Below are 56,142 nucleotides of genomic sequence, written 5' to 3' on the forward strand. Positions count from 1 at the left end.
CTCGGTGACGACGACGCCGACACGGTGGCAACTTGTAGGCACGGCGGCGGCACGAGGCTCGCGGGCTTGCAGCGCACGGGGGGTCCTTTTTTTACCTTTTTTTTTATATTTATAATAACGTTTTTTATTTACTTGGACTACGATGATGATACAGCGGCAACTTGCGGGTGCGGCGGTGGCATCGGGTACGAGGGCTTATGATGCATAGGGGTCCTTTTTTTACTTTTTTATATTTATAATAATATTTTTTTTTGCTCGGCAACGGCTTGAACGACGACAACGACGACGATGACGACACGGCAGCAACTTGCGGGCACGACGGTGGCACTAGGCTTCCGGGCTTGCGGTGCATGGGTAACAAGAAAAAGTAAAAAAATAACATAAAATGTGCAACTAAAAAAGAAAAAGAAAAAGTAAAAAAAAAAAAAAAGATGGCTTATGGCCTGTATGAGAGGCATGTGCGCCTGTAATAGAGGCCACATGCCCTAAATCAGTAATTTTTTTTAAAAAATAATTAAATTGGTAATTTTTTTAACCATATTTTTTGAAAAAAACTTCGTTATTATAAATATAAAAATAAAAAATTTAAAAAAATATAAATTTACAGCTACAAAAATAAATAAATAAAAAGAAAAAAAAAACGGGTGTGCACCTCTATGGCAATATGCCTACCATGGAGGCGCACTTGCCTAAATGGATAAATTTTTTAAAAAATCATGTAAATTGGTAATTCTTTTTTTTAACCATATTTTGAAAAAAAAGCTTGATAGTTCCGTCAATGGAGCCCCAAGAAACAACAATTATCCTCTTCGCTTTTCTTTTTTAAATTGGCTATTTTTTTTGTCTGATCCTATTCTATTCTATTTCACAAGCCACTGTGTGTGCTATATGTGTGCGCAGATTACGAAACCCTATTTCCTCCTCACCCGTCCCCTCCTCAAATCCCCTTGAAAGTGGAGATTCGAACCTCCACCTCCTCCTTCTCAAATAAAAAAAGTGGCCACTGGAGCAAATTCCCGTGATTAAAGTGGCTATTAAATAGGTGGATATGTATCCTTGGGAAAAAAATTATTTTTACACATTCAAAATTAACTTAAGAATATTGGACATATGTTAATGTCAACATGTTCATCACCCAAAAATTTTCAATCGTTGGAGATTGCCTTGGTGGCCACCCATTCCATTTGGGAAGAGAGAGTTGGGAGGTTCGAATTTCCACCTTTGGAATAGAGGCGTCAAATGGGTGGATCGGATCGGGTTTGGGTCGGGTCGAATATGGTTCGACCCATATTGACATGTCTAACCCGTTTTGACCCATATTCAATAACCCATACTCGACCTAACCCATAGCCGACCCGACCCATATTACTAAATCGTACTAATATTCTAATAAAATCTATATATCATATTGAATCTATTTTAAGCTCTTCAAACGTATATGTTACTAGATAAAAACTTCATATCAAATAAAAAAGAAAATTAAATAATAAATAATTAGTAAATAAAAAAATAATATTACTAAAATACTTTTATGCAATAAAAAATCAAGTGAAAAAATTTCCTATTTTTTAATTTTTAAATATTTTGTAATCAATTGAAATTTTTCCCTTTTTTAAAATTTTTCTATTTTTTCGAATTGTTTTATTTTTTAAAATATTTTCAATCAAGTGAAATTTTTTACCTTTTTAATTTTTTTCTTATTTCCCTTCTTCTCCACCTTCCATCCCACACGTTATAATCATCGTTGTTGGGAAAGAAAAAGCAAGATTCAGTATTAGATCTCCTCCAGGCTCCAGCCTTCCTTTTTGATTCTCCCTTCAAATCATTAGAGTCCGAACGATCTTCGCGGCTTTCACCACCGGATTCTCCCTCGCGATCGCCTCACGCCTAGCCGCCTTGTAGTCGTAGTTGCAGTCGTGCCGATCAAAGTACCGGTACTACGAGCGGAAGAGTTCTTCACACGGGCATCAAAATCCGATGAGGCCTACCTTCCTCCGGCATCCGGAGCACCGATTCACTTCTTGCTTGGGGTTTGACTAGGTCGAGGGAGGCGAAGCGGCCGTCTCTCTTTTGCTCCTCCCCGTCGCAACCTGTGAATCTTCTCGGCGAGAACTTGAGATCCAAGATGCCAGCAGCGAAGGAGGAGGACGAGGACGAGGAAGTGGTGGGGGCGGAGGAGGTATCGGCGGTGGAGTACAACAACGATCGACAGCGGCGGGTGATGGGGTACGGCGACACACGGCGGCTGGCAAGAAGAGCATGGCGACGACTAGTGAAGGGACGGAGGAGTATAGCGGTGCCCGGGCGGCGCCAACGAATGGTCGATGGACGGTGGCTGAATACGGTGAGGGGTCGACCGCACCAACGGAGGGTCAGCCTTTTAAGTACTACGGCCCATTTGCAACTTGTGGGTAGAGCTATCAATAATGGGTTCGAAATGGGTTAGAAACGGGTTTCACGTGTGACCCATTTAATTTCACTTCTACCTTTTCAACCTATTTTTTAGTAGGTCTCTAAAAGTTAATGACCCATATAAGACCCATTTTATACAAAATATGGGTCAGATATGGGTTTATGACCCATATTGACAGCTCTACTTTGGAAGGAGTGAACTGCCGAGGAAAGTAGCAGGCTTTCACAATCTGCACACAATGTGCCTTGTATAGCAATTTAGGATATGATAGAATTAGAAAAAAAAAATTCACCTAATTTTCTACGACAGTAGTTGCCTTCGTTTGGAAACGAATTATTGAGTGAAAGAAAGTTACAAAGGTTTGAAAAACGGTAGAATAGAATTTGAAAACCCAGATTGACATTTTGATTGTGGTTTGGGAAGGAGCAACTGAAAGGACGTGAAATTGGAAAAAGAAGTTCTAAACGATGAATTTTTTTTCTTTTTTCGGTCAGACTAAACGATGAATTGAAAACTCCAGGAATTGGATAATCCATGATGTGCCAAGTTTGATGGAAACAATCTGGAGAAGCTTACGAAGTTCTTGTGTCAGCAACACTTTAATGTTAGCACAATTCACGGTAGGTATCACTAAGAATAACAGTGCGCAAATTGTCCCTTAGTTTTTTAATTATGACATTCGGCATCTTACAATAACAAAATGCACTTATAGAAGATTTGGACATCGCACCACACATCATAGACGATCCACGACATGATACAAGCTGACATTTGTTTGGTATGTCTATTTAAGGAGGATTTTTCTCGCGAGCCACGTGGGATTATTTAATTTTATCATAATGCCAACTCAGCTTTTTCAGCAATCCAACTAGTCAATGTGTCTCAAGTGAACGAATTTCACGAGTTATGAAACTCTGACGAGGGACTAAAGAGTTGCGAAACTAAATCGAGCGTCGTGCTCGCACATTTCGACATTTTTCATGTGCTCTTCCCATGGAATGAAAGAGGAAATGCTAATCGTGGGTTTGAAATCTACAAATGAGTTTGCATGCTATTCGTAACGAATGAAATTAGTGAAATGAGGGCTAGTCTCGTGTCTCCATCAATCTATCTCCAGGAAGGATTTGATTAAGAAAATCGCTGTCACTACAAGAATCCTTTTTACCGTATCTAAGACATCTTTACCGCGAATGAATTTGTCAGCATAATTCGGTGCACCTGGAATATGTATTAGTCCTTTTTTTAACATATCTATTATGTGCCATCCACACATTTTAATCTCGTGTGACGTATTATTAAATCAGTGAATGCTGGGACATCGGTTCCCAGGTAAGTTCCGGCCTTGGGACAAGGAGTCGACCGATCTTCCCTAGAACCTAGACTGGTACGTTAATCCTCTATTATTTAACCACGTATTTAGCAATAATTTATGCTTTTATTTCAATTAATTCTACACAATTAGGAAAATCTCTTGTTCATTTCGGCTGCGCAAATGAGTATTACTATCGCTCCTCGTATATATTTAGCTTCCTATATGAAAATGGAAAGAGTTTAAATTAGATCGAGCGTATGATTTTCGAAGAATCTTACTAGAAGGGAATAAAAAAAAAATGGGGTTAGGTTAAAAAAAATATATTAAAACCCACATATTCTATGTTCTCGCTGTTCTCCTTCCTCTTGTCTTAAAAAGCCTTCCTCTCATCTAACTCTACAATAGATTAAGAGCAAAGATGACTTTACCGACATGGCAGCAACTCTGATGTGACTAGGAAGCGATAATCTCATTATTGATAGTGATTGTTAATTATGTTGAATATTCGACCAAAAAAAAATTATGTTGAATAAGTGATATGTTATTACGTTTAGATTTTTTTTTTCTTTAGGTTGCATTTATTTCGTGAAAAATAAATAATTTAAAAAATATATTTTTAAAAAATAATTACTTGAATCACTTGTAAAAATGAATAAATGAAAAATAGCTTAATCGTCCTCGAAAATTATTTTGGCATAAATTATTATCGATATTATAAATATTATTTATCAACTAATTATTTCGAGCGATACCAGTAGTCATTTTATCTATTATTGAGAAAGAAATTATTTCAAAATAACTGTCATTATGTGGAGACCTCTCATTTTCCTGGAATTGCACTTGTTCGACTTCACCATCATCATTTCAATTGAAAAATTACGTCTTAGCCCACCAATCGAGTTCACCTTTCGAAGTGTAGGTCCATTTGAGCCCACTTGCAGATTCAAGTCCAATTCCAATTCCAATTCGATTCCATCCACGGTAACGCTTCGTTTATTTTCAACTCGTCCTAGCATATGCAGCCTCAAATTTTCAAACGCGATACCACATAAAATTCCAGAGTGTATCAACATTAAACTTGGGAAATGGAGAAAATCCAAATTGAAAGAAGAGATTAGAGACAAAATTCGAATACTCCTTATAGTAATTTCAAACAAACAATAGAACTGAAAGGATCATAGCATTAGTTTGGGAAAAGTGCCACACGTAAACAAGCTTTACCTCATCATTTAGCTAAATAAACACGTCCATAATATGAACAAATTCCATAATTCAAAGGCCAAAGGTTTTGATCAAAGCAATAAATAACTTGGCGATCGCCACAACATTGAAATGATACTTGGTATCAATGATCCATCATATTAACATTCTTGTTTTATGTAGCCTATGTCTGAAGAATGGCCGATCTATTTCGATGACGTCATGAAAAAGACGGAAACAGTGCACGTGTCTTCCAGAATGGCGAACTTGAGAAACAGTGATGAGAGCATGATTTCACCTACAGCCACATGATAGATGTCCTCCTTCAGGAAAATGTTCTAATTTCAGCAAAGACAGCTAGATTATCTAAATAAACCCTTAGAAGAGCATGCACTGCATTTCTCCCTAAAATCTACCGAAATTGAGCATTGATTTGAAGCCCGAGGAAGTTTCATCAAACGCTTCATCAACCCTCGAAATTTCTTCATATAACCCCGAGAACAATGTATAAACAATTTCTCCAAAACTTCAGCAGCCCCGAGGAAAACTCTCACAGCTAAGAGTTCGGTATCAACTGCGGTGAAGTAGCAAATCCTGATCTCTTTAAGCGATGACAGAAAACACCGAGGCACTGGGTCCAGCGTCCAGCTATCCATTCTAGAGTTCTTGATCAAGCCCTATATCAGAAATAAATATCACTTAGCTCTGACTTAATTTTTGAAATTTCTCCGGCGCAAGCTAAAACAGAAAAGGGATGAGAATCAATAATTGTAGGATAATTACCTCGTAAAACACAAACACAAGACTCCTCAGACAAGGACATTGGCTGAGCATGATCTGAAGTACACTAAGACCTAAGTACATTGGAGAGATGTACCACTTCAACTGGGTGAGGCTAAGAAAAACCGGACAAGAGTCAAGGAGATCTTTTCTCTCATCCATAACCTGATAAGGAAGCCCGAAATTTAGTGAATTCCAGACCAATAGTAGTTCGAAGCATAATAAATTGCTCCAAAGAAATGAAGGATAAACAAAAAAAACGAAGAAAAAAACAGGAAAGCATACCTGAAGGCGGTCGAGATATAAAGTGAGATGTTCTATGTTAGAAAGCTCCTTTAAGAGCTTAAACACATGGTTGGCATATTGATCAGGTTGTTCCTGCGCTTGAAATGCTACAATGACAGCTTCAACGAGCGACGATGGACATGATATGTTAAGGTTACGGTCATATGGACCAAAATAATGTAAGGATTTGATTCTAGCTCCATGAATCCGTACTTGGCCGCGTCTACTGAAATCCTTAGGAAAGTCAGTCATGAAGAATTTCAAAAGATTGGGAGCACCAATATTCAAAACCTTGATTTCGTGGAACCTGCAAGCTTTAAGAGACACCTCCTCGAGGGAAGGAAGTGAAAGCAGCTTCTCCAATGAATCCCCAAATCCAACGTCATCTAGAGTTAAGACCTTCAGATTTGGAAGACAGACTAAAGAAGGAACTCTGAAATTATGAAGGCATCCAATATGGAACTCTACCATTGTTTCACACCTGAATATACAACAGGGCAAGGTATACTCAAGAGGAGGATGAGTTTGTACCCGGAGCCTCAAGCGAAGCTCCTGAACTTTGCGTCTTATCGCAGAATCGATCCAAGTATTTACGCGAGACTGGTCCTCAACAGCCACGTAAAATGAAAGGGAAAAAACTTTCAAAGGAGACAAGTCACGAAACGCCAATGCTCCTTCCACAAATTTGAAAAAACGCGAATTCTCGAAGATACTTTCTTCACCGAAGACGAGATTAGAAATCGACCTCGACAAGTGCCTCCATCTTTTCGACAACACATTCGTTTGCAACGCAGCTCTCGTTGGTAGAAAATCTAGGACGTGTAGGAGAATGGCATCGGGCAGATCGCACAACCGTTTGCAACTTAAATCTTGAGTGCCAATCAATTCCTCGAACTCACGCGAAACTAGAACCGTTGCATCCGTTTCTTCACCATTCTCCCCTATCATCGAAGATTAAACTGAAAAAGACGACGAACTGCCCTTCAAACTCTGAATACAACTCTCAGGTGAGCAAGAAGTGAAAAGGAATCAAGAAAATCTTGAAGCATGAAGAGAAGATTACCTGGGTGGTTTCTCTAAAAGGGTGGTCAGGCAATGGCGTGCCGGGGCTCGACAAGATCGAGAGATAACGGAGAAAGGAGAAAACAATAGGGATAATGGCACCGCTATCGGGAGAGGTTATCAATATTTATACAAACTCAAACCTGAAGCCTGACTTTGATACCAAGGATAAAGATCGCGACAGAATAAAGTTTATCGTATTTCCTATTTGAAAACTGTTTAAAATAGAATAAAATCTAATGTAAAAAAGGATATCGCTCCCATAAAGTTATACTATGGATGGGATTTTCGTATCTGTCATATGAAAATTTGTTTTTTTAAATAACGAATTTCAATGAATTACAAATATTAAAATAATAAGTAAAATCTTTCTTCTCTTTTCCCTTTTCACTCTCCAATCTTCTCGTTTGTGCTGGAAGTTTGTTTATGGATTCGTCCCATAAAAGCCTCTGTATAGATTTTCTTGGTTTCGTTTCTGGGTCTCTGCTTCTTCTTCTGTTGATGTGTTGTTACATTCTTGTTGCTTGCTGTGTTGGATGGCTTATTGGGTTTAGAATTCGAGGCTCGTTGTAAGAAATACTAAATAAAAAATAACGGACAATTTCTTGCTTTTATTTACTTTTATTTTGTTTGTTTTATTTCAATTTCTTGTATACAATTAATCCAGGTATATTTTTGACCCCAAAAAAAAAATTCCAGGTATATTGTGACGTTGTCAAGTGTATCTTTTGATTTTGTTAGGGACGACAAACATTGGGTTAATTGTATGCAATTTAGATTTTGACTATTATTATTTGTTATTTTATTGTGGATAGGAACTCGAATGACACCTTTATTTTCAATTGAATCCCATGACTATTAAAATTCTTTAAAAGATTTAGCAAGATAAGCCCTATTTAATGAATTTTTTTAGGGAGATGAGGCTTCTCATTTGATAACTCCGCTAAAATAGAATATTAATCTTGTGTGATTCCATGCATATCTTGTGTGACACAAATGGTCCACAAACTTTAATCCAATGTGCAATTTGGTCTCTAAACTTAGTCCGCACATGAACATAGGATGATGGGCATCCCCTTTTTCGAAAATTCACTCTCTAAGAATCCGCCGCCGCTTTTCTTATTGATGTCGCTGCGAGAACCCGAGCCATCCGCACAATGATCAACCACCGCAAGAGGTTTTTAAGGCTGAAACCAACAGCATATCATACTAACACAATTACAGAAACGAATCTTAAAATGGAGAGGATAGTTGGTCAATGTCATACGACCTACCCAAGAAAAGAAGAAGACGAAATTATGATAGCCAGAAAATGTTTGAATAAGATGATAACCTAGCATTCACAATACTAAACAGTCATATCTGGGACTGTTTAGTTTAAGGCTGGGAAAACCAGTGTTAGCGATACAGTAGATGGAGCATAACGAGTCATTTTATTAAAAAAGGAGAGAACATGCTGGGTTAGTGTATGATTTCGGATTAGTTTTGTTCGTTCTCACTTGGCCAAATAGATTTTTGGCACTCATAAGTAAATTTAATGTGATACAATGATCCGTTGTAGAATGTGGCTATAATGAATAGGTCAATTGGAATATGCTTTCATCGATGTTGAATAACAGAAAGGACTTCGGGGAGTCGACATTGCAGCTCTAGTACAAGATGGTAACGGACAAAAGAAGAGGAAAATTAGAATCAGAAGTAAAACAAGGATATGCATATAAGTAAGTGATACCTGCCCTAAAATTTTTCGAAAACTATTAAAATAGTAGTAAAAATTGCCATGTTAGCCTTGTCGGTACCACATAAGATGATGGACGTCCACGTTAGCGATTTCTCTACTAAGTTATGGTGTCATTTATTATCTGTGGCCTTGCCCTTGCTTTCTCTACTAACAAGTTGTTTCCATGACTCAAACCCCTGACGTTAAGTCGGAAGTGTGACTTTATCATTATGCCAAGGCTTACCCTCAAGACGGCACTCTAACATCAATCTCGCCTTCTTAAGAAGTAAATCTAAAACAAACTAATTCACCTTCTTGTATCGTCCCTCAATAAAAACTGGCAAGTCTGCACAGTGTCGAAGATAGCTAGGTAAATTAATCATCTATCCATTGCAAGTCTACCATCAAACTCCCCTTCCTCCCCTTGTCTCTAGCGACGATTTGCTTGAGTTGAGGTGATTTCTCCTAGTGATTTAACAAAATATAAGATAAGTTTGGCTGCTGATAGTCCCCATGCTGCGATCACATTGATCAAAATGGCTCTTTGATAATCACCGGAAAGAACATGAGATGACCTTAAGAGGAGAAACTCTAATTTCCAACGTGCTTGTTTGAGTGAAAAAGGAATTCACCAATTATTTTTTTGGAACTACGCTTTTAATTTGCTGAGAATGATCAGTTAACAAACAACCATTTTATGATCAAAGAAAATATGTATATTTAAATTTAAGTTAGGAAAATGAATTCCTTAGAATTTTCTTTTCGAAAAACATTTTCCTTTAAGTTTTCGCTTTGTTACGTTACATTTTCATGAATCAAGAAGTCGTCGAATTGTGAAGAAACATCCTCCGACTTACATTTGTGAAGCTGAAAAGATCCGTGAAAATAATTAATTCGAATGCATATTTTTCCAAGGATAATTAACAATCGATGGAGATGTGAAGTGGACAAGTTCGAAGAGAAATAAGATATAATATAATTTATGAACACGCAAATACCAAATTGGAGTAAAGTCCCCAACCATAAGCTCCACGAATATTTGCCGTTTATACGACCCAACCGGCCACCATCACCAACCCACTACGGCGCGAGCGATTCCCCATTGGACGACCCCTTGTGATTCTCGCTCTTTTATTACGGCCCCAATTTTTTTTTTCTTTTCGAAAACGAAGCATTTCATTCATTAAATATCAAGATGATAGCATGGATTATGAATTTCTGAATGTAAGAGATCCCTTAAAGCTAAAGTGGTGTTAATAACCAATTTTTGGGAAGGTCCATCTCGGCCGGTGGACAGGGCACTTCCAAACGGGGAAAAGGGCAAAAACTCTCTCTCGTGGAGGGGGACCACTTGTGAAAAAGAGAGGAGGGCCCTCGAGATCTTGACACGTGGCCCGACCGTAGAGACCGTAGGAGCGAGCATCGCATCGTGTTCTGACACTCCCCAACTCCGGTCACGGCACCCTGACGGAGACTGAGGGCGATTGCGCAGTTATCATCCCACACACCCCCCCTTTTTTTTGTCTCGTCTCGATAATTCGAGATTGAGCTGTCTCACGTGAGTTGTGGTTTCGCTCGGCCTGCAGATATATGCAAGTTTACCACACCTTACGTTCCTTCTTTATAATTATTATTGTTATCGTCATCGTCGTCGTCATTATTGTTATTATTATTATTATCATCATCTTTATCAACCGAAGATGCTATTTATATTTAGAAGAAATAACAAATGGTTCTTAAATTTTAGCCCAATATGCAACATGATCCTCGAACTCTCAATTTGTTTAATGTGGTTTCCAAATTTTTGGAGCATGTTCAACTTAGTTCCTGAACTATAAAAAAATATATCCAATGTCATTTCTGAATTTGAATTAATGTATTGATTGTATTAAACATCTTCTTATAGTTCAAGGACTAAGTTGAATATATTTCAAAATTTCGGGGACCATATTGATTAAATTAAAAATTCAAGGATCACGTTGCACGTTGGGCTAAAGTTCAAGGACCATATCGATCAAACTAAAAGCTCACGGATCATATTGCACATTGACTCAAAATTTAGAAACCATTTGTATTTCAGGAGAAAATATCATCTTGGCTTTTGTCTACATTGACCCCGATTCTTTCCCACAACAATATAACTAATTCACGAGGATTTTGCTCCGTATAAAGTAATCTCGTACATCTTCAATTACAATTTCCCCCCTTCAATCTACGAATGAAAAATAGGATATCTAGAGGCGACTCAATTCATCTTACAGTGTATCAAAACTCGTTTCGCTTGTTAAATGCCCATTATATTTGAGTAATTCAAATAGTCTTTCATGAGGTTAAGTATACTTTAAGTGCCATAACTTGTGTACGACGCTCACTTTAATGCCAAAACTTTCAAATCGATCACTTTAGTGCCAAGTTTTTGTAACTTCGATCACTTCGGTGCTAGGTGCATATGTGGCCATCGGAAAGTCTACGTGGAGCTTATGTGAATTTTTTACATAAAAAAAGAAGGAGGATGTGGCTCGCCGGAGGTCGACTCAACAATTTGAAGAACAACACAACGTCGTAAATGCTGATTTCGCCCAACATAAACCCTAAATGCCCAAATTGAACCCTAAATTAGAAACCCTACCATGGCTAAAGTGAAATTGAGTCCTCCATTTCGATTTTGCCCCAAAATTGACAACCCTAGGTCGAAATGGAGGGAATGAGCTTTAGTGGTAGCCCGAATTCGGTTCGACCAATCGAAGAAAATGGTGAAATTCAGCCCAAAATTGACAGCCCTCCGGACCCTAATTTTTCCCTTGGTGCCCTAATTTGGCATCGGGTCTAACTTTCAGAGAGGGAAAGAGGATGCACACCTCATGACGGCAAGCGAGCGACGGAGACGGCCGTCCGGAGAACAACGATGGCGAGCGAGCGACGGCGGTGACTCCTCGAGAGACCAAGCAACTGGATTTCGCTAGTCCTAGCCACTCCTTTGCACGAAAGCAACCTTGAAAACAAAGACACTTTAGCGGCCTCGTTTGTGTATTGTCTTATGATACATAAACGATGTCGTTTTAGATTTCTACCCATGTTTTAGCCGAGTCAGATTTCCACCATAGTAGCCGCTTGTAAAAATTTGCCACGTAAGATAATAAAACTTAATTCCATATACAGGTATGGGATATTGTCAACCCAATCGGGATGTGGCTTCCTATATACAGGTCTTGGAGTACCTCTTTTCGCCCCCAACTGTCGCATCACCAACTCAGCCACCCGGTCAAGATTCCATGGCCTCAAGTTTTGTTAGCCTATCCAAGGATCCCGGCCCCTAGGGTCAATCGGTTGGGGTCTATCTATCTCTTGATGTTCTACATTGAAGTTAATTGGTGGCGCCGGCCTATACAGTAGATTATCTATCATTGGTGGATAAGGCTAGGCTGCAGGAGGTCTCATAGGTTCCACATCTGGTATCTTCAGTGCTGGCTATGGATTTGAAAAAGTGGGATTGACCACATTAACTTCAATGGGGTCGGTTTGAGGGAAATTTTAACCGCTCACTTCATTTACTAGGTTTGTTGGTGTTAGATTCTATGGTCTTGGAACAATTATTACAGGGGTTGTAGACTCTGACCACAATGTCCACTACTACCATTATATCCAACATTAGGAGGTCCCGATGCTGGAGGGAATAGCATGGTACCTAAAGAATTCACATAAAAAGGTAAAACTTGAAAAGACAAACTAGGACGCAATATTACCTCGTTTATGGCGTTGAACACCATAGGCCTTATCACATCCGTCACATGTCGCATCATGTGGTTAGTGAGTTCATTCTGCTGTTCCTTGAACATTCTTTTCATCGTAGCCACCAATGTAGCATTGGGTGCTAAGGTACGAGACCATTCTTCAGTCAACTGTCGTGGAATGTCGGCATTGCGATGGGGTATCTCTTCAGCTTGATTAGTTGTCGAGTGCTCTGAATGTGCATCATCGCCTGGATTGTTGATATTGTCAACTTGTGCTTCTTCCGGTTGATTCCTAGTTCTCACCATTTCTCTAAATCTCACCACAAGTGTCCCACCGGGCATGCCAAAAAGATATTCGCTCGTTTTGCGATGAGAAAAATCTTTCACCGAAATTCGTTCTTCGATTTCATTTAAGAAGGTTTTGTGGTTCAATTCTCGAGGAGGCATATGATATAGATTAGGTTACGTAAAGAAGGTGTGGATATGGATTTGAAATGGATGGATTGAAAGTGGACTTGAGATTTGAATTAAGTTACAATACTCCTAAGAAAGCAGTACATGATTGGAAAGTAAACTTGATTATCGTAATTGAAAGTGCAAGAAGCTTAAAGTGCGACAAAAGTTAAACCGCAGAGGAAATTGAGTATTTTTTGGATGCATGTTGATCCGCCTTTCCTTCTTTCTTCCGGATACTTGTATCTTCTTTCGCCGAGTAACTGCTCAATTAGTTATCTTTTTCAAATCTTTAATCTTGGCTCCTTTAATAACTACCCCTTTCTGCCCATGTTCTTCCTTGCTTCGGTTCGCCAAAACTTGATCTTCAACTGCCACAATGATTTTGAATTTGAATTTTTTGAATAACCTCCCATGATCCGTTCGTGTCCATTACTTTCGTTTCTTGCTTGTAACTTCCCATTGACGTAGCTAACTTAAATATTCCATGGCCTTTTTTATACCTGCAACCTTCCATCATTGATCTTCTATGATTTTCGAGGAGTTATCAAATCATGACCATTTCTTGAATCTCGATCTTGATGACCTTGCTGCCCATTTCTCGAATATCTGGTCCTAGCCACTTTTGGCATACTACGGCCAACCTACCGAATTTCGGAAAGCCACTCGTCGCTCTTGACTTACCGACTTCGGGACATATTGATGACGACGCCCATTCGGTACTTATTATTATTTTGGTGTTAACACTACTATCAAAATCCACTTTAAATTGTATAAACACAACCGGCTGTGATATCAAAATACAATTATACTTACCAATTAATGTTTACAAGGTGTAAAAACGAAAGTGAGAAATTGATTTGTTAAAATTTAAGGTTGAAATGAAACATCTTAAGGATTGCTGCAGGTCAAAAGCATGATTGCGCATGAGACTTAGAGAAGAGATACCCAGAGACGGAGGCTGATTGTATAAAGAAGATTTGCTCACGTTACATTCTAAAAAAAAATAGATGCAATATATAATTATCGAGTATATTTAAGTTCCATGTAAATTGACATCCAAAAAGTAAATATATGTTGCCCATATTCCCGAGTATATTATTTTGTCAAGAATGTCTTATTTAATTTGTCAAATAATAAGAAAAATAATGCTATAAACATTGTTGGGAGTCAAGTTGATTATTGGGTATGATCTGTAGCTTGAATAGGGTTCAAAATCATATAATAGATCCTGATTAATTCTTCTTAATTCAAGGTACTACTACCAAAATGCACTTAACTGGGCGGCGGCGGCCCAACTATATATTATTTTTCATATTTGTTTCGAATTATTTTAAGAATCAATTCAAGCACCAAGAGCCATCAATCCAATTGCACGAGCATGGCACGTTTACGGGTGCTGGTTAGGCGACAATGTCCAAAGTTGTTGTCAGCTCTTGGGTACCGCGACCAAACAAGGTCATATTTAGACTCAGGGAAAAGTTGTCCTACTTTTAAAGACAGGCCCAGCTTCCCACGCAGGCCCTCAAGGTCAAGCCCTCAATTACTTTAAACAAAACAAGCACCAAGAGCTGTCAGTCTAATCGCGAGAGCATCGCACGTTTGTGGGCGGTGGTTACGCGACAACATCCAAAGTTGCTGTCGACTCTCGGGTACCACAACCAAAAAAGACCATATTTAGGCTCAAGCCCAAGTTATCCTACTTTTAAAGACAGGCCCAGATTCCCCCGCAGGCCCTCAAGTCAAGCCCTCAATTTCTTTAAACAAAACAAAGTGAGCCTAATCCTAACAAGGATTCAGGTCCAGCCGCCCCCAAACGGCCCATTGAAATAGAAAAACGAGTCTGGCCTGGCACTTCCTGTTCATCTTCTACAACGCACAAGGTGCTCTTCACAGAGAGGCCATGTGCGCACTTGCCTACAGCGCCGTCGTCCTCCCTCGTCGACGACCAAGGACATTAGCCAAGGACACCCATCAGTTCTCCAATGCCATTAATTTGGTGGCACTCAACTCTGGAAAACCTGGTTATTTCCTTTGATATTGATTTTGAACATCTATTGCAGGGTCTTTGCCATGTCTAATATTGATTCCTGGTTTATTTTTCATCCCAGAGTCTCCTTGATGGTTGGTATGAAATCTTGAACCGTCTTTTCCATACTTAGTTCGTTGTTTAAACTCGCCTTCTTATTAATTTCCTGATCTCATTTCTCTATTCACCGTTTTGTTATGTTACTCTTCTGCTTTATGTTCTTTGGAATGGAAAATGCTGCAGCCCAAAATGGGTTTGACCAAAGAATTTGTAGCCTCTTTGCAGATCCTACGAGGATTTGATACTGATATATCCATTGAAGTTGATGAGATCAAGGTATTGAAAAGCTTTTCCAACTTGAATATCTGGATGCAACAAATGTGTGCCATCCACGCTGTTCTTTGAGCCTTTTCTACTGCAAAAGAACTTGAGATAGTTGGATAATTATGATGAAACTATTTGTGTTTCAACTCCTCTCTGTACAAACTAGAATCAATTGTGACAAATTGTATGCTTCACGTAGAGTTATGTTGCATCAACAAACAAAGGAACAACAATTGGGTTTGGAGAGCTCAAGCAGAAAAGATATTGGTTTCCTTTAATGGTACATGTTTCATTTGAATATATCTTGATCACTATTATCTCATACCTTGACATATTGTCTTTTCTTGTATCAAATATATGTGTGGCAGGTAGGTATTGGACTACTTATGCTCCAGCAACTCAGTGGCATCAATAGGGTATTATTCTATGCCACCACAATCTTTGAAAGTACAGGTGGCTACTAATTCTCTTGCATTGCTATTTCATTTAATGAGAGCAAAGAAGTGAATTTATTAGAATCTGCAAGTTTAAACCTCTCTCTTTCTTCGATGTTACTGCTAAGGATTAAGCTGAAAACTATTCATTATATATGCTCTTCTGCCCAGAAAGATTTCAATTGTCTATACCTTTTCTAATCGAGGACGTAGATGTCAGCATCTTCGGTCTTTTCTCGTGTGCTATTTTGCATGTCTTGAATGGTATTTCTACCCGTACCAATGGTGCTTTTCAAGTAGGAGGTGATATACAAAGTATGTCTCTAAAGGATCTGGTCGAGATTTTGTTGTAAGGCTGGACGTCTACAGGTTTTTATGTGTGCTAGGTAGATTGATCTTGTTTTATTATGAATGCGATGACATGTTAGTATAGGCCAAAAATAGGCAATATGATAAAGGCATAAAGGGTGAATAAGTGTAACACGAGTGTAACCCATTTATGATAAAGGCAAAAAGGCAAGTTCTTTGTTCATGTATCAGGATATGACTGGTTCAGAGGGGGAACAACTGTTAATATCCTTTTAATGTTTTGTTGTGGTCGGGCTGTCCTACATACAATATACCCTCCACTATGCCATCATCCATGTCCTCCAAAGTCGGTTTAAATCTAGAGAAGACCTCTCTGCACTCAGGAGGTCAACCATCTTCATGCAAAAGGAAGGGTCCAAATGCTTCCATGGATTGGCAAAGAAAACTCGCACTCTTTCATCCTCAAGCAGGTTGTCTGACAAATGTAGGTGTTTCTAAGAAAAGTATGCTGCTTATAATCAATCTCAATGTTGTTCTCACTACAACTATTTTGCAGCTATAAGTGTAATAAAACAGTCAATTGAAGGCCAGAACCGTTCAAGGAAATGCTAACCTTTCCGGGTTAGTGCAAAGCTTAACCCAGAAAAGTGTGATCAGTGGTTCAATGGTTCAAGGGTCCAGTATCATTAAGAGGTTGTTCAATCAACCTTTGCCGTGTACTCCAAATAAATCATCGATTCTGAAAACGCCGCCATAAGGGATTTCTTTTCCAATTGAAAAATGTGCATCCTCAATTGAAGTGTCTTCAAATGGGGCTTGCAGTAACAACACCACACCTCAAGAGGCTACCCCAACTTGCTGCACTTGTTTGCTAGAGATGGCGTTGTTGCGGTACTTAAGAATCTATGTTAAGTAAATGGTAGATGAATAGTATTTTTTTTTTTTTTCAGAAACTCTCTCTTCCAGTGAATGGTAGATCAATGTATTTTGTTTGCATATTATTAGAATATTTAGATCTTGCTTTATCAATGTTAAATATAAATTCTAGAAATTAATTTTGTTTTAAATTAGATTTAAAATTAAAAATTAAAAGAAATTATTTTATTATACAATCACAAATTATAAAAGTTCGTTGCAAAATTTGTCCCATGCCCGATCGTCGCAAAATTCATGGCTGAACAAATTTCGTTGCCAAATTTATCCCTAAATAATATTCGTGGAAAAAAAAAATGTCGAATCAAATTTAGCGACGAAAAGTTGATTTTGTCGCTAATTTTTTCATGAAAAATTCGGCAAAATTCGTTGCTAATTGACTTTTGCGACAAATTTTTGCCACGAAAAAAAATTTGTGGCTAATCCGGCGTCGCAAAATTTAGCGACGAAACATACTTATTGTCGCTAAATTTGGCGATGAAAATTTAGTGACGAAATGGAATTTTCGTCGCTAAATTTTGCGATGCCGGATTAGTCATGAATTCTTTTTCGTGGCAAAATTCGTCGCAAAAGTCAATTAGTGATGTATTTTGTCGAATTTTTTGTGGCAAAATTCATAGCTAAATCCTTGTTTTTTTGTAGTGATGTCAGCTGTTTCTCCTAGTTCCTTCGCGAATCCATCGTCCTCCTCGATGTTTTTCAGCGCACCTATGTGCAATTTACAAGGGGAACTTCCGCTCGACATACTCCGCTTGCCAAACCTCCTTGATCTAAGTTTAAAGTTCAATGATATCACGGTTTCTTTCCTAAAGTCTAACTGAAGCAAGTCTCCTGAATCCTTAACCCTCTCATTTACGACCATCACATGCAAAATGGCCGATCCATTCGACGAACTGAAGAATATTAGAGCTCTCTATGTCGGCAATCGCATATTAATGCAAATCAATTCCCTCGCCGCTTGTGAACTTAGGAAAAATAACCGGGTTCGACCTTTTGAGCAATGAATTAACTCGCCATATCGCGTCATCCGTCGGAAAGCTTGAACGACTCATACATTTAGAGGCAAATTCACTGGTCTTTTAGACTTCAGAATCCCTTTCAACACTGAAAAATATGCAAGCCCTCAGGCTTACGGTAGGGTTGAATCTATATTTGACACATGACATTTTTTATAAAGATTTTCTTGGTAATGAAAATGCCTCCGGAACCCTAATTAAGATAATTAGAAAGAGTGAGGATGATCATCAAGACCCTCTTTTGGTACTTTTGATGCTGAAAACTTGCACATTGATTTCGGGAAATTCGCTTGTACATCAAATAGGAGAATTGACATTTCCATTATATACCTAACCGACAGGCCAGTTGCATCATATATTTAATAAGAAAAGGAAAAAGAAAAGCGCCCTTGTGTAGAGAGAAATAATAATAACAAATTAAATTTGATAAGACCAATCTAGGGTGTAAAAGGAAAGATGAGAGACTTATGAAATACTTGATAAAAGTAAGAGGTTAATTAATTTTGTCCACCTATTGTTATTTGCAGCCACACTGTATACCAAATATATGCATGGGGAAGTTTGAAGCTAAAGTGACCATCGAATTTGCTTAATTAATAGGTAGGGCACTAACATCTAATGTCATTCCTCCATAGCGGTTTTTTTTTTGGTTCAGATTTCCTCCATAGCTTTAACCTTCATAAACATGGACATTCATTCGACAAATATCTAAGCCAGCACCTTCAATAAGATTTGGCACTTAGCCACTCAGAAGAAGTTGACCAACATACGTCATCGGTTTGAAATCCTCTAGCTGGTAAAGTTGACCAACATCACCATTCGATGGCTGCGTGCAGGAGGAAATTGATGTTTGCGGTTCATTTTGTTGGAGGAAGGTTTCCCTCTCCTATCACGTCATTTTCTTGGAGGCTTAAGCTAGAGTAACGCCTTTTAAAATCGTGACTATAGGTATCGTGTTGCCAAAAGGTTGTAAAGGGGCCAGAGGATCGGATCTCGCGTATGTTTCATGCTTAGGGGACGAAATCCACAGTCGCACTTGATTCAGCCCCCTCTCATGCGAGCGAAATTCAAATTCAAGGACGAGTTTCATAAAATATGCACGAAAGAAATACTCCAGCTTCCGAGTCACAGCCCGACCATGGCATGATTGCCATTTTTAGCAATCGGTCCAATTTCCAATTTTATGTTCCACTCAAATTCAATATTTTGAGTTCTATTCTTTCGTGACTCCATGTATTTACTGGACAAGATTGGAGCCCGATGCCGGACTCAATACATAGTCCGAATGGTAAAGGGGTCGATTGAGTTCCACGAGAGAGCAATATCGATTCACTTTGCAAAATGATCCTCTGAACAGCTCCTATTGGATCATTTAGCCGAAACACGTCTGCTGAGCAGAGACTCCCTGGCTGCTAGCACCTAGGTGGGGCTAAGGTGATGAGTTCACTAGCCTAACACCTTCGGGTTACAAGCAAATAAGAGTAGCTAGGGCTCGACTTAAAACACTTTGAAGCAAGTGCGCCGCTCTCATTTCTCTTTCTCGAATGATAACATCAATGAAAGCCGTTAGTATTAGTTCGTTGCTAATTGACTTTTGCGACGAATTTTGCCATGAAAAAAAATTCGTGGCTAATCCAGCGTCGCAAAATTTAGCGACGAAACATACTTTTCGTTGCTAAATTTGGCGACAAAATGGAATTTTCGTCGCTAAATTTTGCGACGCCGGATTAGCCACGAAATTTTTTTTTTTGGCAAAATTCGTCGCAAAAGTCAATTAGTGACAAATTTTGTCGAATTTTTCATGGCAAAATTCGTCGCTAAATCCTCATTTTTTTGTAGTGATGTCAGTTGTTTCTCCTAGTTCCTTCGCGAATCCACCGTCCTCCTCGACGTTTTTCAGCGCGCCTATGTGCAATTTACAAGGGGAACTTCCGCTTGACATACTCCGCTTGCTAAACCTCCTTGATCTAAGTTTAAAGTTCAATGATATCACGGTTTCTTTCCTAAAGCCTAACTGGAGCAAGTCTCCTGAATCCTTAACCCCCTCATTTACGACCATCACAGGCAAAATGGCCAATCGAATCGACGAACTGAAGAATATTAGAGCTCTCTATGTCGGCAATCGCATATTAATGCAGATCAATTCCCTCGCCGCTTGTGAACTTAACAAAAATAACCGGGTTCGACCTTTCGGGCAATGAATTAACTCATCATATCGTATCATCCGTCGGGAAGCTTGAACGATTCATACATTTAGAGGCAAATTCACTGGTCTTTTAGACTTCAGAACCCCTTTCAACACTAAAAAATATGCAAGCCCTTAGGCTTACGGTAGGGTTGAATCTAGCTTGCAACAGCATGAATTACACAAAGCTAAAAACACGGTTTTACATGGGAATGCAATTCCGTTTGTCGTGGCCTTTGGCGAAAGAAGTCGGAGATAGTAATATATGGTTTGAGCGATGACCCATCACTATCTGTGGGTAGTGAGACAGGTTCCAACTTACAAGTGATGGGGGACAAAGGGATAAGATTAGCATAGTTTTCTCAGCTTCCCGGTGGTTTCATACATGAAAAACTTGCCATCTTGGTGTCAAGTTGGATATAAGTCGCCTAACATAGCAACAGACATACCTGGGATTCCTTTTCTTTTGAGGACTGTTCAACTCTTTTTTACACGTCAATTTGCTTTTCTCAAAAAGATGCAGTGTGATCTTCCTGTGATTACATTGCATTAGGATTCTTATATTCTACGCCACACGTTATGTTGGGACGGCTGAAAGGGTTACGACTTACAAGTGATGGGAGACAGAGGGATAAGATTAGGCGTGTTTGGACTTCTTTTACTTCATGGATTGATTATGATTTCATGAATCTACTTGCCGCCACGTGCAGATATAGTGTGCCTTAAAAACAGTCAAAGCCTTCAACCTTCCAAATAATACCCTGCATGGCGGTCACCTGTTACCCTCATGAATCATATTTGACATATGACATTTTTTATAAGGATTTTCTTGGTAATAAAAATGCCTCTGGAACCCTAATTAAGATGATTAGAAAGAGTGAGGATGATCATCAAGACCCTCCTTTGGTACTTTTGATGCTGAAAACTTGCATATTGATTTCGGGAAATTCACCCTGTACATCGAATAGGAGAAGTGAGATTTTCATTATATACCTAACCGACAGGCCAGTAGCATGATATATTTAACAAGAAAGGGAAAAAGAAAAGTGCCATTGTGTGGAGAGAAATAATAATAACAAATTAAATTTGATAAGACCAATCTAGTTTGTAAAAAGGAAAGATGAGAGACAAGACAAACCATGAATGATTAACTTGGGCGACTAAGCAAAGCAGTTGAACCAAGTTGATGCTTCAATCCCTATACCTCAAATCCTCTCGTTGGCGAGTCATCGTGGGGACAAGAATTATGATGACAAGGTTGACCCGGTTTATTGGAACCTGTTCCTTACTTGTCAACGGAACGTCGACTTCTTCAATTTCGCGCGGTTGGGGCGGACGAATTTTCCTCCGCCGCCAATCGATTACGGGCGTCATTAGCTCATAAAAGAAGTCGTTTTTGCCAACAAACATGCAGGGCCAAACCAAATCGATTTCCTCAGGTTCGGTCTTTTGTACGTTGCCTTTTTTTTTTTCCTGGTGCTTGAGGACTGAATTTGAGTGTCAAAGGGAAGAAAATGATTTGGAGGCGATGAGACCACCCCCCACAAGGATATGATTTTTGTCTGAATCATCGCCGCATACATTGCTTTGAATCAATGAACTCTTGGGGAAAAAAGAAAAGAATTGATCGCCCGTCGGGGAGTTCACATCTAAAAGCTTGTCAGGTTACGAGCACTCGGGGGCTTAAGCTAGAGTAACGCCTTTTAAAATCGTGACTATAGATATCGTGTTGCCAAAAAGCTTGTAAAGGGACCAGAGGATCGGGTCTCGCGTATGTTTCATGCTTAGGGGACGAAATCCACAGTTACACTTCTTTCTTTTTTTTTTTTGGTCGGAATGGAAATAACTTCATAGCGAAAACTCAAGAGTCATTACATGAAAAGCCCAACGAGGGGGCATCAAAACAAAGCAAATTCCATAAACTTTGAGGAGGTCTAGATAACCAAGATAAAGGCACATTATTAGAACGGTGGGTTTTGGCTAACCAGTCGGCTACTTCGTTGGCTCTTCTATCACAATGCGCCACTGATACATTATTCATCTGGGCCAATAAGTGTTGGGCTTCACCTATCCGACTTTCAGCTTCCCAGCTTAACTCCCCTACTGCATTGACCGCACTCACCAAAGTATAGCAATCGGACTCCACTAATATCTGCATTTTCTTCTCTCTTCTCGACTTCAGAAAATTCAGACCGTGTACTAAGGCTTGTGCTTCTGCAACAATCGGTGAGAAAGGAGGGATTATCTCTACGAATCCATCAAGCGTAGTACCTTTCGAGTCCCGAAGAACACCGGCGATAGCTCCGTTCGTTGTGTCGTTGCCGATGGAGGCATCAATGTTAAGCTTTAGAGCTGAGGTTGTCGGAGGTATCCATTTGGGACGGAAGCTTGATCTCCCTTCAGCAATATTAAGATCTTTTTTATTCCATCTGGTATAACTTTTCAAGATTAATTCCGCATCATGGATAAGGTTTGTTGCGTTTGGTCTACTTCCTCTGAAAACTGAATCATTCCTCTTTTTCCGGATGCACCAAAGAGTTGTTGCAATCAATTCAAAGGAAATACTGAGATCCTGTCTCTCTAAAACATCCTGTAACCACTCATCCATCCGCATACTGCTTGGTCTCTGGTTATGCCCAAAAGTGAGGGAGTCTTGCCAGATTTGCTCTGTCCATGAGCATTGTAGAAATATATGCTATGTAGTTTCCACATCTAAGTTACACACTGAGCACAGTTACACTTGATTCAGCCCCCTCTCATGCGAGCGAAATTCAAATTCAAGGACTAGTTTCATAAAATATGCACGAAAGAAATACTTCAGCTTCCAAGTCACAGCCCGACCATGGCATGATTGCCATTTTTAGCAATCGGTCCAATTTCCAATTTTATGTTCCACTCAAATTCAATATTTTGAGTTCTATTCTTTCGTGACCCCATGTATTTACTGGACAAGATTGGAGCCGGATGCCGGACTCAATACATAGTCCGAATGGTAAAGGGGTCGATTGAGTTCCACGAGATAGCAATATCGATTCACTTTGCAAATGATCATCTGAACAGCTCCTGTTGGATCATTTAGCCGAAACACGTCTCCTGAGCAGAGACTCCCTGGCTGCTAGCACCTAGGTGGGGCTATGGTGGTGAGTTCACTGGCCTAACACCTTCGGGTTACGAGCAAAGAAGAGTAGCTAGGGCTCGGCTTAAAACATTTTGAAGCAAGTGCGCCAATCTCATTTCTCTTTCTCGAATGATAACATCAATTAAAGCTGTTAGTACTAGTCAACCACCCTTCTATTTAAAAAGAAAAAAAAAAAGTTGTATAAGGACGAGACGTGGTAAACAATGTGAATTATTGGGACATTTACTATAGTGATCTGGTTCGACGAAGGCGAGGAGTGAGTCCCCAGCCATGGCCTAAACAAGGAGCGACTCTTGGCAGACTTCTAAGAGGGTAAGAATGAACTTAACTGTTCATTGAACTAGAGAAGAACGATTATGAAATATGCATATAAAAATAGGAATTAACTTACAAAAGTACCTTTTAATATAACAACAATGCTTTCTTGGGAAAGTGTCCACTTGTAAATCAAAAGACAAAACCGTTATTATCGATATGAGACGGGTTAAAGTGGATAATATCATGGTGGAATTAATTCAGGATGTCACATTTACATAACTATTTTTCGGATCTCTCCGGTTGCCAATTAATGCAGTGAAAAGAATCTTTTGCCGAAACTATGTGTCCTATTTATGATCGTGCCATGTAGGACGGCTGACTTTAACTAAACCGCTATATTAGCTATTTCCAATTAAAATTGGCCAAAATTACTATATTGACAAATCGTCAAAAGATTTAGAATTAAATTGATCAAATTAAAAAGTTTGAGACTGAATTGGTTAACGTATAATAAGGTAGGTCCTTTCGGATTACTTTCCTCGTGTTCCACAGTAGCTATAGTGTGGCAAGCTCCCAATTCGGATACAAATTCTCTCCCTCTCTTCTTTCTGTCATTTCTAATTCTTATGGTGCCTAACATGTCTACAAAACAAATTTAAACAAAATCATAACATGACACGAGTACTCCAATGCGTCAATCAATAGTCACCACGATTTGCGTCGACAACAAAAGAAAAAAAAAATCGAACTTCAAGAGAAAGAGCTTGGCTAAAGGGACTAATGCGAGATACTTTAAAATGTATAGGACACTTCAGAAAAAAAGGCACGAGTAAAGGGACTACTTCGATGTTCGGACCATCATGATAAGATTAACCCCAAAGAAGTAGCTTGACTAAAGATCTCACTACTCATATTATATGAATTCCTGTTATCTCGCTCACATTTTCTTATTAACCTTCTCCATTCTTTCCAGGATCATAGGGTTGATCTCCCATGGGAAGGACCACCACCGCCACCTTTTTGGAGAATGTCCGTGTCCCATTTGTGTCTTGTCTCTCTTTTCGATGACGCTCGCACATGTGGTCGTTGGCGGCGCCGACTGAGCGTGCCGTCCAGTCTGTCTCTATTAAAATTGCGAGCCCCATATAACGTTTCTTTCTTTGGAAAACGTGCAGCCAGAAATCGTCGTCGTCTTCCTCCTCCTCGGCGGGCCAGGCTTCGCCGGCCGCGGAGACCGCCTCGAACTCTTCCAACAATGGCACGATGGTGTATGAGGGCGTGGAGGAAACAAGTGGCGCGTCGGCCAGCCACGTGATGGCGGGATTGGTCAGCGTCGGCGTGGCAGTTTGGCGGTTGTGGCAGCTCTCCTAAACTCATCACATTGCTTGCGGTCACCCACTGCTCCTACAATCGGAACTTTACGATGACAATTATTCAAGCCCATTTAGCCTCGGACTCACATTCACATGCACAAACCCATCTACACTTTCTTTACGTGGGGCCCAAATCGGGTGGGTCTTCGGATTCGGATCAAACAATTTGGGACCCTATGATCTGATCCGGCAGCAAATGGAGAACGAGATCACCGGCCGTGGCCCACACGGATCTGGCCACTGTGTGATGTGGAGCTGAGTCGCCCATGACAAAAGAGAGATGGAGCTCGGACATGGCCGAGGATGTCCGGTCATGGCATCATCCGGAGACCATGTTGTTATCAATCAGGAGAGGTTAAATTAGAATAGGTCGGGAGTTGGGGGGGAATTCTTTATTCGGAGACGACCTGGCTGTTTCTGCCCGATTCTTTGTATTCTTTAGGTGCGAAAATTTGTCATTGTAACTTGTTCTGGGAGGGGGGGAATTCTTTGTAGAATATGGCCATTTTGAAAATTGTCATCGTTTGGCGCCAATTATATACAGAGATGCTATCTGAATAACATTTCGTTTGCTTGGAGGATACGAACTTTTGATTTTGTCAGATGGGCGAAATTTTCCGATCGATCAACAGTCCAACTTTGTTTATCCGAGCTGCATGTTGTCAAATACATTGTGTCCTAACGCACGTGGGTACTTACTTTTACAATTTTTTTCCATCAAAACTTGACATCCGATCGGTTTGCGACTCGATGGTGTTGGTATCTAGAGTGGTGCCTCACCTCCGGGTGAATTATTATGTTAAAAAGTTTAACCTAAAAATTTAAACCGATATGTGGATGAAGACCATATGAATATAAAGAGCATATAAGACCGGCGATGTAGGATAACAACTTTAACATATTGAATGGCCCAGGATTTACAAAATAGGATAGTGCTTGCTAGACGTATTGCTTGTATGTAGAACTGTAAAATGAGAGAACCAAGTCTAATATAATCCAATCCATATTAAATCATTTAATCCCTTTTGACCCATTTTTGTGCTATACAAATCTAGCAACTTATATTCGACTTCTACCTAACCCAACTTTTATTATTAAAACACTTCAATATTAAAATCACTTTTAGAAAAAAAATTATTTCTTTTACATTTTTAAAGAGAAATATATATAGCTATAATACTATGAGCAATTTAAATGATTTAGAAAAAAGAGTGTAGTTTTTTTATATATTTTTTTCTTTCTTTTTTTCTTTTATGATTGACGAGTGTGGTGGCAACTGACGACCTATATTATTAAAACACTTTCATATTTAATCCAATTTAGGAAAATTTATTTCTTATAAATTCTTGAAAAAAAATATATACCTAAAATATCGTGAACAAATTTTTTTAAATTTTTTAAAAAATGATTTTTCAGAATTTTAAAATTTTACTTTCCTTTTCTTCTTTCCTTTTTCCTTCTCCCTCCTTTGTCCACGTGTTCTAGGGCCTCGTGACCAGCAGCGAGCTCCAGGCTCGCCAATGGACATCGCCTGGTAGATCAAAGTCCTTTTCGCATCCGAAAGCGTTGGTTAGACAAGTGGGAGTAGTCATTTCCTTTTCTGGCCACGCGAAGAACCTAGTTAGACTTGTATAACCTTTTTTCTCTAGATTGATTGTTGATTGTATTGGAATCTAATAAGGGCTGAGTTGCGTGAAAATGTGGTTCTTGCGACTGATTTGTTGATGGCCGGGAGATGACGTCGGATGATCGAAATTCTGTTTTGGTCGAAGGAGTAGTGGTCGTGGGACTACTTCGATGTTCGGACCATCATGATAAGATTAACCCCAAAGAAGTAGCGTGACTGAAGGTCTCATTACCCATATTATATGAATTCCTGTTATTTCGTTCCCATGTTCTTATTAACCTTCTCCAATCTTTCCAGGACGCTAGGGTTGATTTCCCATGGGAAGGACCACCACGACCTTTTTGGCCAGCTACGCGTACGACGACAGCACCAGCACCTTCACATGCGCTGACGCGGATTACGTCATCACATTCTGCCCCTCTCCCAACACCAGGTGAGGTGTTCAGTTTCACCCCCGTTACTCTCCCTCCCCGTCCAGCTTTTGCCGGTCGAACGTTCGAGGGTAAGTCTTGTCATTACGAACTGACGATTTCGGTCAATGAAAGCATGGTCAGCCCGCGCTCCCTCTACAGATACCCCATCTCTCGACTCTCGCCATTCCTCAAAGCTCTTAAAAAAGCCTCCTCTTCTCCTCTCCTCTCCTCTCCTCCGTTGAAGAAGAAGAAGAACTTGCTGGGGCTTTGATTCTCACCCACCTTCACCAACCTTTCCCCCCCAGCTCCTCTTGTTCTTCTTCTTCTTCTTCTTCTACTTCAATTTAGCTCCGATTCTCTGACACCATCAATGGCGTGACTCAACTTATCGGTTGCTCTGTTTTCTTCCGTAGTCGTACCAGGTACATTGCTATCTCGGAGCAAATGGATTGGATTCACGTGTTGATTCGCGATCTTCTCTTCTCGTCGCTATGCCCTAGCTATGTGTTCCAAGTGTCGATCCTTCGCGATGCACTTGATCCTTAATGAAGTTCATAGTTTGCTTGATTTTTGATTTGCGTTCATTCATTGATCCTGATTTGATTCGCAATCTTTTGTAGCGTCAGTGTTGATTGGCGATCTTCTCTTCTCGTAGCTATGCTCTGTTGTGCTCTGTTATGTGTTCCAAATGTTGGTCCTTGGGTTTTAGTTTTTTCTACTATTTCTTTTTGCAGTGTATTGTTTGATAACTTACTTTGTTCGTTTGCTTGATCCTTAATGAAGTTCATAGTTTGCTTGATTTTTGATTTGCGTTCATTCATTGATCCTGATTTGATTCGCAATCTTTTGTAGCGTCAGTGTTGATTGGCGATCTTCTCTTCTCGTAGCTATGCTCTGTTGTGCTCTGTTATGTGTTCCAAATGTCGGTCCTTGGTTTTAGTTTTTTCTACTATTTCTTTTTGCAGTGTATTGTTTGATAACTTACTTTGTTCGTTTGCTTGATCCTTAATGAAGTTCATAGTTTTTGATTTTTGATTTGCGTTCATTCATTGATCCTGATTTGATTCGCAATCTTTTGTAGCGTCAGTGTTGATTGGCAATCTTCTCTTCTCGTAGCTATGCTCTGTTGTGCTCTGTTATGTGTTCCAAATGTTGGTCCTTGGGTTTTAGTTTTTTCTACTATTTCTTTTTGCAGTGTATTGTTTGATAACTTACTTTGTTCGTTTGCTTGATCCTTAATGAAGTTCATAGTTTGCTTGATTTTTGATTTGCGTTCATTCATTGATCCTGATTTGATTCGCAATCTTTTGTAGCGTCAGTGTTGATTGGCGATCTTCTCTTCTCGTAGCTATGCTCTGTTGTGCTCTGTTATGTGTTCCAAATGTCGGTCCTTGGTTTTAGTTTTTTCTACTATTTCTTTTTGCAGTGTATTGTTTGATAACTTACTTTGTTCGTTTGCTTGATCCTTAATGAAGTTCATAGTTTTTGATTTTTGATTTGCGTTCATTCATTGATCCTGATTTGATTCGCAATCTTTTGTAGCGTCAGTGTTGATTGGCGATCTTCTCTTCTCGTAGCTATGCTCTGTTATGTGTTCCAAATGTTGGTCCTTGGGTTTTAGTTTTTTCTACTATTTCTTTTTGCAGTGTATTGTTTGATAACTTACTTTGTTCGTTTGCTTGATCCTTAATGAAGTTCATAGTTTGCTTGATTTTTGATTTGCGTTCATTCATTGATCCTGATTTGATTCGCAATCTTTTGTAGCGTCAGTGTTGATTGGCGATCTTCTCTTCTCGTAGCTATGCTCTGTTGTGCTCTGTTATGTATTCCAAATGTTGGTCCTTGGGTTTTAGTTTTTTCTACTATTTCTTTTTGCAGTGTATTGTTTGATAACTTACTTTGTTCGAGCGTTGATCTTTTGTTCCTAGTTTTCTTGATTCCCGATCGTTCGTAGTTGCTTCATCTTCAGTGTTGATTCGGGATCTTCACGTAGCTATGCTCTACCTATGTGTTGGTTGGCAGAGCATTGATAAATTAGTTCATAATCCTTGATTCGCATGTGTAGATCCCAGAGGTATTGCTGATGGAGACCAGAATCCGGTAAGGAAGCCGCAACAGCACTGGTATTGTTTTTATCACTGTGCCAAAAAACAAATGTTATGCAGGTACCTTAAATTCTTAATTCAGGTACCTCCTCAGCGTGGCCGGTCATTGCGTCTTCTTCGTTGTCGGCTTCGTCCGCGGTTTTGGAAAAGGCTTCGGCCATGGTCATGGAGGCGGCGTCTTCGTCCGCAGTTTTGGGAAAGGCTTCTGCCATGGTCATGGAGGCGGTGTCGACGCTCATTGCGTCGTCGTCATAGTAGATTCAGTCCCCCTCCTCCTCCTCCTCCTCCTCCTCCTCGAGGTGACGGTGCAGGATTATCTAGTGCAGGGCCTGCATCCGAAATCTCAAATCTTCCTGGAGGTGCATACGACCACCTCGCAGGTTTCTCACATCTATTGGACAACTACGAAGGTCTCCCACCGGAGGATATCGAATCTCTTTTCCCAGAACTTCATGCTCCCGGTGATGATGGTGCAGGGCCATCCAGTGCAGCGCCTCCACTTCCAGATTGCATGTTCGAGCTTGCGGAGAATATGGGTACCATATGTTTTTAAAGCTGTTGTTACACATTTAAAGCTATTGTTCTGAAACATTGTTATGCAGCTATTGTAAAACATTTAAAGCTATTGTTTTGAAACATTGTTATGCATATTCAGATTTGGACCTTGGCAACAGAGTTCAGAAGGCTGGGCGGAATTACAGAGCTCTTATATCGGAGCTACAGTCTAGAATGCACAGGTTGGACGTCATTGTGCCTCCTGGGGTTGAGCCTACTGTGGTGCAAGGAATGCCCAGAGAAAGAAAGCTGGAGATACAAAGCTTGTGCAAACTGATTGAAGACTTGTGCAAACTGATTGAAGACGTAAATCTGGGCGGATAATGCGTGTGTTTGGTGCTCTTATGCAGGGATTGAAACTATGCAGTTTACTATTAGTTTACTTTCTACTGCTGTGCAGTTGAAGACTGGTGCTTTCTTTCTTACGGAAGACCTATGCAATTAGTTTACTTTCTTCGCACAGTTTACTGCTATGCAGTTAAAGACCTATGCTTTCTTTACCTATGCTGTTCAGCTGAAGACCTATGCTTGCTTGGTTATGCAGTTTACTTCGGTGATGTTTTCTAGTGATGTTTTCATTGCCGACCTTTGTTTGCTAGGCCAATTTGGACTGGTGGGTTCTGTACGGAAGGCCGGGTGGTTTTATTTTGTTCTTCGTGCTCCCGGCCGGACCATGGATATTAGTGAAATCAAGTTTGGGTTATAATTTTTTTTTCATAGTTTTAGTTACTTGAGGCTAGAGTACACTCGGTTGCACTAGTTGACCTTGCAATTCTAGTTGTTTTGTTTTGGGTTATTAAATTCTTTTTATAGTTTTAATTAAACATGCTTCGTAGCTTTTAGTATGCAATTCTAGTTTCTTCCAAAATTTCTTAATTGTTTTATTTTCCATTATAAATTTTTGTTATAGTTTTAATTAAACTTGAGGCTTGAGCTAATTGACCTGGGTTATTATTTTTTTTTATAATTTTAATTAAATTTGGCTTCGTAGCTTTTACTATACAATTCTTGTTTCTTCCTAAATTTATTAATTGTTTTATTTTGTTGCATTAATTTTTTTTATAGTTTTAATTAAAGTACGCTGGGTAGCACTAGTTGACCTTGCAATTCTAGTTGCTTTATTTTCGGTTATTAATTTTTTTTATTGTTTTTAATTAAACTTCAATTTTGGAGCTTTTAGTATGCAATTCTAGTTTTTTTTGTTATAGTTTTAATTACTTGAGGTTACCACATGTCATTCAACTCAGTAATATGACGATTAGATTTAGTAAAAATTAACGGAGGATAAATTTGTCACATGTATATCAGTTTGGGCTAAATTTGTCACAAATATATCGGTTTGGGGTTTTTCGTGGTATTAACCCTAATTTTAATTACTTAAGGCCGTAGTACGATTCTAGTTGTTTTATTTTGGGTTATTAATTTTTTTTTATAGTTTTAGCTAAACGTCAATTTTGGATGCTTGGTAGCTTTTAGTATGCAATTCTAGTTTCTTCCAAAATTTCTTAATTATTTTATTTTGTGTTATAAATTTTTGTTCTTGTTTTAATTAAACTTTAGGCTAGAGTACGCTTGCTAGTTGACTTGCAATTCTAGTTGTTTTATTTTGGGTTATTAATTTTTTTTTATAGTTTTAATTAAACTTCAATTTTTGATTCTTGATAGATTTTAGTATGCTATTCTAGTTTCTTCCAAAATTTCTTAATTGTTTTATTTTGGGGTTATAAATTATTATTATTTTTTTAATAAACTTGAGGCTCGAGTACACTTGGTAGCACTAGTTGACCTTGCAATTCTAGTTGTTTTATTTAGGGTTATTAAATTTTTTATGTATTTTTACTTAAACTTCTTTTAGTATACTAGTTTCTTCCAAAATTTATTAATTGTTTTATTTTGGGTTATTGATTTTTGCTACGGTTTTAATTAAACTTGAGGCTAGAGTACGCTCTAGTTGACCTAGCAATTTTAGTTGTTTTATTTTGGGTTATTAATTTTTTTATAGTTTAGATTAAAATTAAATTTTGGATGCTTTATAGCTTTTAGTATGCAATTCTAGTTTGGATTATAAATTTTTGTTATAGTTTTAATTAAACTTGAGGCTAGAGTTGCAATTCTAGTTTTTTTATTTTGGGTTGTTAATTTTTTTTTACTTTTAATTAAACTTCAATTTTGGATTGGTAGCTTTGAGTATGAAATTCTAGTTTCTTCCAACATGTCTTAATTGTTTTATTTTGGGTTATAAATTTTATTATAGTTTTAATTAAACTTGAGGCTATAGTACACTTGGTAGCATACTAAAAGCAACGAAGCATGTTTAATTAAAAAAAGTCGACTTTCTCTTATGAAAAAGGGCTCTTGCAAGGGTTCCAAACCGTACACAAAAGAAAGGATAGTCTTCGAAACAAAAAGCAAGAAAAGTCTTTCCAGCCTCTTAAGGGTGCACGTGATAACACTCCGAAGTGTTTTTCTACTAGAATTGCTTCTGAGATCTTATTTCGGTTTGACCGGGAACATGGGGATTTCTCCCTCGAAGGTCGTGATCACGAAGCTCCGGCTCGACAAGGACCGCAAGTCCCTGCTCGATCGCAAGGAGGACAAGGGGACTAAGTTCACGGCCGAGGATGTCATGCAGAACATCAATTGAGAGAGAGAGAGAGAGAGAGAGAGGTCCTTTTGTTTTTGTACTCAGTTTGTTGACCATTTCGGTTATAATTTTGGTTGTTTTCGGACTCCAGAAGGTTATTTGGCTGCTATATCCAAGGGTGTTGCTTTAGATGTCTGGAATGCCTTACTTTTTTATCTGCGAACCAGTTGGATATTCTGTCTCCTACTGTAGTATTTTGTTTCAATTTCGCGTGATTGGTTTAGTTCTTTCGTGATCAGTCTTGTCACGTTGTGACTTCGGATTGGCAATTCAAGATTGTGGTTGGCTGGTGCAGTATTATCTTTCCTGAGACCGCGAAATACTTGCAATGAAATAGCCAATAATGAGTTTGGGAATCAATCGTATTAGATAATGCAGTTTACATATTCTTACTTTGAAGAACCAGGTCATCTACACATCAGTTGTTTCCTATGACCCACGAACCAAATCCAGAAAAGCTGGGAAAAAAAACAGATTAAAGATAAAAGCAAGTCTCTTTATCTCTCGCGTTCGGCCCCAAGCCAAACCTCGGGAAGACGAAAAGACAGAGTGGGGGGGAACAGAGACAACGGACCGAGCGTTCAGGGAGACGGAGCGGCGTTTGAACATTTGCTGAGAGTGGGACCCGCAAGGACACGTGTCAAATTCTATGGTCTGGCGGAGAGATGACGCGGCACTCCAAGAGCACCTAATATTTTCTCCCTCTCTCTCCACGTCAAGGATGAATCAAGCAGCCAATACCCGTCCGCCACGTCTCAGCGGCAGAACTCTGGTCCGTCGGATCTTTCCGCGCCGGACGTATCCAGCCAATCGGAGCAACCTGGCTTCGTGGGCTCGGAAGTCGCGTGAGTGGGGCCAGGTCTTCGTCTTCCTCCACAAGGCTCTAAATAAATGAGACAAAGGTTAGGGAAGCTCTAATCATCAACCCGGGAGTGAACTCGAAGTAGAAGCTGAAGCTATTCGAAGAAAATCGCGATGAGGAAGTGGACGATCCCGGCCGTGCTGTTGGTTCTGTTCCTCCTTTGCGCGCTTCCGGATCAAGGTAAAATCCTAAGGCTGAGGTCTTTGCTCGTCTCTAGAAGCTTCGTTTCCTTAGCCGCGAGCTCTCTGCACTCTGTCGAGGCAATGGCATTTAGATCGGTGCCTTCTCTGTGAGGGTTTCGGCGGAATCTTTAGTTTCTCGATCCTCGTATTTGTCTTGGATGAACTTTTGCGCAATCGCAAGGAAGGAGGGATCGGTTGATTAGTTAGCTTACTGTAGCTGGAGATTGAGTCGGGGGAGATTTGTTTTTTTTTTTCTTTTTCCTTTTTCAAATCAGCGATGGGAGTGAGGCGCGTGCTTCGAGATCGTGCAGTGTATGTAGTCGTTCATGTTTGAGAAGTAAAGTATTGCTGATGGTCGGATCTGTCGTGGTTCAGGAAGGAAGCTGCACGCAACTGCGGAGGGTGATTCAGATGAGTTGGTCGATCCCCCAAAGGTCGAGGAGAAGCTTGGTGCAGTTTCAAATGGTTTGTCCACGGATTCTGATGTCGCCAAAAGGTCTTTTACCGATAAGCTTGCGCTCCTTATTACTTAGTTTCCCCGTAAGGATTTACAGTCTTCTTGGGGTTGTGTATTGAGAGCTTGGAAATTTGATGTTGGTCCAGGGAAGCGGAGACTATCTCAAAGAGGTCGCTCCGCAGCAATGCAGAAATTCCAAGCTGAGGTTTCTCGGCTCATGGACATCATTATCAACTCACTTTACGGCAACAAGGACATTTTCCTTAGGGAATTGATCTCCAATGCGTCTGATGTAAGCTTATCTTCTTTTATTAGAATGCAATATTTCCTGCTTTCTCTCTTTTGAAAAGGCTGAAGTATCTTCCTGTTGATTCAGGCTCCGGACAAAATACATTCCTTTCCCTAACAGACAAGGAGATATTGGGAGAGGGTGATAATACTAAGCTTGAGATCCAGGTTGGTTTGAAACCTTTTCCCAATTGGTTTTTGTGCTCTGGTATTGATTGGTCAAACTCATTGCTTAGCTCTTCTAGTCAATTCATAATTTCAAACTGTATTTAACACGGTGGTTGATTAGTTACTGACCTGGTGGGTTGTTTATATCTGTATATTAAATTAGACAAAGAAAATAAGATTCTCTCCATCCGCAACAGAGGTATCGGGATGACAAAAGAGGATCTGATCAAGAATTTGGGAACAATTGCAAAGTCTGGAACTTCAGGTGCCTCAATATTTCCAAGCTCATGATGGTTTCTTGAATTACTTGAACGAACTCCTATTCATTCAATTATAATGTTTCATGCAGCATTTGTAGAGAAAATGCAGACGAGTGGAGATCTCAACCTTATTGGTCAATTTGGAGTTGGTTTTTATTCCGTGTACCTTGTTGCTGACTATGTCGAAGTCATCAGCAAACATAATGATGACAAACAGTAAGATGATTGCATTATTGGGATTATCAAATTTTCTGCCTTCAGTTGTCTTAACTGTGGCTATCTTATTACCTGGATTTCAGGTATGTTTGGGAATCAAAGGCTGATGGGGCATTTGCAATTTCTGAAGACACATGGAATGAGCCGCGAGGATGTGGAACTGAGATTAAACTGGATCTAAGAGAGGAAGCTGGGGAATACTTGGAAGAGAGCAAATTGAAGGTGCATTCCTAATTCAGAGCATGGTCACAACTAGGTTCCATTTGTTCTTAGGGACTGTAGACTCTGGGATATTTTGCAACCTTTGCCTCATTTATCCTTCTCTAAATAATCAGCACTGATAACTTATTGGATTGGAACTAGATACGCACATTTTCTTCTGAACAAGCTGCATTCAAGGATGTGTTTGTGAGTTATACTAATTTTTTTTATTGTTTTGCACTTTGCCTTTTTTTTTTATTGCCAGTAACGCCTTTGTCTTCTTTCTCTTGTTGTAAATGTTCCTTCACTGAGGTTCTCTTATCTGCAAAGGCAGTCTGAGCTTATTTGTCATTACTGTCTATCCCTAAGCACAGTTCTGAACTTCAGAATCATGAAGTCAGTGCAGAACCAAAAAGCCTTGTGGGTTGTTATGCTGTCATACACTATACAGGTCTTATCTTGACTCTCTAGTTCTGACAGAGTTCTCAGCACCGATTTCTCATGAAAATTTTGTAGTATCTTAACTTTGCCAATAGTGGTCTCAATTTTGCGTTGGGGGTTCCCACTGATGTCACAATGGTTTGGTAACATCTGGCACCGGTTGTCTTCTGCAGGATTTAGTGAAGAAGTACTCAGAATTTATTAACTTTCCTATCTATTTGTGGGCAAGGAAAGAGGTCGATGTGAAAGTTCCCGCAGATGAGGATGAGGCAAGTGAGGAAGAGGAATCATGTGCATATCTTGAAAAGCCTTTCACTATATTTTAAATTTTAACATATTATTTTGTACTAGATTTAGTGGTAAACATGTCAATATGTGTCGAGATTACTATTGCATGTGCACTTATGTACTTTGCATCTTGATTAATAAAAAAAGCGGAAAAAAGCTCTTCTGAGGAAGAAGGGGATGAAGATGCTGAGAAAACTGACGATGAGGATGTGGAGAAAAAGCCAAAGACTAAGAAGGTGACTGAAACTACTTATGAATGGGAATTTTTGAATGATGTGAAGGCTATATGGCTGAGAAACCCAAAGGAGGTGACTGAGGAGGAATACACGAAGTTCTATCACTCTCTAGCGAAGGTAAATGACTATCCCTGCATCTGGGGATGATTCATCATCATGTTCTTCCAGTTTTAACTGTCCTTAGATAGTCCCTCATTAACAGTTGTTCATCTTTCGACAGGATTTCAGTGATGAGAAGCCTTTAGCATGGAGTCACTTTACTGCTGAAGGTGATGTTGAGTTCAAGGCAGTTCTCTTTGTGCCGCCTAAGGCGCCTCATGATTTGTATGAAAGTTATTATAATTCCAACAAATCGAACTTGAAGCTATATGTTCGACGGGTATTCATTTCTGATGAATTTGACAAACTTTTACCCAAGTGTCTGAACTTTTTGAAGGTCACCGGATTGTGCTCAGTTCTAGCTGTTTTATCCATAATGAGAAACATGGTTTTCTAATATTGGTTTCTAGATCGTGTTTCTCAAAGAAGTGTTTGTTTCCGAGGGTCTTGTTGATTCTGACACATTGCCCCTGAATGTATCGAGGGAAATGCTTCAACAACACAGCAGCTTGAAGACAATTAAGAAGAAACTTATCAGGAAGGCGTTTGATATGATCCGTAAGATTGCTGAGGAGGATCCGGAGGATGCTAACAACAAAGACAAGAAAGGTACGAGCGGCATCTCTCATCTTGAAGTAACCTTTCCTCTCTAGATGAAAATGTCATGACATTATGTGTTTACTACTCCTCTTTGAAGGATCTCTAGATTTCTTAAGGGATTGCTTTGTTAAGTTGTGATAACTGTGTTAGGAGTTAGAGCTAGTCTTTTGTTCATTAAAACAGTTTGATGATCTTTCCAATTCATTTTCTACTGCCTGCTTAATGACTTTTCGCTGTTGGGAGCAGATACTGAAAAAACTGTTGATGAAGATGATGAGAAGAAAGGTCAATACGCAAAATTCTGGAATGAGTTTGGCAAGTCCATTAAACTCGGTATAATTGAAGATGCCACTAACAGAACCGGTTGGCTAAGCTCCTCAGATTTGAGAGGTATGATGAAACGCTTTTCCCTGCATTCTTAAATATAATGTGGAATGACCAACTTATATTGGCCTGACTTATTTTTGTTTCCCATTATTTCTGCAGTACCAAGTCCGATGGTCAATTAACTTCACTGGACCAGTACATCTCAAGAATGAAATCTGGCCAGAAGGATATCTTTTATATAACGGGAAACAGCAAGGAACAGCTAGAGAAGTCTCCATTCCTTGAGAGACTCTAGAAGAAAAATTATGAGGTTTGTGTTTTCCTTTTCTTTGTTGTGCAAAACCTATTAATTTTTTTTTTGACATTAAGTGCAAGATTGTAACTAGTTAATTACGCTTATGATACTTTGTTAATCTTTTCTTATATCGCGGTCGTGAATTTTGATGCTGATGGCTGTCTGTACCTTTACCTTGCTGGTTATTTTATTCACCAATCCCGTGGATGAGTACCTAATGCAATACCTAATGGATTATGAAGATAAGAAATTCCAGAATGTGTCCTAGGAGGGTTTGAAACTTGGAAAAGACTCAGAAAGATAAGGACCTCAAGGAGTCTTTCAAGTAGCTGACCAAATGGTGGAAGAGTGCTCTTGCCAGTGACAATATTGATGATGTGAAGATAAGCAATTCGTTTGGATAACACTCCTTGTGTGGTGGTGACTTCAAAATATGGATGGAGTGCAAATATGGAAAGGATCATGCAGTCACAGACCCTAGCGGATGCTAACAAGCAGGCATAAATGCGTGGAAAGAGGGTCCGTGAGATTAATCCAAGACATCCAATCATCAAGGAGCTTCGAGAAAGGGTGGTGAAGGACCCTGAGTTACGCATAGTTTTTCATGTATACTCTAACTAGTAATCTCTCTATTCTTGGCTGAACTAACATGCGCAACCTTGAAATAAAATGACTTTACCATGTAAATGGATAACTGTTCCTCTTTGAAGATATTGTAATTTATTTTCCTGAATTTTCCCTTGTTAAGGTCAAATAATGTTTTAGTGTGTGGGAGTGTTATCAATTAAACGCCTAAGATTTCATTTTTTTACACAACTTTGAAGGTTCTTTATCTCACAAAGTTTTAAAAAAAAAAATTCGATATGAAAGTTCCAAAGTAGGTTTGGTCTGTGTTTTTGGCTTTGCAAATTTTGATAGTTACTACTGGTGGTGATATTGTTAGGGGCGGAGCTAGTAAAATAGCTGGCAAGTACATGTTCCTTGAGGAACGTTAGGCCAGTTAAAGCAAATTCACGCTTTTGTAGATGCTTTGTTTGGCTTGGCTAGGCTGGACTCATTGTGCTTATTGTCTTTAAAAGGCTGAAGATGTCAGTAGTTTTATGGATGCATTTTTCCCTATGCAATCAACCTCTGTATACCCTTTGTTTCCCACTTATTATCATATCTTGTCTGATATGATTTGGAAGCTTATAGTGAGACAAAGCGTCTGATTGAGTTCTGGAAGCTTATTGTACCTGCTTCTGCCTGATACTGAAGACGACACTAGGGGCTCGCATGAAAACACTTCAAATTTTTCATTTCTCTGCCGGAAGCCCATTCGACAGAGAAATGCGTTTGATAAAAATCTGATCGAAGTAGAAAGCCGTTTGATAAAAAATTTGACTTCTTGTTGTGTTTTTCAATTCTGAAGTGAAAAATCTTGCTCGATCAGATTTTGAGTCTCATCCAAGAAGTAAAAAATGTTCACTTCGCTCGGTCCGTAATAGCTTCTGTCATGAATTTCGTTTCTCTGTCGATCAGATTTTGAGCCTTATTATCCTCTTCTGTCAACGCCTAGTTCTCTCCCTCTTCAATGAATGTTCTCGGTCACGCCCAGTTCTCTCCCTCTTCAACGAATGTTCTCTCTCCCTCTTCAACAAAAATTTTCTCTTCTCCGCCTCCGCCGTCGCCTCCCGATTCGCACGTCCGACAACCTCTTGTCGGTTGCGATTCATCCTTTGTGTTGAAGGAAGTCGGATCTGCAAGGTTAGGGTTCTCTCTCTATTCCGTCTTCAACGCCGAACGTTTCTCTCCGGATCAACGCTCCACAATGTTCTCGGTCACTCTCAACCACGCATCCATCTCCGCCTCCGCCGTCGCCTCCTAATTCGCACGTCCGATGACCTTTTCTCAGCTGCGATTTGTCTTTTGTGTCGAAATAAGTCGGATCTGCGAGGTTAGGGTTTTCTCTCTCTATTTGGCTTCGGTTTCCTCTCACCTCGGCGGTTCCGCCGTCGCCTCCTAATTCGCACGTCCGATGACCTTTTCTCGGTTGTATTGTTTGCTTCCAGTTTTGTGCGCCTTGTGGAATTCTAGTTTATCTCCCTCCCCCTCTTTCATACGGGATAGCTTGTCTCGCTAATCCTGAATTTGCAGGATCAGTGCGCTGTTTCTTGTTGGTTGGGACGTTGTTTTTGAATTGTGGGTATGTTGGTTTTTTCCCTCCGGGTCTTGTGGCGTCTTTGTTCAATTAATTATGCAACATATAGGTGAAAGGGATATATCTACTCTTTCCCATTTAGTAGATCTATCTCTATGACTTGAGTAATCTCCTGTTGTTGCGATTGCAGGTCAAGCTTTGGGACATTGGTACTCATTTATCTAACCCTTAGAGTTAGACATAATGGTAATAGCCTCGAGCATAGCTTGTGACAGTTTGATGCTATTATGTTCTGTTTAGATTGGTTATTGTAGATCCTTCTTTCCTGTTTATTTCTAGTGTGAGTGTCACTACACTTATGTGTACATAGACGAATCTGTTCAACTGCTTTAAACTTGGATCGCTTGATAATGATTACTGTGGTTTAATGCATGTATGTAGGGATTTAATGAGCATCGGACAGCATGTATGTTGACATCTCTTTTTGCAATGAAACTTGTTGCTTCATGCTTTCTGTGCACATAACATTTCTTTTTTACGTTCTATCCAATTTCTTGAACAGGAATAGGATCATATAAGCGATACTCTCCGGAAGGATTGCATTTGGTTAACAAAGGTAGTGATATGCGCAACTTTTGCATTTCAAAATTACTGTTTCAGCAGATTGATTATTATGAAATGCGCATAAGCAAGTTCTTTATGGATTGAACGAATGTTTTAATTCATTTTAATGATTTGGCTCATGTTATACTCGATCGGTTTACATTAAATGGCATCCCAAAAAGAAACGGTCATTGCTAAGTGGACCGAGCCATTGACGCAATTATTGGTAAGCTTGATGGTAGACGAGGTTAATAAGGGGAATCGGACTACCTCTACCTTCAACAAAGCATAGTGGAATAACATTTAGCGCGAGTTCAATAAGCGGACAGGGTGACAATATTCTATGGACAAGTTCAAGAACAGGGCATTCAAACCGAAGAAGCCGTATGGCGGTTTCAAGAAGCTCCTTAACCAAACCGGATTTGGATGAGACAATATAAACAACGGGGTTGTTGTGGATGATGAAACTCTCTGGGAGACTCATGTGAAGGTATAGCCCGACTTTTGAGATTTTTGTTCTAGCTTCATATGTATGTTTATTGAAACTTGTTGATGCATGTCCTATTGAAAATGGCGCAGGAACATACCGAACGGGCTACATTTAGAAAGGAAGGGTTTTTTTTTGTATCCCCACTTTGTGTGGTGTTTGAGGATACATATGCTACTGGAGAGTTTGCATAAGGCAATGTGCAAGATCGGATGTCATCAGAGGACGGTGCTAGGGATGAATTTGTTGGTAGTGTCTCATGAGGTACACTGGAGGAAGTAAGGGTGCAAGAATCTCTGTCGGAAGATGGGTTGCATAATGAACACCAAACTAGGCAAGGGTTGGATGATGAACCGAGGGCTACCCCGGTTCTTGAGAAACACGGGTTGAATAGGACTCCAAATTTGAAGAGGAGGAGAAAGAGCACTTCATACGAATTTGATCGCGCATGCAAAGCCATTTTAGAATCTCTCCAATTTAGAATGACTCAATCATCACATACATATGTCACCTCTCAAACCCCACAGCCTGTAGACCCCTACTCCATGGGAGCCTTCATTGCCATCCCGAAAAGCATGCCCGACATGGAACCGACATTTTATGCCAAAGCTCTGAATCATGGTTCCACGGATGTTGCTTGGAGAGAGGGTTTCATCTTGACGGAACTCGAATGGCGACGTTATGTGCTTGATTCTATTTAAGTAGATGTTGACATATGTTATGGATTTCTATGTGGATTTATAAGATTAAAAGACCTATGTATTTGAGACATTCTAGCTTAGGCTTTTTTCTTTATTTATTTATGCAGCTATAGTTATTTTGTGGCTGGTTTCCTCGTTGATATTGAATTGCGTAGTTATGTGTTGACTATTATTTAGATTTCTTTACTTGTCAACAGATAAAGTCTTTCATTTCTTTCTCTCTTTTCACCTTATAATATCGTGTGGTGTCGTCTGTTGATGCCTTTCGTTTTATAGGAAATATGGAGGGAGTTAGTGCGGTAGCTTCAGTTGGAGAAAATGAACCAAGTTGGGAAGACTTTGATGATGACTATTATCATATACTTATGGCATGGTTGTGTCTTGGTAAGCTACACATAGCTATGCGCACGAGAGAACCTATTTAAGAGGAGGCCCAAAACCGACTAAATATTCCTCAAATATTCGGGTCTTTAACTTTCAAGCAATTCAAAGTAGCGAGTGGTGCTTTGGGAAATTCAACTCTCAGGTTCAACACTAACAGAGGAGGCCCAAAAGACCTAAAACAGAGCTAGAATTCCATTGGCTCGCTGGTCGCCAGTTTCACAGTAAAAAGCAATGGAGACTCAATTTTTGAGTAAGCAAAGGACCCAATTCTAGCTTAGCTGAAGCCATCAAGTTCAGAATTTCCCATTCCCCGACTCTAAAATGTCAATTCTAGTTCTCGGAGTCGCGTACACACAAATTCGGTACTGCATCCCCTTTTATTTTTATTTGTAATTTTTTTTTCTTTCCGTCGATGAGCCCAGCCGAAAGAACCCAAACGCGACACCCTCAGCATGTACTTGACATGCATGAATTCTACCGTACAACGCAGCTACTCCCCATGCCCGGGCCGAGACTTCCGAACCAATTTGCCACCCGACTCACCGATGTCGACACGCATTGCAAGGCTAGTAAATGGTTTAGAGAAATAACTTGCCTCGATTCTTCACCCTCAAGAGAGGCCGCAAGACCGCCACGAATCGTTGCCGCACCACCACAACCACAAGCTCGTCTATTCTTCCACACGATCGAATGAGAGATGAGCGATTGAGAGCACGAGCGACGCCGATGAGACAGAATTTGCGGTTCCTGGGTGTCACAAAGAGAGTGGCGATGGGTGGTAAAATAATCTTCACAACAGGAATTGAGGTCAAAATGGAGCTGTCCTTGGGAATTCGGGCGAGATGTGATGGAAGTGAGGGTGGGATGGAGATTTGGTGAGGAGTTGTTTGCACGCCTTGGGCTGCAGCTGAAAACGAAAATGAGGAACGAGGGGGCAAATATGAGAAGGAGAAGGGGCAGTACAGGAGGTGGAGATGGTAGTGGCGTGGGTAAACTTGCCACATGGTGATGAGGTGTCGGCCAGATATGAAGGGGTGGGCTGAGCAAAGGGTTTTGCGGTTTAACCGCGAACCATATTTGCGTCGGGGCCAAGTTCATACACAAATATTGCGCCCAACTAATTTATTATTTTCAAAATCTCACTGCGCGAAAATAATAATAATCCAAATCTAATATCGACTAATTCGCTTGTGAAAATTTAGGCCGTCACACAAGGGCTTTGGCGGTGAGCATCCAACGGCCGACGAGAGTAGCCACGAAGGGAGGAGCAAGGGTCGTCCATCATTCGATGGCCGTCGACGTAGTCTTCCGTCCTAAAGGAGGGACGATCTTCGGTGGCTTTAGCACGCGAGACGTCAAAGAAAACGTTTGGTCGTTCCCACAGTATTGATTTGTTTTTCTGGACATGGCGACTCACTAATGGCGGTGGAATCGGAAAGCTTTCGAGGGAAAGACATCGTCCCCGAAATGGACTCATTCTCTCGTGCGGGGCCGAAAGAGGACGATGAAGAGAAACCAAACTAGGTTTCTCAATTTGCCTGGTCTGTTTTTGGGAGGAGCGGGGGTATCGTATTTTTCATTTTACCCAGAAATGAAAGATGAGAACAAAAAAAAAAAAATTGTTCTAATAACATCTTTGAAGTAGAAATTTTCACCCATTATCAAACGAATTTCTATTTCAGAAGCTGAAATTTCGAGTCATTAGCAAACGAATTTCTATTTCAGAAGCTGAAATTTATGTTAGTTATCAAACGCATTTCTCAACTAGAAATCAACTTCTGAAGTAGAAATTGAAAAATCAACTTCTGCTCAAAAGTAAAAACAGAAAAACCAACTTTTTGCTAAAAGCCATTCTCAGTTGGAGAAGTGTTTTCATGCGCACCCCAGAGGGTCTAGAAATCGAAAAGGAAGGAGAAAGAATCGAGGCTTTCGACGCTTTCGAGAATCTTGTGTCTTCCATTGTCACATTGTTAATAGAAGGTATCACTGAACCCTTTCCTTTCAAAGCTTTGGGCTACCACCATCCAATAGAATGAAGACAAAGCCACCCACCTCCCAAACAAGTAAGACAGATTCGATTCTCCAAAGATTAGATTCATCCAATTCTTTGCCCGTTTGACAGTTTTGCATCAGTGTCTCTTTCCACTTATGGTCGTCGTTTCACTCCAAGTGGCTCGCAAATAGATCAGACTTCAAACTCGTTCACCTTTTGTCTTCTATTCACTCATTCAAATTTTCAATTTTTTTTTTTTGGCTTGTTCTTTGGTATGAAGAAGGAAGTCACACGAGGCTTGCAATTACGGCAAAGTGGGCTTCTTTAGGCCGTGGCCATCACTCAAGCAAATTTCTTCAGATTCACAACAGAGTGTAACACATTCGAAAGATACAGAACAGCCGCTTTCTGTGTTTTTCTCAAGAACCTTATTCCATCTCCAATGGGCTCTTCCTTTCCGTAATTCCTTACTTACAGATCGCTGAAAGTATAAATTGCGCCAAACAGGTGAAAACAAACGATTGGAGATAATAATTTGAATTACCATTCCCGAAAAAGAGAAGTTGAATATCTACACGAAATCGCCTCGAATGTGGGCCTCTTCCTGAGGGTGAGACTGACTAACTCGTGTACACGGAACAATGTGTTAGAAGAGTGATTACGAATGTAGAAAACAGAGAAGTAGAGAGACGACGAGAGGACGAATTCAGCTAGGTTTTGTACCTAAACTATTAAGAGTGGAGATTCGGGTGGACTCCATGAATGGTCTCGTGGTTTTTATCCTTCGTATTGAAGGAGTTTTCCACGTAAAAATTTTTGGTGTCATTTTTCTTTCGGTTAGTATATTTCCATTGGTTGTGCTCGATTCATTTTCTCATATATAGGTTTAGTCAAAGAAGGAAATCTATTTATTGTTTTGCCCAATGTGGTAGTTGGTTTATAAGTGTGAGGGAAAGTATCGTCTTTTGAGCTATTTTTTTGGATGAGAGATGATCAAGACCACCCAACATCGGTATCAGAGCCAGGTTACCAACAAGTCTGGACCCAACAATCATACGGGAGAAATACGGGTTGTCGCTGCTTCCGACCCATCGCCCGATGTGTGAGGGAGAGATTATTGGAGTTGTCCCATATCGATTGTGGAAGGGGCTGATGGTCGGTTTATAAGTGTGAGGAAAAACATCGTCCTTTGAACTAGCTTTTAGGATGCGAGAGGCCTAAGACCACCCAACACCCACTTCATCCATTCTCTTGAAGAACGCATGAACTTATTCAAATTTCCCCTGTCTGGACAGAGATACCAAATGCAAGTGGGAGGAGATTTCACCGAAGAAGTGCTGTTGAGGGAGACCCACGAAGGGATTCGACCGAAACTCGCTGGTCTTGCGGGTAAAATGGGCGGGAGGAGATTTCACCGAAGAAGTGCTGTTGAGGGAGACCCACGAAGGGATTCGACCGAAACTCGCTGGTCTTGCGGATAAAATCTTGTCCTGGGCGGTTATGAGGTGCGGAGAATTGAAAGGTGAGAAGGGCATAGAAACTATCGAAGGAAGGCATCCAAACGGGGAAGACGACGAAACAATGCTTACGAAGACAAATACTCTTCGCTCCTCGTTCACCACACTCCTTTGACTCGATGATTATTGGCTGTAATAAGACTAATAACCCTCTTTTTGTTGAAAAATCGGTACTCGAAATATTCAAGTAGTAAAACATTTTTATGAATCATAATTTATAATTTATGTCTGAATACTTTCGTGTTCGCTCATTGTCGTAAGCGAATTATTTATTTTTTGCGAAACAAACGTGTTCTATATTTATATTATGTGATTTGAGATAGTAGTATTTAATAAAGACCATGGTAATACACCATCGATTATTTATTTGAAATTTATATTGAGTACAAATATTTATTGTTTCTTATTATTGAGTGTTACTTTTAGCGGCTATGCACTCGCATGATCGGATTACATAATAGTGATTTGGTGAAAACTGCATCCAAAAATATTTTCAAAATAAAAGAAAAAGATTAAATTAATCTAACATAGCCAAGTTTCCCCGTTCAGAAAGATACTCGTGTCTTACTTGGATGTCTAATGGATCCATAAGAAATTATTGGCGACTCCAAAAGTTAAGTATGACTGTGAGATTTAATTGGAACCCAAGTAGCCGTTCATATGGGCATAGGGGAGCCCGCAAGAGTTGCAGGCACATCTTTAATGAGAAACCATTTGTGCCCGATTGGTAATCTATAGCTTTTTTTTTAGTGATTCACCTTGAAGAAGGTCGCAACATACTAGAATTTTCGTAAGAATGAGAGATTCAACATTATATATTTGATAAAGCGAACGAGTTGCTGGTCAAAGCTCGCCAGTAAGCGATGTGGCCAACCTCGTACGAACTCATTTATATACACACATATATAGACTAGAATAAAAACCCATGCTATGCACGTCTGAAAATGTATTTAAATTCTCTCTAAATTGTTATCTTTTTTTTTTCTTTGGATGGGAATCTCTAAATTGTTATCTTCAAAAGGCCGCCTTATCACCTTAGAGTGCTTCAACGGAAGGGGGTGAAGGATTTAATTTCTTTGTCAATAATTTTTTTTTCAATTCAAAAATTGCTGGTAACAACTGTCATGTTAATGTAGATGCATACATATGTTAGGTCTTCGAATGTTTATGTGGCGGTAGGTCAAACGGGTATACCACCTAAACTGAGATGATGATAATCCCATTCATACTTGGGAGAAATAACGGCAATATTTCTTTAAAAAGGCTTTATAGTAATGTAGTCATTAAAAAACACAGTAAAATAATAGACAATGGCTCGAGAGATTACTGTAAATAGTAACCGAGTTTACGATAGTTACTTTAGATTTATTGCATACACAAGGTCCATTTGTTTGACGAGAATCAATCTTCAAGAAAATATTCTCACCGTTCTTCTTCTATCTTAGAAAGCTTTCCTCTCATCTAACTCTACAGTAGATTAAGAGCAAACATGACTTTACCGCCATGGCAACAACTCTGATGTGACTTGGAAGCGATAATCTCATTATAGATAGTGATTGTTAAATATGTTGAATATTCGACAAAAAAAAAATTATGTTGAATAAGTGATATGTTATTACGTTTAGATTTTTTCTTTAGGATGCATTAATTTCGTGGAAAATAAATAATTTAAAAAATATTTTTTCAAAAAATAATTACTTGAATCACTTGCAAAAACGAATAAATGAAAAATATCTTAATCGTCCACAAAATTATTTTGACATAAAATATTATCGATATTATAAATATTATTTATTAACTAGTTATTTCGAGCGATACAGGTAGTCATTTGATCTATTATCGAGAAAGAAATGAAGCAATAAAGTCTTTTATGTTCGCATGCACCGAACATAAAGTCTTTGCCATCACCATTTCAAAATAACTGTCATTATGTGGAGATCTCTCATTTTCCTGGAATTGCACTTGTTCGACTTCACCATTATCATTTCAATTGAAAAATTACGTCTTAGCCCACCAATGGAGTTCACCTTGCGAAGTGTACGTCCATTTGAGCCCACTTGCAGATTCAAGTCCAATTCCAATTCGATTCCATCCACGGTAACGCTTCCTTTATTTTCAACTCATCCTAGCACATGTAGCCTCAAATTTTCAAACGAGATCCTACATAAAATTCCGGAGTGCATCAACATTAAACGTGGGAAATGGAGAAAATCCAAATTGAAAGAAGAGATTAGAGACAAAATTCGAATACTCCTTATAGTAATTTTAAACAAACGATAGAACTGAAAGGATCATAGCATCAGTTTGGGAAAAGTGCCACACGTAAACAAGCTTTACCTCATCATTTAGCTAAATAAACACGTCCATAATATGAACAAACTCCATAATTCAGAGGCCAAAGGTCTTGATCAAAGCAGTAAATAACGTGGCGATCGCCACAACATCGACATGATAATTGGTATCAATGATCCCTCAAATTAACATTCTTGTTTTGTGTAAGCTATGTCTGAAGAATGGACGATCTATTTTGATGACGTCATGAAAAAGATAGAAACAGTGTATGTGTCTTCCAAAATGGCGAACTTGAGAAATATTGATGAGAGCATGATTTCACCTACAGCCACATGATGGATGTCCTCCTTCAGGAAAATGTTCTCATTTCAGCAAAGACAGCTAGATTATCTAAATAAACCCGTAGAAGAGCATGCACCGCATTTCTCCCTAAAATCTACCGAAATTGAGCATTGATTTGAAGCCCGAGGAAGTTTCATCAAACGCTTCATCAACCCTCGAAATTTCTTCATATAGCCCCGAGAACAATGTATAAACAATTTCTCCAAAACTTCAGCAGCCCCGAGTAAAACTCTCACAGCTAAGAGTTCGGTATCAACTGCGGTGAAGTAGCAAATCCCGATCTCTTTAAGCGATGACAGAAAACACCGAGGCACTGGGTCCAGCGTCCAGCTATCCATTCTAGAGTTCTTGATCAAGAACTATATCAGAAATAAATATCACTTAGCTCTGACCTAATTTCTGAAATTTATCTGGCGCAAGCTAAAACAGAAAAGGGATGAGAATCAATAATTGTAGGATAATTACCTCGCAAAACACAAACACAAGACTCCTCAGACAAGGACATTGGCTGAGCATGATCTGAAGTACACTAAGACCTAAGTACATTGGAGAGATGTACCACTTCAACTGGGTGAGGCTAAGAAAGACCGGACAAGAGTCAAGGAGATCTTTTCTCTCATCCATAACCTGATAAGGAAGCCCGAAATTTAGTGAATTCCAGACCAATAGTAGTTCGAAGCATAATAAATTGCTCCAAAGAAACGAAGGATAAACAAAAAAGAAGAAGAAAAAAACAGGAAAGCATACCTGAAGGCGGTCGAGATATAAAGTGAGATGTTCTATGTTAGAAAGCTCCTTTAAGAGCTTAAACACATGGTTGGCATACTGATCAGGTTGTTCCTGCGCTTGAAATGCTACAATGACAGCTTCAACGAGCGACGATGGACATGATATGTTAAGGTTACGGTCATATGGACCAAAATAACGTAAGGATTTGATTCTAGCTGCATGAATCCGTACTTGGCCGCGTCTACTGAAATCCTTAGGTAAGTCAGTCATGAAGAATTTCAAAAGATTGGGAGCACCAATATTCAAAACCTTGATTTCGTGGAACCTGCAAGCTTTAAGAGACACCTCCTCGAGGGAAGGAAGTGAAAGCAGCTTCTCCAATGAATCCCCAAATCCAACATCATCTAGAGTTAAGACCTTCAGATTTGGAAGAGAGACCAAAGAAGGAACTCTGAAATTATGAAGGCATCCAATATGGAACTCTACCAGTGTTTCACACCTGAATATACAACAGGGCAAGGTATACTCAAGAGGAGGATAAATTTGTACCCGGAGCCTCAAGCGAAGCTCCTGAACTTTGCGTCTTATCGCAGAATCGATCCAAGTATTTACGCGAGATTGGTCCTCAACAGCCACATAAAATGAAAGGGAAAAAACTTTCAAAGGAGACAAGTCACGAAACGCCAATGCTCCTTCCACAAATTTAAAAAAACGCGAATTCTCGAAGATACTTTCTTCACCGAAGACGAGATTAGAAATCGACCTCGACAAGTGCCTCCATCTTTTCGACAACACACTCGTTTTCAACGCAGCTCTCGTTGGTAGAAAATCTAGGACGTGTAGGAGAATGGCATCAGGCAGGTCGCACAACCGTTTGCAACTTAAATCTTGAGTGCCAATCAATTCCTTGAACTCACGCGAAACTAGAACCATTGCATCCGTTTCTTCACCATTCTCCCCCATCATTGAAGATTAAACTGAAAAAGACGACGAACTGCCCTTCCAACTCTGAATACAACTCTCAGATGAGCAAGAAGTGAAAAGGAACCAAGAAAATCTTGAAGCATGAAGAGAAGATTACCTGGGTGGTTTCTCTAAAAGGGTCGTCAGGCAATGGCGTGCCGGGGCTCGACAAGATCGAGAGATAACGGAGAAAGGAGAAAACAATAGGGATAATGGCACCGCTATCGGGAGAGGTTATCAATATTTATACAAACTCGAACCTGAAGCCTGACTTTGATACCAAGGATAAAAAGATCGCGACAGAATAAAGTTTATCGTATTTCCTATTTGAAAACTGTTTAAAATAGAATAAAATCTAATGTAAAAAAGGATATCACTCCCATAAAGTTATACTATGGATGAGATTTTCGTATCTGTCATATTAAAATTTGTTTTTTTAAATAACGAATTTCAATGAATTACAAATATTAAAATAACAAGTAAAATCTTTCTTCTCTTTTGTGCTGGAAGTTTGTTTATGGATTCGTCCCATAAAAGCCTCTCTGTATAGATTTTCTTTGTGATATCCTCGTCCCACATCACCTAGGAAGTTTGTTTATGGTTACATTCTTGTTTCTTGCTGTGTTGGATGGCTTATTGGGTTTAGAATTCGAGGCTCGTTGTAAGAAATACTAAATAAAAAATAACGGACAATTTCTTGTTTTTATTTACTTTTATTTTGTTTGTTTTATTTCAATTTCTTGTATACAATTAATCCAGGTATAATTTTGACCAAAAAAAAAAAAATCGAGGTATATTGTGACGTCGTCAAGGGTATCTTTTGATTTTGTTAGGGACGACAAACATTGGGTTAATTGTATACATTTTAGACTTTGACTATTATTATTTGTTATTTTATTGTGGATAGGAGCTCCAATGGCACTTTTATTTTCAATTGAATCCCATAAATATTAAAATTCTTTAAAAGATTTAGCAAGATAAGCCCTATTTAATGAATTTTTTTAGGGAGATAAGGCTTCTCATTTGATAACTCCGATAAAATTGAATAATAATCTTGTGTGATTCCATGCATATCTTGTGTAACACAAATGGTCCACAAACTTTAATTCAATATGCAATTTGATCTCTAAACTTAGTCCACACATGAACATTGGATGATGGGCATCCCCTTTTTAAAAAGTCACTCGCTAAGAATCCGCCGCTGCTTCTCTTGTTGATGTTGCTACGAGAACCCGAGCCATCTGCACAATGATCAACCCCCGCAAGAGGTTTTTAAGGCTGAAACCAACAGCACATCATACTAACACAATTACAGAAATGAATCTTAAAATGGAGAGGATAGTTGGCCAATGTCAAACGACCAATCCAAAAACAAAAAAAAAAAAAAAGAAAAAAGACGAAATTATGATAGCCAGAAGAAAATGTTTGAATAAGATGATAACCTAGCATTCACAATACAAAACAGTCATATCTGGGACTGTTCGGTTTAAGGCTGGGAAAACCAGTGTTAGCGATACAGTAGATGGAGCATAACGAGTCATTTTATTAAAAAAGGAGAAACCATGCTTGGGTTAGTGTGTGATTTCAGATTAGTTTTGTTCATTCTCACTTGTTCAAATGGATTTTTGGCTCTCATAAATAAATTTAATGTGATACAATGATCCGTTGTAGAATGTGGCTACAATGAATAGGTCAATTAGAATATGCTTTATCGATGTTGAATAACAAAAAGGACTTTGAGAAGTCGACATTGCTGCTCTAGTACAAGATGGTAATGGACAAAAGAAGAAGAAAATTAGAATGAGAAGTAAAACAAGGATATGCATATAAGTAAGTGATCCCTGCCCTAAAAATTTTCGAAAACTATTAAAATAGTAGTAAAAATTGCCATGTTAGCCTTGTCGGTACCACATAAGATGATGGACGTCCACGTTAGCGATTTCTCTACTAAGTTATGGTGTCATTTATTGTATGTGGCCTTGCTCTTGCTTTCTCTACTAATAAGTTGTTTCCATGACTCAAACCCTTGACGTTAAGTGGGAAGTGGGACTTTATCATTATGCCAAGGCTCACCCTCAAGACGGCACTCTAACATCAATCTCGCCTTCTTAAGAAGTAAATCTAAAACAAACTAATTCATCTTCTTGTGTCGTCCCTCAATAAAAACTGGCAAGTCTGCACAGTGTCGAAGATAGCTAGGTAAATCAATCATCTATCCATTGCAAGTCTACGATCAAGCTCCCCTTCCTCCCCTTGTCTCGAGCGACGATTTGCTTGAGTTGAGATGATTTCTCCTAGTGATTTAACAAAATATAAGATAAGTTTGACTGCTGATAGTCCCCATGCTGCGATCACATTGATCAAAATGGCTCTTTGATAATCACCGGAAAGAACATGAGATGACCTTAAGAGGAGAAACTCTAATTTCCAACGTGCTTGTTTGAGTGAAAAAGGAATTTGCCAATTATTTTTTTGGAACTACGCTTTTAATTTGCTGAGAATGATCAGTTAATAGACAACCATTTTATGATCAAAGAAAATATGTATATTTAAATTTAAGTTAGGAAAATGAATTCCTTAGAATTTTCTTTTCGAAAAACATTTTCCTTAAAGTTTTCGCTTTGTTACGTTACATTTTCATGAATCAAGAAGTCGTCGAATTGTGAAGAAACATCCTCCAACTTACATTTGAGAAGCTGAAAAGATCCGTAAAAAAAATTAATTCGAATGCATATTTTTCTAAGGATAATTAACAATCGACGGAGATGTGAAGTGGACAAGTTCGAGGAGAAATAAGATATAATATAATTTATGCACTCGCAAATACCAAATTGGAGTACGTCCTTTTTTTTTTTTTGGTGAGAAAAAAGTCCCCAACCATAAGCTCCACGCATAATTGCCGTTTATACGACCCAACCGGCCACCATCACCAGCCCACTACGGCGCGAGCGATTCCCCATTGGACGACCCCTTGTGATTCTCGCTCTTTTATTTTCCATCCGATTGCCAAAAACACCGGAGGCTACATTAAAGATTACGGCCCCAGTTTTTGGTTTTCGAAAACCAAGCATTTCATTCATTAAATATCAAGATGATAGCATGGATTATGAATTTCTGAACGTAAGAGATCCCTTAAAGCTGAAGTGGTGGTAACAACCAATTTTTGGGAAGGTCCATCTCGGCCGGTGGACAGGGCACTTCCAAACGGGGAAAAGGGCAAAAACTCTCTCTCTCGTGGAGTAGGACCACTTGTGAAAAAGAGAGGAGGGCCCTCGAGATCTTGACACGTGGCCCGACCGTAGAGACCGCATGAGGGAGCATCGCATCGTGTTTTGACACTCCCCGACTCCGGTCACGGCACCCTGACGGAGCCTGAGGGCGATTGGGCAGTTGTCCTCCCTTTTTTTTGTTTTTTGTGTCGTCTCGACAATTCGAGATTGAGTTGTCTCGCGTGAGTTGTGGTTTCGTTTGGCCTGCAGATATATGCAAGTTTACCACACCTTACGTTCCTTCTTTATAATTATTATTGTTATCATCATCGTCGTCGTCATTATTGTTATCATTATTATCATCATCTTTATCAACCGAAGATGCTATTTATATTTAGAAGAAATAACAAATGGTTCTTAAATTTTAGCTCAATATACAACATGATCCCCAAACTCTCAATTTGCTTAATGTGGTCTCTGAATTTTTGGAGCATGTTCAACTTAGTCCCTGAATTATAAAAAAAAATCCAATGTCATTTTTGAATTTGAATTAATGTATTGACTATATTAAACATCTTCTTATAGTTCAAGGACTAAATTGAATATGTTCCAAAAGTTCGGGGACCATATTAATTAAATTAAAAATTTAGGGACCACGTTGCACATTGGGCTAAAGTTCAGGGACCATATCGATCAAATTAAAAGCTCACGGATCATATTGCACATTGAATCAAAATTTAGGGACCATTTGTGTTATTATCTCTTTGTATTTCAGGAGAAAATATCATCTTGGCTTTTGTCTACATTGACCCCGATTCTTTCCCACAACAATATAACTAATTGACAAGGATTTTGCTCTGTATAAAGTAATCTCGTACATCTTCAATTACATTTTCCCCCCTTCAATCTATGAATGAAAAATAGGATATCTAGAGGCGACACAATTCATCTTGCAGTGTATCAAAACTTGTCTTGCTTGTTAAATGCCCATTATATTTGAGTAATTCAAATAGTCTTTCATGGGGTTAAGTACATCCTAAGTGCCATAACTTGTGTACGACGCTTAATATAGTGCCAAAACTTTCAAATTGATCACTTTAGTACCAAGTTTTTGTAACTTCGATTACTTCGGTGCGAGGTGCATACGTGGCCACCGGAAAGCCTACGTGGAGTTTATGTGGATTTTTTACATAAAAAAAAAGGAGGACGTGGCTCGCCGGAGGCCGACTCAACAATTTGAAGAACAACACGACATCGTAAATGCTGATTTTGCCCAACATAAACCCTAAATGCCCAAATTGAACCCCAAATTAGAAACTCTACCACGGCTGAAATGAAATTGAGTCCTCCATTTCGATTTCGCCCCAAAATTGATAGCCCTAGGTCGAAATGGAGGGAATGAGCTTCAGTGGCAGCTCAAATTCGGTTCGACCAACCGAAGAAAATGGTGAAATTCAGCTCAAAATTGACAGCCCTCCGAACCCTAATTTTTCCCTCGATGCCCTAATTTGGCCTCGGGTCTAACTTTCAGAGAGGGAAAGAGGATGCATACCTCATGACGGCAAGCGGGCGACGACAACGCCCGACCGGAGAACAACGATGGCGAGCGAGCGACGACGGTGACTCCTCGAGCGACCGAGCGACCGGGTTTCGCAAGTTCCGGCCACCCCTTCGCATGAAAGCGACCTTGAAGACAAAGACACTTTAGCGACGTCGTTTGTGTATTGTCTTATGATACATAAACGATGTCGTTTTAGATTTCTGCCCATGTTTTAGCCGAGTCGAATTTCCACCGTGGCAGCCGCCGGTAAAAATTTGCCACGTAAGATAATAAAACTCAATTCTATAAATAGGTATGGGATATTGTCAACCCAATCGGGATGTGGCTTCCTATATATAGGTCTTGGAGTACCTCTTTCTGCCCCCAACTGTCGCATCACCAACTCGGCCACCAGGTCGGGATTCCATGGCCTCAAGTTCTGTTGGCCCATCCAAGGATCCTGGCCCCTAGGGTCAACCGGTTGGGGTCTATTTATCCCTTGATATTCCACATTGAAGTTAATTGGTGGCGCTGGCTTATACAGTAGATTGTCTATCATCGGTGGATAAGGCTAGGCTACAGGAGGTCTCATAGGTTCCACATTTAGTATATTCAGTCTTGGTCGTGGATTTGAAACAGTGAGATTGACCACATTAACTTCAATTGGGCCGGTTTGAGGGAAATTATAACCAGTCACTTCATTCACTAGGTTTGTTGGTGTTAGATTCTCTGGCCTTGGAACAATTCTTACGGGGGTTGTAGACTCTGACCACAATGTCCACTACTACCATTATATCCAACATTGGGAGGTCCCGATGCTTGAGGGAATAGCATGGTACCTAAAGAATTCACATAAGAAGGTGAAACTTGAGAAGACGAACTAGGACGCGATATTACCCGGTTTATGGCGTTGACCACCATAGGCCTTATCACATCCGTCACATGTCGCATCATGTGGTTAGTGAGTTCGTTCTGCTGTTCCTCGAACATTCTTTTCATCATAACCACCAATGTAGCATTGGGTGCTAAGGTATGAGATTGTTCTTCAGTTAACTGTCATGGAACGTCGGCATTGCAATAGGATATCTCTTTAGCCTGATTAGCCATTGAGTGCTCCGAACGTGCACGTCATTTGAATTGTTGACATTGTCAACTTGTGCTCCTTTTGGTTGATTCCTAGTTCTCACAATTTCTCTAAATCTCACCACAAGTGTCCCACCGGGCATGCCAAAAAGATGTTTGCTCGTTTTGCGATGAGAAAAATCTTTCACCTAAATTCGTTCTTCGATTTTATTTAAGAAGGTTATGTGGTTCAATTCTCAAGGAGGTATCTGATGAAGATCGGGTCACGTAAAGAAGGTGTGGATATGGATTTGAAATGGATGGATTGAAAGTGGACTTGAGATCAACAAATGTCTGAATTAAGTTACAATACTCCTATGAAAGCAGTACATGATTGGAAAGTAAACTGGATTACTAGAATTGAAAGTGCAAGAAGCTTAAAGTGCGACAAAAGTTAAACTGCAGAGGAAATTGAGTATTTTTTGGATGTGTGTTGATCTGCTTTTTCCTTCTTTCTTCTGGATACTTGTATATCCTTTCGTCTTGTAACTATTCAGTCAATTATCTTTTTCAAATCTTTAATCTTGGTGCCTTTAATAACTACCCCTTTTCGCCCATGTTCTTCCTTGCTTCGGTTCGCCAAAACTTGATCTTCAAGCGCCACAATGATTTTGAATTTCAATCTTTTGAATAACCTCTCATGATCTGTTCGTGTCCATTACTTTCCTTTCTTGCTTGTAACTTCCCATTGACGCGACTAACTTAACTGTTCCATGGCCTTTTTTATGCCTGCAACCTTCCATCATTGACCTTCTACGATTTTCAAGAAGTTACCGAATCATGACCACTTACCGAATCTCGGTCTTGATGACCTTGCTGCCCATCTCTCGAATATCCGGTCCTAGCCACTTTCGGCATATTACGGCCAACCTATCGAATTTCGGAAAGCCACTCGTCGCT

At 39.5% G+C, this 56,142-nt stretch overlaps 3 protein-coding genes across 3 annotated transcripts; 1 reads left to right on the plus strand and 2 right to left on the minus strand.

Moving 5' to 3' along the window:
* Positions 1-4,936: 4,936 nt before the first annotated feature.
* Positions 4,937-6,938, minus strand: LOC115748949 (F-box/FBD/LRR-repeat protein At2g26030-like). Its single transcript, XM_048274334.1, has 3 exons — positions 5,991-6,938; positions 5,709-5,870; positions 4,937-5,602 (listed from the first exon to the last, which is right to left on the minus strand). The coding sequence occupies exons 1-3, from the start codon at positions 6,936-6,938 to the stop codon at positions 5,288-5,290; spliced, it is 1,425 nt and encodes a 474-aa protein (XP_048130291.1). The 3' UTR covers positions 4,937-5,287.
* Positions 6,939-33,985: 27,047 nt separating this feature from the next.
* On the plus strand, positions 33,986-37,708 carry LOC115748950 (endoplasmin homolog). The gene is given in 13 exon segments (XM_048275035.1): positions 33,986-34,093; positions 34,178-34,190; positions 34,193-34,257; positions 34,411-34,522; positions 34,607-34,733; positions 34,817-34,955; positions 35,549-35,666; positions 35,811-36,016; positions 36,120-36,335; positions 36,442-36,607; positions 36,845-36,952; positions 36,955-36,988; positions 37,085-37,708. Coding segments are annotated over 13 exon segments (1,548 nt in total). The 3' UTR covers positions 37,221-37,708.
* Positions 37,709-47,355: 9,647 nt separating this feature from the next.
* LOC115748913 lies at positions 47,356-54,571 on the minus strand. The gene is made up of 5 exons (XM_030685568.2): positions 54,493-54,571; positions 49,490-49,592; positions 48,427-48,907; positions 48,145-48,306; positions 47,356-48,018 (listed from the first exon to the last, which is right to left on the minus strand). Exons 1-5 carry the CDS (start codon positions 54,569-54,571, stop codon positions 48,010-48,012), a joined length of 834 nt encoding a protein of 277 aa, XP_030541428.2. The 3' UTR covers positions 47,356-48,009.
* Between the last annotated feature and the right edge of the window lie 1,571 nt (positions 54,572-56,142).

The sequence above is a fragment of the Rhodamnia argentea genome, chromosome 2, assembly GCF_020921035.1.
Source record: "Rhodamnia argentea isolate NSW1041297 chromosome 2, ASM2092103v1, whole genome shotgun sequence".
In the NCBI taxonomy this organism is placed as follows: domain Eukaryota; kingdom Viridiplantae; phylum Streptophyta; class Magnoliopsida; order Myrtales; family Myrtaceae; genus Rhodamnia; species Rhodamnia argentea.

Excerpts from the sequence above, each read along its gene's own strand:
- LOC115748913 (XM_030685568.2), bottom strand. The coding sequence starts at position 54,571 with ATGGGCCAACAGAACTTGAGGCCATGGAATCCCGACCTGGTGGCCGAG. Across the intron at positions 49,593-54,492 it reads ACAGTTGGGGGCAGAAAGAG|CGGTGCCATTATCCCTATTG; the intron begins GTACTCCAAGAC and ends CTCTCCCGATAG. Across the intron at positions 48,908-49,489 it reads CTTTTAGAGAAACCACCCAG|GTGTGAAACACTGGTAGAGT; the intron begins GTAATCTTCTCT and ends TTGTATATTCAG.
- LOC115748949 (XM_048274334.1), bottom strand. The coding sequence starts at position 6,938 with ATGATAGGGGAGAATGGTGAAGAAACGGATGCAACGGTTCTAGTTTCG. Across the intron at positions 5,871-5,990 it reads TATATCTCGACCGCCTTCAG|GTTATGGATGAGAGAAAAGA; the intron begins GTATGCTTTCCT and ends CTTCCTTATCAG. Across the intron at positions 5,603-5,708 it reads TTGTGTTTGTGTTTTACGAG|GGCTTGATCAAGAACTCTAG; the intron begins GTAATTATCCTA and ends TTTCTGATATAG.